Source organism: Adiantum capillus-veneris, chromosome 1, assembly GCF_014529385.1.
Source record: "Adiantum capillus-veneris isolate H3 chromosome 1, ASM1452938v2, whole genome shotgun sequence".
Classification (NCBI taxonomy): domain Eukaryota; kingdom Viridiplantae; phylum Streptophyta; class Polypodiopsida; order Polypodiales; family Pteridaceae; genus Adiantum; species Adiantum capillus-veneris.
Genome location: NC_140931.1, coordinates 51,448,317 through 51,520,405, shown reverse-complemented (window position 1 = coordinate 51,520,405; position 72,089 = coordinate 51,448,317). Strand labels below are relative to the sequence as shown.

The 72,089-nt window shown below is 40.8% G+C and overlaps 1 protein-coding gene and 1 pseudogene across 1 annotated transcript; both read right to left on the bottom strand.

Annotated features, from left to right (window-relative positions):
* Nucleotides 1-35,344: 35,344 nt before the first annotated feature.
* Nucleotides 35,345-35,933, bottom strand: LOC147464727 (mitogen-activated protein kinase kinase kinase 2-like; the record flags this gene model as incomplete). Its single annotated transcript, XM_086518643.1, is given in 3 exon segments — nucleotides 35,345-35,565; nucleotides 35,568-35,594; nucleotides 35,597-35,933. Coding segments are annotated over 3 exon segments (585 nt in total), but the record flags the coding sequence as incomplete, so codon positions are not given.
* Nucleotides 35,934-35,958: 25 nt separating this feature from the next.
* Nucleotides 35,959-36,518, bottom strand: LOC147464726 (uncharacterized; annotated as a pseudogene).
* Nucleotides 36,519-72,089: the final 35,571 nt, after the last annotated feature.

Here is a 72,089-nt window from a genome sequence, read left to right as displayed (position 1 = left end):
CCCTGCTGCTTTGTCTTGTTGGCGTTGATAAGCTCCGTCAAAGCATAAAGTATGGGCATTATCAATCTCCTTCACTTTGAACTGTTTTGAGCCTTCCTCTCTTTGTAGTCGTGATCCTTCCCTTTCTCTCACTTTGTAGGTGAGAATGTCTGCAAGTCCTGCTCTTGTGCTATCTTCTACAAGGAAAGTGTATTCAAATTCTTGGAGTTCAAGCACCCACTTTTCTATTCTAGATGAGAGGCTCATGTGTTGTACTACATATGGTAGATTGTGCTCTAAGGTGAGAAAAACAAATGGCACAGGGAGAAGATACGATCGAAACTTCCTTACCGCAAACAAGATTGCAAAGACCACTTTCTCCATTTCAGTGTATCCCTTCTCGGCCGGAGTCATCACCTTGCTTGCAAAATAGATCGGCCTCATGTATGATGTTTTAGGATCTTTTTGCATCAAAACAACACCAATTGCTTCGAAACCTACACTTGGAGTGACATAGTAGGTCTCCTTTGGATCTGGTGGCATTAGGATTGGGAGAGAGCTAAGAATGCCCTTCACTTTCTCAAAACATTTTGCATGTTCCCTCCCCCATTCAAATGTAGATTGGCTTGCCAACCTATGCAAAGGGGCGATGGATTCTACTAGGAGATGGATGAAGCGAGACATGTACCTCACTTTGTGGTTGAAGGTCATTAGCTCCTTAGTTGTTGTTGGTGGAGATAATGACAAAAGGGCCTCTACTTTAGAGGGATCCACTTGAATTCCTTGTGAAAAAACCACATGGCCTAGCAAAACCACCTGAGATTCACCGATATGACACTTCTCTGGGTTGCGTTGTCCCCCAAATTGATGGAGCCTCTTAAGACCCTCTTCAACCTTTTGGCAGTGAAGTGATCTACAACTATAAATACAGAAATCATCCATAAAGACTCTTATAGATTTTCCAAAGAATGTGTTGAAATACAAATATTGTGAATCTCATGAAGGTGCTAGGAGCATTGGTGAGCCCAAAAGGCATTACTCTGAATGCAAAACATCCCCAAGGTGTGATGAAGGTGGTTTTTGGTTGGTCCTCTTCTGCTATTCTAATTTGAAAATATCCTGAATACCCATCACACACAGTGTAGCATTCGTGACCTGCTACTTCATTCAAAATTTCATCTTGGAAAGGGAGAGGGAAGTGGTCCCTCTTTGTCGCAGCGTTGAGGGGTTTGTAATCCACGCAGACCCTCCACTTACCATTCTTCTTGGGAGTGACTACAATAGGTGATACCCATTCGGAGTTGGATACTGGATAGATGAAGCCAGCCTTCAAGAGTCGATTCACTTCTTGTAGGAGAGCCTTTTGTTGCACAGATCCTAGTCGCCTTAACTTTTGAGCCACGGGTTTGGTCCCTGGTTTCAATTCAATTCGATGCTCTATTATATCTACACCTCTTATTTGTGAGTAGTCAGTGATAAACAAATTGGGATACCTCCTTAACATATTGATGTAGGACCTCTTCTCCTCACAAGTAAGATCTTTTGCAAGCATCTTCTCAAATCCTTCTTCAAGGTGGTGGCATCTTTCATCCCCTCGTGTGTGATTGTCTGTTGGCTTTTCTTCTACTGGAACATCTTGAGTGTTGGCGTTGAAATTCCCATTACCTCCAAAGAAGACTCCTCTTCACTGGTTGATGCACTGGTTGATGCTTCCTCATCACTTGAGTAAGGACTCTCCTCCTCGCTCTCTTCATCTACCGTGGTTTCATAGTTGATATCTAGTTGCTTTCCTTCTCGCCAATCATACACCACCGGTTGACCCTTCTTAAGAATCAAACGACCACTTCCCCATTTTTGATCTGCATTCACAGCAATGAGCCAAGGCCTCCCTAGGATGATGGGATAGCCCTCCCCCTTAGCTGGCATGACATACATATCCACTCGTGCATCTATGTTACATACAGAGACTTTTACATTTTCAATGATCCCCAAACACTTCACACTTGATTTGTTGGCTAGCCTAGCTTGACAATTAGAGGACTTTGTAATTTCAAGCCCTAACCTGTTCATTGATTTTTCCGTGATCACACACATTTGAGCTCCACCATCAACATATACATTAGACACCTTTTTACCCCTTATGTAAGCATCCACAATGGGTTCCACATCTTTTTGTAGCTTTGAGGCCACAACCTTAATGGAAAGATTTGCTTTCTTTTTGGAATTCTTGTACTTACCAACTTTGGCCATTGCCTTCTTACTTTGGCTGATAGGTGTAGAAGCTGAGGCCATGAAATGTTTGGCTTTTGGGTTTGTAAATCCTCCAGGATGTTGTAGGGCTCTAGATCCTTTCCCAATGGGAAGTCTTTGATACCAATTTCCCTTCGCCTTGATCTTTTCTTCCTGCTACTTTCAGCTTCTTCCATCTTTGACTTCTTCTTCTTGTCCCCTCTGGCTGAATTTGTTCCTTCACTTCTCATGTCTTCATCCTTATCATGTGCTCTTGTGCGTTTTTCTGCCGGCATAACATCAAAGTTTAGAGTATGCTCATCTATTACCTCTTCTAGCTTGATGATGTTGACTCCTCTTTCTTCCTCCTCATGTGGGACGGGAGGTATATTTGTTGGTGGTGGTGGTCGACGAAGGATTTGTGGGCCTTGAGCTTGTTCTTGCTGCACAGTGAGAGGAGGCGGTCTGGGGGGATATATGTCTCCCGGAAGTCGCCTTGGATGTGGACAATTGTACATGCCATGGTCCATTTCATTGCAATTCCAACATCGCAACTCTTGAGCTTGTCTTCGTTGATTGCGATTCCCTTCTCTTGGTTGTCGTTGTTGAGGTAGGCCTTGTACTAGATTCAGAGTGAGGTTCTCAAGCTGTTGAGTCAGCCTTTGTAAAGCCTCTTGTTGAGAGTTTCTCCTATTTGTGAAGATTGTGCAAGAGGGGCCCTAATTGGTGCTTCCATGGTTTGTGAAGACTCCCTCTCACTCACTTCATTTAAACCCCTTGCTCTATGTGCTTGGAAGTGTAGTTTTCTAAACTTGATGATGGCTACCTCACGTGCTTCTTCGAAGGTGGATGGGAATTTTAGCTCTACTTTAGCCTTTAAAAGTGGATACAAACCAACCATGAATCTCTTTTTTTTTAGAAAGTTAGGTGCACCACCATGATTTTCTAATGTAGCCTCCCACCTACCCCATAGATTGACAAAGGTTGCTTCATAAGAGGGATAGTCTTCAAGTGATACCTGCTTATGTCCAATAAGACATTTCCATAGTCCTTCAGAAGTATCACCTTGCCCGAACTTGGAGAGGAAGCTTGCTCGCAGTCTCTCCCAATTGGACTTGACTTGGGGTTTCAAGGTCTCATACCATGCTTTAGCTTCTGCTTTTAGAACCAACGGGAAGGCTCGTAGCTTTACTTCCTCTTCATCTCTCCTGGATATGAGATGTGCCATCTCCAAGTTGTCAAGAAACTCTTGCGCATCTTCCCCACTTCTTGCATAGAACGTGGGAAAAGAACTTGACATTTTGTTTAGACTTTTTGAAATCTCTTTTTTTTAAAGAAACTTTTCTCTTACGGCCCGCACAAGATTATTAACACTATAAATCTGATTACATTAAAATGAAGATGTACACATCCATTGTTAATTCATACTTTATCATAGGTAGAATAAATGGATTAATTGAAGCATTGATTTCATTGAGGCGAGTGGATCCAAATATCCTCCTTATGATAGATTGAAACCTAAACTTAGTTGCAATGATTATATGAATGGATTGCCGAGCAATAGGCCTAAAAGGTTCATTGTTTTGATCGTGATTCATGTGCTACTCCTCGTTGTTGGTTTGAAGACCTCATTCCTTCATATGGCCCTTGAGCACCCCTTCACCACTCCTTGTTCCTGCCTTCAAAACAAAATGAAAACGTGAACATCAAAAGAAGTTCCATAATTGATGATTGGAAGTATAATTGGATTGGGTGATGCCAGTATTCTCTAAGTCTTTCTACACCAAACATAAAACAATGCGTTGCTGGTGATAGCCGTTTTTTCGGCTCTTTGTAATTGCCACAGTGAGTTACCTCACCCTACCAAAATCACCCAAACACTGTGGCTATCCCTACCATTTCACTGTACATAGGCGTGCGTGAGTCACGGGACTTTTCCCATATCTTCTTAAAAACCCTCAGCTAGCTAGTCACTGGGCTAGGTGAGCCAAAAAAATAAAAAAAATAAAAGTATATTATGGCCTCTTTGTGTGTAAATATTTCATTGTATATATGGCCTAAATATAGGGATTTTTAATAATTATTTTGGTATTTTATTTAAATATTTCTACTTAGGTGTGTGTTTTATTAAACCTATGTACACCTTCTTTCATCCTCTTACACCATAATTATATATTTTTTTTTTTGCCAATATGTACATACTCTAACCTCATATTTTTCCTTTGTACAAATCACTCCCACATTTTCACCCTCACCCTCGTGAAAACAAAAAATTGATTTCTACTCATTGGTTACTTTTATTATATTATTTACTTGCATACCTTTTCCTCTTTCACCAAATAATTCAAGGAGGGACCATATCATATGATTCCAATATCTTTCCATATCCATAACTCCATATTTTTATTATTATTTTTACTCATTATTCTAACACCATGTGCTCATTGAGCTAAAGTCCATGAATAGTCCATACACTAGTCCCACCATGTATATATTTCTTATTTCACCAATAATCCTCCTCCATGCATGCCCCTTCCATGCCATGGGGTCAAGGGCAACTTGAATGCTTTGTATTATAATATGACAAAGGTGGGGTCACTCATGGATGCATTGTACAAATTCAACAAAGGTGGGGGACCACTAAAAGACTTTTGCAGGCATAAAAAACAGGCTTTTTGGTGAGAATTTTGGCACCTATCTCCACTCCGAATTTGGAGCGGTGGTCAAAAGAGAAAATGTAGCCCACGCCTCTAAATAATCACCCAAATTTTTTCATGATTTTTGGAGCTAGCTACAGCTGTGAGCTATGATTTTTTTAGTGGACCCAGTTTTCCCATGCTATGCAGCCACACTCTCTCTTCCACTTTATCATTTTCCTCTTTCACACACACTTCTCCACTCATCATCCCCATCTCTCTCACCACTCCTCTCTGCACACTACTCACCTTCTCCTCAACCTTGAAGAATAAGAGAAACCATGGTGAACTCATACCTCCCACACACAATTCCATTCCAAAAATTGACCACCTAGTCTCATTTTTCCTCCTCCAAATTACCCATATCTATCAAAAAACCACAAAATTCAGCTCTTCTCTTAAAAGATAGCATCATGGTGGTTGATTACTCAGCTTCAATTACCTTGTCTCTCAAGGAAGGTCAAGAGTGGAGAAAAAATGTACCGTCAAAGCTAGTGGACCGTCAACAAACGTCAAAATTGGCCCTACTCAAGACACTTGGAGCATCAACCTTGTAAGAAATCCACCTTTTCTTACCTCTTAAGAGTTTTTCTTCCTTATTTGTATCCTACATGGATACTCCCATTGTAAATATTCAATTCCATTTGTAAATTAATACTAACTCTACTAACACTAACCCACTATGAAAAGTCCTATCACCTCCATTTCTCTCCTCTCTCTTTCCCCACCAACTTCTTGATAATTCCAAGCAAAAGAAATTAGATAAATTGCTGAAAATCTAACTCAACCATGGTTAGAGGAGTAACCCTAGCCTTCAAAATTGCTATAAAAGGAGGGTGTAGCTAGCATAAAAGGGAAGCCATAAGCAAGAGCACTATGCTATAGCTTGAGAAGCCAAGCTCAACCTCTCTAGAAGGAGCTCTTGAGTGGAAGCTCATTGTCTTATGCATGTGCATGTGTTGTAATAGGGGATTAGCAAGGGAAATCTATGCCACTGTAAGAGAGAGAGTGATCATTCAATTGAGAGTAGGAAATCTATCATTTCTCCTACTAGTGTAAGCCCAACATTCGCTGAATCAAGGAGGGTGGATTTGGACTAATCTTGGATATTTTGTCTCCTTTCCAACGGGAAGTAATGGACAACAATGATGCGTAAGTGTCTTGGTTTTTTTTTAAGTTCTTGATAGCTTGTCTCTGGTGTTGTCATCAATCTAGCCATAAATCCCACATACTGTAAGAGGACGACAGGGTGGAGAGGACTCCCCTGGCCTTAAGACAGTGATTGGGGTGGCTTTTCTAGTGATGTGTTGTGGTGAAATTTACGCAAGCTATGTTGAACAAGTACTAATCTCACTTTGATTTGTCATGACAGATTTGTAAGAAGGTATTAATGCAACAAGCACCCCCTCCCCCTTTCTCTCTCTTTCTTAATATATAGTTGTGTTTGCTTGATCATTGCCGATACGTTTCAAAGCAGCCCGAGCACTATTCTCTCTCTCTCTCTTCTCTCTCTCTCTCTCTCTCTCTCGTGTTTTAGTGTGTGAGAGTATTCCATTGGTGTTAGGGTTAGTGTAAACTCCTTGCTTGTTTGTGGGTTGCTCTAACGATTTCCTCTTTTGCGTCCTAGTTCGCTCTTAAACTAGGTGGTGCCCCTTGTGTAGTTGGGATTTGGCGGTGGGTTTGTTGTTTTTGGTTTGTGTTGTGTTGTGCCCCAGCCCCATTGAGCAGCACGGGAGCCTTGAAGGGTTTCTAGAGGCCACTCTTCTTGTTGCCCGCCCCGGACCGCCTCACTGGAAAAAGACATCTCTATCTATGTCAACATTTACTCTAATGTGTTGTGCAAAATGAAATGGATAGATGGGAACTCCATTGTTCATCACTAAAAAAATTTGAAGGTAACTTGGAAATATGTTCCTCAGTGGGGGCACCACTTTATGAGGGCGAGCTTTTTGAAATGGGGCCTCTAAACCCAAACCAATGGGCCTACCCTCACAAAATGTTCGTAAAGAGGTACGCACACTACTTGGGGCACCACCTTCTTTTGGGAGTGGAGAGGAAACCAATCAAAATAACACTTGCACTCACCCACTCAAGAAACACACTTTGAAAACCCCCTTACTCTATATACACTTTGGACACTTGAACACCATCAACGATTATGCAACCCAATGCCGTGCATCAAAATGAAATATGCAATTTGTGGAATAGCATTCACCTTCTCCCCATAAGAATATCCATAATACATCCAAACTCTTCCTCTCTCAATCACTCATCAAAAAATCATGCGCACAAGACTTGCCTCTCAAACACACAAGAGAATCACTTACATCAAACTAACGCACTTTGCATAGAGAGCTCATCTCCATCTATGCAATGCCGTGACACAAATAAAATCACCATGAGAGGTAGCCACATGCATATGTAATGAAGCAAAAGAGAGTTGGAGTGAGAAATTTCTTTAGACAATTGAATAAGTGTGGAGAAACAAACCAATGATAAATTGAGAATGAACACTTACTTGATTTTCTCGCACACCTTTTAAGGGGAGGACAGACGCTGGCTAGCCATACGAATTGCGACACTTGAAAGTTTTGAAGATGATTTCATGATCATTAACATAACCATTAGAGAGATCATGATGTATTTACAAGTTATTGAGGGTGCTACAAATGATTTATTGGGTTGATGGAGTAAGAGATTGTAGAATGGAAGAGTGGGAGAATAGAGTTTGCACTCCTCCAAAGAGGAGGGTTAGGAGGGAGGATGTGAAAGAGGGAGAGTTGAGGTTTTCTCTACTATTGATCAGAAAACAACTGAAGTTGAAAAATAGGTGTGTGTCCTTGAGTCTCTCCAAGGGGGGCTATTTATAGTTGTGTAGGAGTGGGATTATGCTACACTTAATTAGAGTAAGTGATTAGACTAAGGTTAAACGAAAGAGGGGAAATTTACTCTAGATAACTTAATAGCATAGAAAAATATATACACATATGAGGAAGAGGGCGTGAGTAGGCTGACAAATGTTGCAAAAAGATGGTTACCATTTAATGCCACTCAATAGGATAATAAATTTATTTTGTTTTTAATATTCTAACTAGCTGGCTTTGTAGATGATTTTGGGTCGTAGAACTTGAAAGAATAAAAAGGTTTGTTCCATGCATTTGAGTTAGAAGCTTTTTACTAAATTGATTTCTTTTTTTACTTTGGATTCTTGGCGACATCTTTTAGAATATGAAATCTTTGGGATAAGTTGATTTACTGACAATCTTCTTCGTGAGTATCTTTAGTTAGATATGTAAACATGTTTGTATTGTACTAATGCACTTATATGGTTTTTGTTTTACATGGTTCAATTCTATGCTTATCTATTTGTGTGATCATATCGAGATCAATCTTGTGAATGCCTCTTCTTAGCACAAAATTGACACATCTTGACTCATTAATTATACTTTGGTGTGAGTTTGATAGGTGAAACTCTCTTAGCTTGTACAAGGATTCTAATCATGAATCCTTGATGTCTGGGTTGAGATTCTATCAATTATTGCTCACTCCACATACACATGCAAGTATATTTTTTGGCAGAAGAGATGTTCCAGGTATGTGCATCAAAAAGGTATTCCTTTTTTTTTCTACCTTTTCCTTATCAACATTATCTTATAGGTTGTGATGCAAATAATCTTGTAAGACATCAACTCATATTTTAAATTGAATGTTGACCGCTGGGTCAACAACACAAACATAACTCAAGTTTCGTACCAAAGTCTTACTTTTGCGACTTATGAAATGCTACGAATTATGGCTATAAAAGTCATTTGTAAGAGTAGTTATTCTTGTTTCAGAAGCGGGGTGCAATGGCACTTCAGATTGTAATACAAAGCCTTTGACCTTTTCAACCCCATTTTTTTGATTAACTAAGGTAGCCTTAGTATATAAGGTTACCCAGGTCATTTTGTTAAAAAAGGACTTTTAATCATAATAAAAAATTTAGCGCTGCCGTTTTCTACTGGGTGTGTGAGTGAAAGAGAGTGAGCGTGAGCTTTATCCTCTCGCTACGCCGGCTCGCTCAACACATTGGAGAATCCTACTGCACCATTGTTGTAGGCTCAAGGAGAGATACGTGACAACGCCAGCATTTCCACGCGGACGAAGCACACACACCGCGCATCTACGACTATTTGTGGCCGTAAGTTGTATCAAACGATGTCTGTTTTCTGCGTGCTATTAGTCTATAGAATCATGGCAAACATAAGCTACGCATAGGTAATCATAAAATTTCATTTCGGGCACTTTCAAAATTTTGCTTTCTTCCTTTCGCATTTCAACAAAGGAGATAGGGAGCTATTCAGAGCTTGTCTTAATAAAGAGAGCATAGAGAAGATTGCAAATTTGTATAAATTCTCATCCTTCTCTACTTTCCTATGACACTTTGTTCATAGAGACATTGTAAATCTCTTTATGTTTTGAATGATTTAACCATAACCCTAAGGAGTTTTTGTCCAGGAATTTTGTAGCACAAGTGGAGTCTTTAAATCTTGCAAACTTGATTGGACTTGATGAGGATGTTCTTTATGAAATTGTGAAAGTTTTCCTCACTCCGACTGTGTGGAACTCGAAGGAAAGGAGCTCCTAGTCAATTGCTACTTTCTCACGGCCTTCGAACGAGCATGAAGATCTAGTTTTTATACAAACCACTTGTGCGTTGGAATTGTAGAGCAAGTGCAATTTATCACTTGGACGTGGTTGCTCTTTTGGATCCAGAAAAGGAAGTTCTAGAGATTTTCTGTTTATCGCCTTAGCTTTGAAGAATTTCAACCCTTCGTAGAGCTCATCAATAGTCTACCCTTTTGTTTTGATCAAACAAATCGAGACCTTATTGAAGCTTGGATAGCTGAAGAAGAAAACCTAGAGTGGTATTTTCTCACTTCTTCATTTGCAGGCGAGTGGTTCTAGATCTCTATTGTATCCCTTATTGTAACTCGTGTTGTAATCTTTCATAATAATGGAGAGCCAACGCCAATGTCTGTCTGGATATCCTCTTTTCTTTGGAGAGCCTGGAGAGGATGCAGAATTATTTTTAGCAAATTTCAAGATGTCTTGCCGTATCAAGAGGATAGTAACCGATCAAGAACGTGTAGAAATGTTTGAGGTGGTCCTTAGGAAAGATGCTAGTACTTGGTTTGACTCTTTGCCTGAGGAAGTTAAGGGGAATTACACAGAAGTTTTAAATCGTTTTAAGAGATACTTCTTTGATCCCCAAAACACTCAGAAACTATGGCAAGACATTGTTTCTCATAAGCAAAAAGACTTAGATGACTACTACTTGTACAAGCAAGAGTTTCTACATCTTTGGGCTCTATGGATACGAAATGTTGCTAACCCTGGTGATGGTGCAGAATTTTTAAAGAAGGAGAGGTTCATAGCCGGACTCTTTCCTGACCTTAAGGTAAAAGTTGAGGTGGGAGCACCTGCTACTTTTGATGCAGCTGAAACTAGGGCTGCTGAGAAGTATAGGAAACTCAAGTGCTTAAGGGGAGAGGTTCCAATAGAAGGTCTTAGACCCAAAGGTAAGTCACAAGCATCAACATCGAGGGAGCTTCCTGAGGTAACGGCGGAAGTAATTGAGAAGTTAAACGAATCTTTAAGCAGCCTGTCAATTCACCTGCACAAGCTGTAGGTCCAAAGGGACAAGCAAAGAAGTCTGAAGAGCGAGATCCACGACCTAGGAGAGTCTTGCAATGTTGGAATTGCGGAGAGTCTGGACATGGGATGTATAATTGTCCTTGGCCCGTGGGGAGCCAGGGAGGCCTAACTTGAATTACCCAGTGATGAATGCAGGTGAAGGAACTGGTCAACAACCAAGGCTTCTACAAAGGCCAAATGGACCAAGACCACCTCCACAAGGGGTAGAAGGAGTTCCACCTTTGCCAGATCCAAATGTGCATGTGGTAGAGGTGACAAATTCAAATGAGGTTGACATGGAAGCCAATGGAATTAAGCGTGGCCGAGGAAAAGGTAAAGAGAAAGAAGGAGTCACATCACAGAGTGACCATGGACAAGGCAAGAAGGCAAAGGGAACCAAGGAAACCAAGAGGACTCGACGTCGTATCAACCTCCAAGACTCCCCTCTTGGACATGGTATGGCTCCGTACAACTTGTTGGAAGACATGAGAGGTAAGGGTCCTGATATTTCATGGCCTCAATTTCTTGCATTATGTCCACAAGTTAGGAGGGATTTAACAAGGGCAGTTAGCACTAGGAGAAAGGTAAAAGAGTGTGCCTGTTGTAAAAATTGCACAAGCTGAAATGAATGAGGACATTACACCGGTGCTAGACTGTTACATCAAAGGGAGATTGGTTAGGAAAGGTCTAGTGGATGGGGGTGCACAAATTTGCATCATGACAGAGGGACTCATGCAAAAACTAGGCATGCACATCCATGAGACACCTGAAATTAGGGTCAAGATGGCAAACAATAGCAAGGCTAGGTGCGTAGGCATTTGTAAAAATGTTTTTGTGGAGGCCTTTGGCATTAAGAAGGCAGTGGATTTCTATGTCATGTCTACCAAGGGAAATGGTTACCCATTTATCCTAGGAAGACCATGGCTAATGAAAATGCGAGCTTTGCAGGATTGGGAGAGTGGAAAGCTAATTTGCAGGAATGACAATCACAAGAAGGTTGTCTTTGACATGAAGGAGCAACGCCAAGAGGAGCTCCATGAAGAATCATCTCAAAGTGAGACGGAAGAAGGTTGGACCGATAGCACTTCAGAAGAAGAAAGTAGCGGCAGCATTACTGAAGAGGAGTCTTCCATCGAAGTCATGGGGGTAAGGTTTAAGCCAAGCAACCAAGAGACCTCTTGTCAAGGCTTGGAGGAGGTAGGTCCTCAAGAGAACGAAGGTGATCAAGATGAAGGGATGCTGGAAGGTATGCTATCAACAACACTTACAAAGAATGAAAGAGAGGAGTTCAAATGTGTGCTAAGGAAGTTTCCTAGGCTTTTTGCTAAAGACTACACCGATGTGCATGGAGTAGATGCTGTTCAACACAAAATTGAGTTGAAGCCAGAGGCCACACCTAAGGCTCAGAAGCTACGAAGGCTAGGAGTCATCAAGGAGCAGGCTTTACTCAAGGAGGTAAGAAAGCTTCTAGCAGCAGGGTTCATTTATCCAGTGGAGAATTCAGAGTGGGTCTCTCCTGTTGTTGTCACTCCTAAGAAGAACGGCAAGTGGAGGGTGTGTGTGGATTACCGTCCCCTCAATGAGGCAACAAAGAGAGATCACTTTCCCCTCCCATTCCAGGATGAGATACTAAATGAGGTAGCTGGTCATGAGAAGTACACTGTGTGCGATGGTTACTCAGGTTACTTTCAAATAGGGATTGCATTGGAGGATCAATTGAAAACACCTTTATCACTCCTTGGGTTGTTATGCTTTTAGAGTCATGCCATTTGGTCTGACAAATGCTCCTGCAACATTCCAACGTTTCATGAATATGGTGTTTCAAGCATTCTTTGGAAAGTCAATTAGGGTGTTCATTGATGATTTCTGTATTTATAGCTCAAAATCATTGCATCTACAAAGGGTAGAAGAAGGTTTAAAGAAGCTCTACGACATGGGAGGTCAACTCAACCCCGACAAGTGCCATATAGGTGAGGATGAAGTAATCTTGCTTGGTCATAAAGTTTCTTACAAAGGCATTGAAGTGGATCCTTCGAAGGCAAAGGCTCTTATTGAGCTACCATCACCCAAGAGTCTTAAGGAGGTCATCTCATTCATTCAAAAGGTGAAGTATATGTCACGCTTCATTCACTTAGCCTCGGAGTTACTTCACCCTTTGCAAAAGTTGACACAACAAGTAGAATTTGCATGGTCTGATGAGCTTGAAGAGTACTTTTGTAACATTAAAGTCATTTTGTCAGAGCTACCAACACTCATGCCTCCTTGTTGGGAGTACACATTCTTTGTTAGCTCTAGTGCTGGGAAAGAAACAATTGGTGCTGTGTTGCTATAACAAGATCCCCACAGTACAAGGATGCGACCCATCTACTTTGCTAGTAGGGTCATGAATGCTTTGGAGAGAGACTACACAGAAGCAGAACTCATGATGCTTCTCTCATGTTTGCGGTGAGAAATTTAGATCCTACCTGCTACCAAAACCTTTTGCAATTCTCACTGCAGAAAATTTGTTCCCTTGGGTGTCATCTCAAATGAATCTTAGTACTAGGATCTCAAAGTGGATTATGGAGTTGCAAGAGTTTCAATACTCTTTCGAGGTAGAAGATAGTGTGCGTGCACAATTGGCAGGGATTCTCACTTATAGGGTGCACGAAAAGGAGATTAAGGTGCCTGAAGTAAAGACCCTACCATTGCCACCACCAAAAAGTATTCCTAATGCTTTTACTTTGTTCTTTGATGGAGCTTTTCGTCGAGCCACAGGAAAAGCAGGGGGAGGGCTAGTGTTGCTCAACCCAAGTGGAGAGGTGGTCATGAAAGAGAAGTTCAATCTACCAAGTTCAGCTAGCAACAATGAAGCAGAATATGACACTCTACTTCATGGTTTGAAGATGTGCATTGGCCAAGGGATACAACGCCTCATGGTAAAGGGAGATGCACTTCTCATTGTTAAACAGATTTTAGGCATTTGGGCATGCAAGAATGAGAGCTTACGGACAAAAGTTCATGCCATTCGTAGATTGTTTAATCAATTTGAAGAAGTGCAACTATATCATATTCCTAGGAAACAGAATGAAGATGCTGATTTACTTGCACAACAAGCCGTTGCATGTGTAAAGAAAGAAGTGCAGGTCATCATGGTGGCGGCTGCTGTGAAGCAACCGAGGTACCAGGGATTGGAGTCATTGGCTCCCATCATTGGCTACATTTTGGAGGGTGAGTTTCCACCAGACTTCACAAAAGCTCAGAAGAGGAGACTGATGAAGAAGGCAAGCGTATATCTCTTCCTAGAAGGCTCCCTCTATCAAAGAGGGAAGGATCAAGTGTGCAGACGAGTACCAACTATTAAGGAAATTCCAGCCATTCTAAAAGGTTTGCATGAAGAGGCATGTGGTGGTCATTTTGCCCAAGAATTAACTGTGAAGAAGATTTTGCTTTCGGGGTATGTTTGGCCAAGTTTGCATGTGGATGTTCAACATTGGTGTAAAAGCTGTCACACTTGTCAGATAAATGGAAATAGAAGGTTGGTGCATGGCCCGAGGCAAATAGTGCTTGCAAATGGACCCTTTGAAAAGTGGGGCATTGATGCTATGGGTCCTCTGCCTAGGACAAAAAATGGTAAACTCTACATTCTAGTGGCTGTAGACTATATGACTAGGTGGGTGGAAGCACAAAGTGTGGCAAAGGTAAATGAGAAGACAGTAAGCAAATTCGTCTACACTCACATTTGTTGTAGATTTGGCACACCTTTGGAGATTGTTTCTGATAATGGTCCAGGGTTTAGAAAAGGATTGCTCACAGAAGTTTGTGAAGAGCTTCACATTCTACATCGTCATAGCACACCATACTACCCACAGTCAAATGGTTTGGTGGAGAAGGCTAATGGTGTCATTGCAAGAATCATTAGAAAGATGGTGCAAAACAAGACAAAATTATGGGATGACTTCTTGGATGGTGCCTTGTGGGCGTATCGAACCACATATAGGGAAGCCACGGAGTTCACACCATTTCACTTGGTCTATGGTCAAGAGGCTTTACAGCCAATTGAGCTAAACATTCCAACAATGCGAACTTCATGGCAAATCAGCACAGATGATCAAGAGGTATGGATGGATCGACTTCTTACGTTAGTGGAGCGAGTGAAAAGAGAAGCAGCATACGAGTGCTACAAAGGAAAGCCACACAAGCGAAAGAAACGCACGACAAGAACTGAAGGACAAAGGCATCAAGGAAGGAGAGCTTGGCTAAGGTAGGACAATCGACTTGACAATCGTTTTGATGCCAAGTTTGAAACTAGATGGCAAGGGCCATACTTAGTCAAGAAGGGCTTTCAATTCTAGCTACTATCAGCTTATGGACTTGAATGGTAAAGAGCTCTCCAGAAAGGGTAAACGGGTCGCTTGAAGCCCTAATTGAGTCGCCTTCTACCAAAAAGGATCCTACCAAAGATCTGTCCAAAGGCCGCGTCTCATGTAAGTACTGTTACATGAAGCATGAGTGTAACTCCACCAAAATTCTGAGGGCCAAACAATGAAGATCTCGTCAAGGACTCTGAAAGCACTCTCTTTGGAAAAGATGCTCTATGAGTACATGAATATACCATCATCCAGGGGGAGGGCTAATGAAAGCCTTATTTTTTCGGCTCTTTGTAATTGCCACAGTGAGTTACCTCACCTACCAAAATCACCCAAACACTGTGGCTATCCCTACCATTTCACTGTACATAGAGTGCGTGAGTCACGGACTTTTCCCCATATCTTCTTAAAAACCCTCAGCTAGCTAGTCACTGGGCAGGTGAGCCAAAAAAAAATAAAAAATTAAAAGTATATTATGGCCTCTTTGTGTGTAAATATTTCATTGTATATATGCCTAAATATAGGGATTTTAATAATTATTTTGGTATTTTTATTTAAATATTTCTACTTAGTGTGTTTTTATAAACCTATGTACACCTTCTTTCATCCTCTTACACCATAATTATATTATTTTTTTTTGCCAATATGTACATACTCTAACCTCTATATTTTCCTTTGTACAAATCACTCCCACATTTTCACCCTCACCCTCGTGAAAACAAAAAATTGATTTCACTACTCATTGGTTACTTTTATTATATTATTTACTTGCATACCTTTTCCTCTTTCACCCCAAAATAATTCAAGGAGGGACCATATCATATGATTCCAATATCTTTCCATATCCATAACTCCTCCATATTTTTATTATTATTTTTACTCATTATTCTAACACCATGTGCTCATTGAGCTAAAGTCCATGAATAGTCCATACACTAGTCCCACCATGTATATATTTCTTAGTTCACCAATAATCCTCCTCCATGCATGGGTCAAGGGAAACTGAATGCTTTGTATTATAATATGACAAAGGAGGGGCTCACTCTTGGATGCATTGTACAAATTCAACAAAGGAGGGACCACTAAAAGACTTTTGCAGGCATAAAAAACAGGCTTTTTGGTGAGAATTTGGCACCTATCTCCACTCCGAATTTGGAGCGGTGGTTAAAAGAGAAAATGTAGCCTACGCATGAATAATCAGCCCAAATTTTTTCATGATTTTTGAGCTACCAGCTGTGAGCTATGATTTTTTTTAGTGGACCCCAGTTTTCCATGCTATGCAGCCACACTCTCTCTTCTTCCACTTTATCATTTTCCTCTTTCACACACACTTCTCTCCACTCATCATCCCCATCTCTCTCACCACTCCTCTCTGCACACTACTCACCTTCTCCTCAACCTTGAAGAATAAGAGAAACCATGGTGAACTCATACCTCCCACACACAATTCCCATTCCAAAATTGACCACCTAGTCTCATTTTTCCTCCTCCAAATTACCCATATCTATCAAAAAACCACAAAAATTCAGCCTCTTCTCTTAAAAGATAGCATCATGGTGGTTGATTACTCAGCTTCAATTACCTATGTCTCTCAAGGAGGTCAAGAGTGGAGAAAAAATGTACCGTCAAAGCTAGTGGACCGTCAACAAACGTCAAACGACTAGGTCCCCTTGCATCAAGACACTTGTAGACATCAATCACTACTGTAAGAAATCCACCTTATTACCTCTTAGGAGTTTTTTCCTCCTTATGTATCCTACATGGATACTCCCATTGTAAAATTCAATTCCATTTGTAAATTATATAACTAACTATCTAAACTAAACTAACTACCAATAAAATAAGCTATATATCATCCCTCCATTTCTCTCCTCTCTCTTTCCCCACCAACTTCTTGATAATTCCAAGCAAAAGAAATTAGATAAATTGCTGAAAATCTAACTCAACCATGGTTAGAGGAGTAACCCTAGCCTTCAAAATTGCTATAAAAGGAGGGTGTAGCTACATAAAAGGGGAAGCCATAAGCAAGAGCACTATGCTATAGCTTGAGAAGCCAAGCTCAACCTCTCTAGAAGGACTCTTGAGTGGAAGCTCATTCTTATGCATGTGCATGTGTTGTAATAGGGGATTAGCAAGGGAAATCTATGCCACTGTAAGAGAGAGAGTGATCATTCAATTGAGAGTAGGAAATCTATCATTTCTCCTACTAGTGTAAGCCCAACATTCGCTGAATCAAGGAGGGTGGATTTGGACTAATCTTGGATATTTTGTCTCCTTTCCAACGGGAAGTAATGGACAACAATGATGCGTAAGTGTCTTGGTTTTTTTAAGTTCTTGATAGCTTGTCTCTGGTGTTGTCATCAATCTAGCCATAAATCCCACATACTGTAAGAGGCGACAGGGTGGAGAGGACTCCCCTGGCCTTAAGACAGTGATTGGGGTGGCTTTTCTAGTGATGTGTTGTGGTGAAATTTACGCAAGCTATGTTGAACAAGTACTAATCTCACTTTGATTTGTCATGACAGATTTGTAAGAAGTATTAATGCAACAAGCACCCCCTCCCCCTTTCTCTCTCTTTCTTAAATATATAGTTGTGTTTGCTTGATCATTGCCGATACGTTTCAAAGCAGCCCGAGCACTATCTCTCTCTCTCTCTCTCTCTCTCTCTCTCTCTCTCGTGTTTTAGTGTGTGAGAGATTCCATTGGTGTTAGGGTTAGTGTAAACTCCTTGCTTGTTTGTGGTTGCTCTAACGATTCTCCTCTTTTGCGTCCTAGTTCGCTCTTAAACTAGGTGGTGCCCCTTGTGTAGTTGGGATTTGGCGGTGGGTTTGTTGTTTTGGTTGTGTTGTGTTGTGCCCCAGCCCCATTGAGCAGCACGGGAGCCTTGAAGGGTTTCTAGAGGCCACTCTTCTTGTTGCCCGCCCCGGACCGCCTCACTGGAAAAAGACATCTCTATCTATGTCAACATTTACTCTAATGTGTTGTGCAAAATGAAATGGATAGATGGAACTCCATTGTTCAGCACTAAAAAATTTGAAGGTAACTTGGAAATATGTTCCTCAGTGGGGGCACCACTTTATGAGGCCGAGCTTTTTGAAATGGGGCCTCTAAACCCAAACCAATGGGCCTACCCTCACAAAATGTTCGTAAAGAGGTACGCACACTACTTGGGCACCACCTTCTTTTGGGAGTGGAGAAGGAAACCAATCAAAATAACACTTGCACTCACCCACTCAAGAAACACACTTTGAAAACCCCCTTACTCTATATACACTTTGGACACTTGAACACCATCAACGATTATGCAACCCAATGCCGTGCATCAAAATGAAATATGCAATTTGTGAATAGCATTCACCTTCTCCCCATAAGAATATCCATAATACATCCAAACTCTTCCTCTCTCAAGCACTCATCAAAAAATCATGCGCACAAGACTTGCCTCTCAAACACACAAGAGAATCACTTACATCAAACTAACGCACTTTGCATAGAGAGCTCATCTCCATCTATGCAATGCCGTGACACAAATAAAATCACCATGAGAGGTAGCCACATGCATATGTAATGAAGCAAAAGAGAGTTGGAGTGAGAAATTTCTTTAGACCAATTGAATAAGTGTGGAGAAACAAACCAATGATAAATTGAGAATAGAACACTTACTTGATTTCTCGCACACCTTTTAAGGGGAGGACAGACGCTGGCTAGCCATCACGAATTGCGACACTTGAAAGTTTTGAAGATGATTTCATGATCATTAACATAACCATGAGAGAGATCATGATGTATTTACAAGTTATTGAGGTGCTACAAATGATTTATTGGGTTGATGGAGTAAGAGATTGTAGAATGGAAAGAGTGGAGAATAGAGTTTGCACTTCCTCCAAAGAGGAGGGTTAGGAGGGAGGATGTGAAAGAGGGAGAGTTGAGGTTTTCTCTACTATTGATCAAGAAACAACATGAAGTTGAAAATATAGGTGTGTGTCCTTGAGTCTCTCCAAGGGGGCTATTTATAGTTGTGTAGGAGTGGGATTATGCTACACTTAATTAGAGTAAGTGATTAGACCTAAGGTTAAACGAAGAGGGGAAATTTACTCTAGATAACTTAATAGCATAGAAAAATATATACACATATGAGGAAGAGGGCGTTGAGTAGGCTGACAAATGTTGCAAAAAGATGGTTACCATTTTATGCCACTCAATAGGATAATAAATTTATTTTGTTTTTAATATTCTAACTAGCTGGCTTTGTAATGATTTTGGGTCGTAGAACTTGGAAAGAATAAAAGTTTTGTTCCATGCATTTGAGTTAGAAGCTTTTTACTAAATTGATTTATTTTTTACTTTTGGATTCTTGGCGACATCTTTTAGAATAAGAAATCTTTGGGATAAGTTGATTTACTGACAATCTTCTTCGTGAGTATCTTTAGTTAGATATGTAAACATGCTTTGTATGTACTAATGCACTTATATGGTTTTTGTTTTACATTGTTCAATTCTATGCTTATCATATTTGTGTGATCATATCGAGATCAATCTTGTGAATCGCCTCTTCTTAGCACAAAATTGACACACTCTTGACTCATTAATTATACTTTGGTGTGAGTTTGATAGTGAAACTCTCTCTAGCTTGTACAAGGATTCTAATCATGAATCCTTGATGTCTGGGTTGAGATTCTATCAATTATAGCTCACTCCACATACACATGCAAGTATATTTTTTGGCAGAAGAGATGTTCCAGGTATGTGCATCAAAAAGGTATTCCTTTTTCTACCTTTTCCTTATCAACATTATCTTATAGGTTGTGATGCAAATAATCTTGTAAGACATCAACTCATATTTTAAATTGAATGTTGACCGCTGGGTCAACAACACAACATAACTCAAGTTTCGTACCAAAGTCTTATCTTTTGCGACTTATGAAATGCTACGAATTATGGCTATAAACGTCATTTGTAATGAGTAGTTATTCTAGTTTCAGAAGCCGGGGTGCAATGGCACTTCCAGATTGTAAATACAAAGCCATTTGACCCTTTCAACCCCATTTTTTGGTTAAACCTAAGGTAGCCTTAGTATATAAGGTACCCAGGTCATTTTGTAAAAAAGGACTTTTAATCATAATAAAAATTTAGCGCTGCCGTCTACTGTGTGTGAGAGAGAAAGAGAGTGAGCGTGAGCTTTATCCTCTCGCTACGCCCGGCTCGCTCAACACATTGGAGATCCTACTGCACCATTGTTGTAGGCTCAAGGAGAGATACGTGACAACGCCAAGCATTCCACGCGAGACGAAGCACACACACCGACGCATCTACGAGCTATTTGTGGCCGTAAGTGTATCAAACGATGTCTGTTTTCTGCGTGCTAGTAGTCTATAGAATCATGGCAACATAAGCTACGCATAGGTACTCATAAATTTCAATTTCGGCACTTTCAAAATTTTGCTTTGTCATCCTATGCGTTTTTCGCAGATGGGCTTTGAGTGAGGGTTTTGAGTGTAGAAGCTTAGGGACAGGTGTATCCTAGTGAGGATGGTGTTCCTTAAGTTTCGTATGAATCTGGCATGATTAGGTGAGTTACCTTCCGTATGTGTGTATGTGGCTAGGTGGTGTAGTTGAGGGCAGTGAGGTTCTTGATTGTGGTTTAGTTGGCCTTCCAGAGTGTTGTATGTGTAGGATGGTCTCAGCCTGACAAGCTACAGAGATTTCCTCCGTGTGCGTATCGTGTCATCTATGTCCTCGATTGACATTATGTTGATCTAGGTAGTGTTTACATGCACTTCATGGGTGTGTGAGTTGCCCGTCCAACATTGGCGCCGCTGTCGGGACGCAAGGACCTAAGTAGGTTTCCTACTAACACTCGTGTGAGATGGTTGCTTGATTTAGTTTCGGCTAAAGAAAGCGTTTTTCTTAAGTGGATCCAGAAGAGGATATTCCGCGATCAAGTGGATAGCCAGGAACAGTGTGTCTTGCCGAGGTCTGTGACTAGATAGGTTTAGTTAGGATCTGTGGATTAGAGTAGTTGTTGGTGGTCAAGTGATTTGTGAGGTGATAAAAGCATTTACTAGTCCGTGTGTGGCAGTGAAGCATTTTTCTACTCATAGATGCAAAACCCCATATGATTTGTAGGAGTAGCTTTAGGTAAGTGATCTGTATGATCTAGAGCTATTCAAGCACTGAATTATTTGCTTAAGTGCTTGATTGCATTTGAAATCACGGAAAAGTGTGCTTTTGAGGGTAAAAAATGCATTAAACAAGCTTTTGTGGATATTTTTGTCTGACTGACTGATGTTGGGCACATAAAAGAGCATTTGCAAGGGTTCTGTGAAAAAAACCTGCAATTCTGTAAACATAGACATCCTACACGTAGGATGTCTCAAGGGGGTCTGGAGACCAATTTTGAAATTCTGAGTTGACCAGTGTGTTCAGAAGGTAGGTTTTACCCTATTTTCACTGGAAAGTGGAAATTTGACCAAATTTTGACAGATCAAAGCCAAAAGACGAGAATTGCCAGACATCCTACCCAAATTGTGCCAAGGCATAATTTTTGAGACCAAACCATAGGATGACTCCATAGGCATGTTCTAAATGTTGTATTGAGTGCATGTGATAAAATTTCATTTCATTTGGGTCAGTGAAAGGGAAGATTGAGCGGACTTTAGCACTGTTGACTGAAAAAGGCAAGAACAGCTAGTTTTGGGGTCTTTTGACATCCAAATTAAAATCTAAGCATAGCATTGGGTTGCTGACATCAGGGAAGCTGTGGGACAAGTCTGGGGTCAAACAGGCCAAAAAAGACATCCTACGCGTAGGATGTCTTCTGTGTGATTTTGGACTCTAAACAAAATTCTGAGCATACCACAGTGATCAGCACCTTAAGGGAGTCTGTGGTTCAAATTTGGGGCAATTCTGAGCAGTTAGACATCCTACGTGTAGGATGTCTAAGGCATGATTTAGAGGCCAAATTCAAACTGTGGACATAGCAGGGTGTTGTATAGCCTTAGGCAAGCCTCCTAGGCAAATTTGGTCCAATTTGGAGTTGATTTGACTTGGGAATTCATCAGAACAGACATCAGGCTTTTGGAACAGATTCTTGATCATTTGCCCAACCTATAGGTGTCAGAATCAAAAAGTAAAAATAGTTGTGAGCTTAGCACATCAAGGGGAAGCTACAGTGCAAGTTTGAGCTGAAACAGAGCAAAAAGACATCCTGCGCGTAGGATGTCTCCAGGGTCATAAAGTGGTCAAAATTCTACTTTGGCCATATAGGGAGTTCTAAGTGTCTCAAGGATTCCAGAAATTTTTTCAAAAGTGAATTTGGACCTTGTTTGGCCTATTTACCAAGCAAAGACAAGAATTGTGAGACATCCTACTCTTGGAGTGCACTAGAAGCTCTTGCAGCCTAAATCTTGACCTATTGGCATCCAAATTCAATTTTGAGTATACCATTGGGTTGCTGAGAACTAGGAGAATCTTGGGATCAAGTTTGGACAAAATCTGAGCAGTTAGACATCCTACGCGTAGGATGTCTCCAGCTTGATTTAGGACTCCAAACCAACCTATGAGCACACCACTGTGATCAGCACATCAAGGAGAAGTTGGGGTGAAAATTTCAAGTCATTCTGAGCAAAAAGACATCCTACGCGTAGGATGTCTCAAGGCCATTTTTAGGTCCAAAGGAAATTCTGACCATACCATTGTGTTGCTAGACTCAAGGGGAGTCTGTGGACCAAATTTTGTTAAATTCTGAGCATATAGACATCCTACGCGTAGGATGTCTCTAGGCCAGTTTTAGGGTCCAACTGTACTTTTGACCATACAGGAGTGTTCACAGTCTCACAGAGATCCCAAATCTTCTTTTAAATTTGAATTTGGACTCATTTTGACCATTCTAAACTGCATTTCACTGTTTTGGCCATAACTTTCACAAACGGTATCGGATTGGAAAAGTTTTTATATCAAAACGTAGCCTGAGAGCGGCTCTACAGATCTTAGAGCAAAACTTGAACTAAATGATGCCGACGGCAACCGTTTAGGTCAACTTTGAAAAAAACGTCGTTTGAGGCCTCAAAATACATCCGCAAGTTAGGGGTGTCTAAAAGCGACAATTTGCGAGAATTGTGAGAAAACGGTTGCGGTTTTGGACATAGTTTCGACTTTTCCCTAACCAAAGCACTTGAACACAGTGGACTAAGTCTACTTGAACCAAGAAAAATCTCTTAAGCCCAGAAATCATGTCTACCCTAGATTCAAACGCAGCTTACACAAGCTTGGAGATCCCGACTATAGAGGAATATCCTCCCATGATGGATCTTCCAAACTTGCAATTGATAAAGATCCATCTTGTTGAGAGAGTTTGGATGATTGGTCATGAGAGTGAAGGACTATATAGATACATTGACGACAATGAGGTCAATCTTTATAGGTGCTCACATCCATACCTAGAAGAGATAACGGATTACAAGCTCTTATATGTCTACACATACGGAGTCGACTGTCAATGGAGATCTATAGTTGTCGACAAGTATGGACGAGAATACAGAGTTGTAGAAAGCACAAATCCACTGAGTGTACTAGAAAGAGGTGGATATTTGGTCAATGAAGGACCACAAATGCCTCCACCAAACATGAGAATTCCTATAGGAATTCCAAGAAGAGAGCCACCAAGATTCCCTTCAAGAGCGATAACGACAGAAGGATTGGGAGAGTCTCTGGTTAGACTTGTAGACAATCGACGAGTTAGACCATCCCAAGTCCAGAAATGGGTAAACAGAAAATACTCCGGAGATAAAGATCCGAGAGATCACGTAACGGCTTTTAGAAGAGTGATTAGAGCAGAGGAAGTTTCAGATTTTGCGACACAGTTTGCGGGATTTGGATTGACTCTAGAAGATGATGCAACTACATGGTTCGACTCGGTGGAAAAATGGGATTTTGAGACCCTAGATGAGCTGTTTGAGGAGTTTATTGAAAAATTCTCGCCAAAAGGCATTGCTCACAACACGGTCTCGCAAATCCATAGATTCAAACAGAAAGAGAATGAATCAGTACGCAAAGCATCATTACGGCTCAAGAGATATGTTAAGCTCTGTTCGAGAGCGGAATTACCTACGCAAGCACGACTGATGCTGATCTTTATCTAGGGAATGAGACATGCGGGCCTTCAGAAGGATCTGCATATGATAAGGAGGACGACGTTAAACGAGTTGATCAAAGAAGCTCTTTATCTAGTGGATAACTGTGAGCATACAAAGAAAAGGACTTAAAGAGTCAAGGAGATGACACATCCTCTCAGCACAGTGTTTCAAAGATAAGTGAGTCCATTGCCAAGCCAACGGCACCTATTGATCAAGAAAAGCTTATCGACGACTTGGTCAAGAGGTTGATTCCTCTTGTAAGGTCTGATTCGGGAGAGCCAAAGTGGTGTGAAATTGAGAGAAAATGGACGAACCATACGGGGGAAGAGTGCTATTATAGCATGGAAAACGCTAGGGAGAGGTATCTACAACCTGTTCCAGAAGCACCTACTCCACCTAGATACATTACGGGGAATGCGCCAGGACCAGTAGGAGTTTTAAGGCCACAGCTTGTCTTAGGACAACAACCTCCGCTGCCAGGTGCTAGAATGCCGGTAGACATGAGATACATGCCAATGATGGAAGCATCAAATAAACCAACGCCAATACAAGCTACAATGTGGTATAGAAACCAAAGTGAGTACTACCCTTTGGAGCAACAAAATATGAGAGAAACACATGGAGTGGTGAGGCTGTACAACCTCCACCTCCTGGGTTTCAGTCGAAAGAAAGAAGGTATGAAATGGACGAAAGGACATTGCGATTCATTGCAAATAGCGGCTTATCTAGGTCAGAGCTTGCTTATAGCCAAGAGTAAATGCTAAAAGAATCTCCTCAACCAGAGACAGATTGTCACAAAAGTCATGACAACCACTTGGTCAAACAATGTCCTCATATGGAGATCACTGAAGTAAATGCCTATTGTCTTGAGTGTGGCATCACTCACTTGATCCCCGATTGCCTAAAAAACCAAACCAAATCAGGAAAATCACGACAAATGTATTAGGGATTGTTCAGCTACCTAATAGCTCAGAAAATGAAAATGTTGTACCAATTCAAGTGGTTACGACAGCACAAGCTCAAAGGAAAGCTGATGAGAATCCAGAGACAAAGAACACGGAAAGTGACACGAGTCCAAAGAAAAATGATGGACCAAAGACAGACGCACCTAGTCAGAAAACCAAGAGCAAACGAAATAGTTGGAAAGCTAGAAAAACTACGATGAAAGCACGCAGGGAACGAGAGCAAAAATCCCTAGCTGAGAAGCTTACCGAAGCTGAGTAGAAGATAAAACAACATGAGGAAAGGAGGCACCTTCTCTTACACAGATGGTTAAACCTCTAGAAGAACCATCCACGGATGAGAAACTGAGAAGTGCTAGTTCAGGAGGATCTGTGTGGGTAGAGAAGGTTAATGAGACATTAGATGCCCTCTTGAAAGCCTATGATGTGAGGCTCAAAAACAACCAAACCCAAGAACACACGTGGATGAAATATCCCTATTCGGAACTAGAAAAGCAAAAATTTGAAATGTGCCAGAAAATGATTCAAACAGCCCAAGCCTTACTAGAACCACCAGTTGCAAAACCTGAGGATGTGATCCGTGTCATGCCTACACAAGTAATCCCACCAAACCAGAAACTAAAAGAGCCAGATTCTAGTCATGAGCACAGACCAAACCTCAAAGACCAAGCATTAGAACCAAGGATAGTACTGAATACCACGGATAACTCTTCCGAGGGATTTCACCAAGCTATACCTGAGGATTGTAAAGAGATAAATGGTCTTGACGAATTGTGGAAACAAGTCAGAGAGGCCAATGAAGCCGATGACCTAAGAAGACGAGTAGACAAGACTAGTGATGAACGAGGAGTGTTTCTACCACCAATAGAGGAATTTGAGACTGGATCTAAATTGAATCTAGACGTGCGATCGTATTGGGGAGACAAAGGATCTACAATCTATGGATAGTCAACCCCATTCGCTAAGAACACTACCGTCCTACATGGGAGAGTACGAGACCAAGTCAGATGTGGTTGCAGTCCCATCACACAGACTGTCTCCCAACAAGGCCATCGATTCAAAGGGGCTAGTAGATATTCTATCTACCCCAATCACCTGTACAATAATGTTAGCCGAGTTGCTCAGAATTAGACCAAACATGTGGGCTAATGTGGGTAAATGTCTAGAGAAATTTGGTGTAAAAACCCCAATGACTCAAATCGAGGAAGGCATCAAAGAGCTTGAAATGCCTCAACTAAATACTAGGCCAGTGCCATTAAACAAGGTAGGCGAGTATTACGAGGGAGAAGAGGGAAACACCACCCTTCCTGTGGAATTCACTTTAAAAACCATGGCAATCCTTGACAATGGAGCTGGTGTGGCTATTGCAACCAAAGAGGTTTGGAAAAAATGGGGAAAACCTGCCTTGATATCCACACGAATGACCCTGCAGCTTGCAGACGGACACAAGGAAAAGCCCCTAGGACTGCTAGAAAAAGTACTTGTTACTTCTTGTGGCATTGAATATGAACACACTTTTGCTGTTGTTGACTTTGGCAAGAAGAACAACTATGACATCATTCTGGGAAGACCATTCATGCAACAATTGAAAATGGTCCAAGATTGGGGTTATGACCATATATACCTGAGACATATGGAAACCATAACAAAGATAAACTTGAGGGACCATAGCTATAGGGATGTGATGAGAACACCGGTTGAGGAGTTTGATTCCGCCACAGTAGCAGGATCAGAACTTCCAGCTTGGTTAGGTAAGCCTAAAGAACTGTGGATGTGTGGAGCTTCACAATGTGGTAGCTTGAAATGCGAGGAATGTATCCTAGAGCGGGTTATAGAGGATAGGGACTATATCCCAGAACCATTTCCTGAAGAAGAGTTAGAGCCTTTTGGATGGGAACACATCTTGGCTACTCTGGACGTGTGCGCCGTGGAGGATGCTCCCACAACAAAGTTTTGTGATGAAAATGGCTATGATGTCGTTCCTTATTTTGCAGTGAGTGTAATCCAGGAAAATGAAGAGAACCAGACATCAACAATCTCTCGAAATAAGGAGCAAACAAAGAAATGTGGAGAATCAAAAGATGAAGAAGACGACAAGTTCTATGACTCTGAAGAACACTTCGAGCTTCAAGAAGATCAACGACCGGAGAATCAATGTCATCGCTACACGAATAACGTGCATCAAAAGTGGATTCCAAACTCCTCGGTGAAGACACAACCACCACAAGCATCCTCATCCATGGCTCCTAATAAGGATGCAAAGACTCACCTAGGAGGAATACAACCAGAGAAACGATCTAACAATGCTCTAATCAATGGGCTAGAAAAGTCCTCCAAGAAACTACCACCCACGAGCAAACACACAGTAACTTTCCACTACCAGCCAAAAAATCAAGGGAAAGTACAAGAAGTCAACCTTGCTGAGGATAGTAGCGATAGTGCTGAATCTTACGATCCCCTATCATCAACTCAGGCCATCACTATCACCAACCCTTCAGCAACAACCATGACAGGTCAAAAGAACATGACAACAAGTCAAAGCCAAAAAGCTCGACAAATCTGGATACCAAAAGCTAGATCGGCCAAAAACAAATATGGATCAAGAAGACAAAGATCTCTAATGAAAAATCACAAGATCCAACACCAAAATAAAAAGAAGGAAAGCGTGCACGAACGGGTAAGAATATCACAAAGTCGCAAGCTTTCACAACTCAGGTTTGGGCTCCAAAGAAGTTGATTCAAGCACAAAAAAGTCAGGAATTCATTTGGATTCCAAAACAACCACAATATCAACTTTCAAAGCTTGAATCCCATCCCCAACAAAGCGTACAAGGGCTGAAGCAAAGACCACTATTGACTCACACAACAAAAAGGTGGATCCCAAAGAAGTCTCTTCAAACACAAACGAAGCACGGGCAAGTATGGGTTCCCAAACGAGCGTCAACAACAAAACAGCCAATAATCACAAAGAAATGGGTCCCAAAGAAGAACAACAAAACTTCTGTCAGTGCATCGCCACTTGAATTCTTACAATTCTTCCTACGATTACATACAGTTAGAAGAGAGCAAGTCGCTTCAATCAAGCAACGATACGGGAGCTTCAAAGACCATTACATTGCTTAGAATAGGAAGCCTCACCAACAAATGCCAATAAGCAAATTGCTTATACCCACATCTTGCACAACATAAATCTTTTCCATGCATTGACTGTGTATGCATAATAGGGCTACATTACAAGGCCTGCATAGGCACAACTTTTAATTGCCCAAGCACAACACATACCCTTTGCGATACCCTGTCGTAAAGGATGACTCCAAATAGGAAGGGGGGAGGCATTCTGAATGCGGACCTAACAATTATGACTATTAGAGGGCAATGTTTTGTGAGATGCATTGAATTTTTGCGTTTTATTGTGATAATTTTTTGACGAAATTTAGAGTATATGCCCTCATAGTAGTGTTACAGAGGAGTATGGGGACAAAATCCATATATGAGCCCCTAGGGACATGTGTATAGTGTACATAGCATTTAGATTTCTATTTGAATGATTTTTTTTTTGTGAAGTTTTTTTAAAGATTTTCTTTGTTGAATTTTTTAATAAAAAAAAATCCATAATCCACATGAAGAAAAGACTGACGAGAGGCTGAGCACTACAAAGAGAAGAAGGTAAAGGAAACGATGAAACTTCACAAGTATGTCTCAGCAGCCACTACAACATCCGAAGAACTTGTCACAAAGCAGTGTCAACATGCAACCGACAAGTCATACAAGTCAAAGTCGAGTAGCTACGCCACAAAATGAGTGAGGTGTTAGTCCCAAAGCTTCAAGTAATATTCTCTGTGGTCTAAGCGTCTTAGCTATTCTAGGTACTGCTCAAGCTGGAAGAGTTGAGCATATTTACATTGTGTTTGCTCATGCTGGTATAGGTGAGCAAAAGAGTCGAAGTCTAAGTACTTAAGTCTGGTGAAGTGAAGGAGAAGGTCCAAAAGACACTCACGTACTGAGCACAGTGAGATACGAGTGAAGAAACTTCTACATCGAAAACCCTTCTTGGAAAGGTGGAAGCTATTGATACATCTTTTGATGTCACATGTGCATCTTTTGATGCTACATTTATTCCTCGAAACACCCATCATATCCTTCTTTCACATTGCATGCTTTTGTTGACAAATTTCTCATATGCATATAGAGTGTCCCATAATTGGCACTTGCATCAGGCACTCTTTCCGTGTTTCACCCAAGCACTCACCTTTCATGAACATGTACTTCACGTTCAACTGCTCAACTCCAATATGAGCGTATACCAAAGGCATTTTTTTCCCCACTGGGTTTTTTCCCTTTGGTCATCCAGGTTTTAGACCCTAATCTAAAGACACCTATCACCATCCTCTTGTACATATTCCTTCTAAATCAACAATAAGGAAATGCTACTCAAATCAATTGACAAATGAATTGGAGCACCAATTTCAGATCATAGCATACTTCTCCTCAATGGCGAGTCGAAGAATGGCCTACAATGACAAAGCTGCAGACAACACTAACAACATGATTGCACAAGAACAAAGAAGTTACCAATGAAGAAGAGCAGACACAAAAGTAATCAGAGGATCTCAAAATATGAATGGTTACGATGATAGATGTCCACTCTAATGGATCATAGTTCTTGTTGTGGTTTGACAAATATACAAGCAGTGCAACAGATGAAGCCAAAACAATTGCAAAGTGTTGACCAATGGGTCAACAAAACAACATAACTCAAGAACAAATAAGTCCTCAATGACAAAGAGTAGACATAAGGGTAATCAGAGGATCTCAAAAGCTTGTCCTTGATAATGCGCATCGAATGCTTGGCAGGGTTTTGAACCTCAAATTAGAATAATTAAGTCCTGGATTCGGCCTGACAGATAGACTTTGCATTGGAGTGCAACTTGGCCTAAAGAAGTTAAGGGTTTCACCATACAATTTCTACAAAATCCTTACAAAGTTGTCATTGGCTCACAAGATCAGAAAGCCGATCACTCAATTCTACAGATTGTAGAAGTTGTTTCTGAGAATCACAAATACTTCGAATTGACAGATTTTCTGGAGCAAATGATGGATGGAGCTTTCTCTATCCATGATGATAAGAGTCAAGTTAAACGACATTGGGTTCTTTTTGAATTTAGATCTGGCAGTAGACCTATAATGACAGAAACAGATGTTGCAGCTCGAGCGTGGATGTGAAAGACATAAAGTTCATCATCAATTATGATTTTCCTGAATCATGTGAAGACTATGTACATCGGATTGGACGAACAAGACAAGCTACTGCAAAGGCTATAGTCTATACTTTATTTCCAACAACAAAATGACAGCAAAGACCACATCGCCAACGACAATCAGGTCATGTCGGGGACGACATGAACGCGGAGGGGGGAATGTTGACCGCTGGGTCAACAACACAACATAACTCAAGTTTTGTACCAAAGTCTTATCTTTTGCGAGTTATGAAATGCTACGGATTATGGCTATAAACGTCATTTGTAATGAGTAGTTATTCTAGTTTCAGAAGCCGGGGTGCAATGGCACTTCCAAATTGTAAATACAAAGCCATTTGACCCTTTCAACCCCATTTTTTGGTTAAACCTAAGGTAGCCTTAGTATATAAGGTACCTAGGTCATTTTGTAAAAAGGACTTTTAATCATAATCAAAACTTTAGCGCTGCCGTCTACTGTGTGTGAGAGAGAAAGAGAGTGAGCGTGAGCTTTATCCTCTCGCTACGCCCGGCTCGCTCAACACATTGGAGATCCGACTGCACCATTGCTGTAGGCTAGAGGAGAGCTACGCGACAACGCCAAGCATTCCACGCGAGACGAAGCGCACACGTCGACACATCTACGAGCTATTTGTGGCCGTAAGTGTATCAAACGATGTCTGTTTTCTACGTGCTAGTAGTCTATAGAATCGTGGCAACATAAGCTATGCATAGGTACTCATAAATTTCAGTTTCAGGCACTTTCAAAATTCTGCTCCGTCATCCTAGGCGTTTTCCGCAGATGGGTTTTGAGTGAGGGTTTTGAGTGTAGAAGCTTAGGGACAGGTGTATCCTAGTGAGGGGATGGTGTTCCTTAAGTTTCGTATGAATCTGGCATGATTAGGTGAGTTACCTTCCGTATGTGTGTATGTGGCTAGGTGGTGTAGTTGAGGGCAGTGAGGTTCTTGATTGTGGTTTAGTTGGCCTTCCAGAGTGTTGTATGTATAGGATGGTCTTAGCCTGACAAGCTACAAAGATTTCCTTCGTGTGCGTATCGTGTCATCTGTGTCCTCGATTGACATTATGTTGATCTAGGTAGTGTTTGCATGCACTTCATGGGTGTGTGAGTCGCCCGTCCAACATTGAATGAAACTAGTGTTGAGATAAGCTTGTAACTTGTACTCATGGTGAGAACCTTAAGACAAGAATGCACCATTTATGTGTATAGTCACATTTTTCCTATGGAATCTGTAAGCCTCACACGTGCTACACAATTATAGTCACATGTTATTTGGTGTAGCCCACATGGTACTTGACCTTTTTTCCACATGTGGTGCATATCACTTTTCATCATTTACTGCCACCTTCTATTTGAGCATATATAAGGCCACCATACTTAACTTGCAATTCTCTCTCTCATTCTAATCAATCAAGCAAGTTTATTTTACATTGCATATTCTCTCTAATACTTATTGCTAGTTGTTATGAATCTCTTATTATGATGAATGCCTCGATGTTCTATCCACCATAGATATTACACATGGTATCAGAGCTAATGAATAATTAGAATTTTTTAATTGTATCCATTAGACCTCTATGCTAGATTTAGTGATCTCTCTCTCTCTCTCTCTCTCTCTCTCTCTAAGCACTCAATTGATTCATATCTCTTTAGAAATGCAGCTAATTAATCTCAAGCCTAAGTATCTCTCTCTTTGGATTTTGGCAAGTCTATATGGCTACTCCCCTAGCCAATGTTTAGGGATAATAAGATTGAGCATTAAAATTTGTGTGATTTTTCTTCTTTATTAAAACTTTCTTGATTATGTTTTGTTTCTTGCTCTTCTCGCTTTCTCCAAGCCGAGTTACCCCACTTGATTGTACTATTGAAATGCATTTGTGTGTATAACGTTTTTCCAAATGTTTCAAATGCGCAAATTTATGTCTCATTTGGACCAAGCATTGAACAAGGAAATCTTATTATTTTTTCATACATTTTTATGCTTGATTTCTTTACTTAACCGTGCTCATAAATCTTTGCTTTGTGTGTGTATGCTTGTTTGTTTGTTCCCCTCTTTGTTTTATTTATTTGCTAACTTTTGCTCATAAACCTTTGGTTGTGTGTGTGTGTGTGTGTGTGTGTGTGTGTGTGTGTGTGTCTCTTCCCCGTTTTCTTTTTGAAAGTGTGTAGATGCATGGCTTAAAAGACAAATGAACATTTTCTTTTGTAATGTTGTTTGAAATTCAACTACCCTTTTGCAATATACCAAAGCTTGAAGGTTTTTTACTTTGAAATCAATCTCATTCAAAGCACCCCTTCCCATTGAAACCTTTTGGCACCTTTTGGCTTTCAATTTAAAAGTCAAATTATCCAAGCCCATGCTCTTGTGCCATCAACAACTCCAACACATTAGCATCAAGAACCGTGAACAAAGTTTGCTACTTCCATGGCAAAGTCTCCATAAGCCTAAGCACAAAGCAATGTATGTCTTATCCAATCCAAAAATTACCCAAGTAGCCCCAAGCCAACAGATTTGCATGAGCTTATTTCCACATTTTGTATAAACCTATTGCATCCATCTTTTCATATACACAAGCACTACATCCACCAAGGTGTGCCTTCACTACAACGAGAAGTAGATATGCACCAACCCAGTTCAAAAAACCAAGTGCACCCACATATACATCAACATTAGAATCCTCCAAATTCCCAAAAATCAAGGAAGGTAATGCATAGAAGGAGGCTCATAGTTCCCTAAAGAAAGTGATGACTTGCATCTGTAAGTGTTTAAACACTTCCTCAAACCATATACTTTGTAGGTAAGACCTACACTATTTTTCTTGCATCAGATTTTATCTTTATGAGCCCTATATAGTTACTCCTTAATGTAACATGTATTAGACTCTTTTATCAAAATCCATGCTATATCATGTAAGCTTCAGATATGAGGGCATTTGTTGAGGTAATCCTATAGCTTGCACTCATGATAAGAACAAACCCTTAAGCCAAGCATGCACCATTTATGTGTATAGTCACATTTTTCATAAGGACCCTATAAGCCTCACATGTGCCTATTTGGTATAGCCTACTATAGTTGGTGGGTACATGGAGAACCTAAAAAAAACACAAATATCATGCTACAAATGATAAAATCAATAGGTTCGCATACTTGGTGTCGCACATACGCACAATTGAGAAACAATACACGATCTGAGAGAGATAGAAAAGGAAAGAAAGAATGAGATCACATTAATGTGCACCTCCTATAGACGAATGCTACACAGGCACAGTGAGAGAGGAGAGGTCAAAAGAGAAAAGGGCACAAACACTGGGTGCAATCTCCCCCCATACAAGAGTGAGCAGTTTTCTCTTGCACATATTTACTTATAGATTTTTTGAATGCTCAAAATGATTACAAATTGTTCATCCGAACATAAAGTGACCATTGCTCATAAAAAGCACTTTAATAATGAAATATCCATAAAGTTGCTATCCTTTTGCATAGTGCATAGTTCACTTATGCTTTTATTGCATGAAAATTGTAATAAATAACTATTTATCGATTTCCATTACATACCTTTCCGTTAGGAAGCAACCACCTTTAGTTACTAAGTAAGGAATCTGCAAGCACCATATTAGAGAGTTTGAGACTTTAGAGCCAATTTGAAAATCACCGATGTCTTAAAGATTTGGCCATATGGACAAATCTCAAACTTTTTTTAAAGGCCAACTCCTTCCATAAGATAGTACTTGAAAATCTCTTTTGAGCCATGATCTCAAAGCTTTGGCCATGTGTTCAAATATTAAGCTCCTTTTGAAAGTGATTATTGGAAAATTTTCAAATTCACTAATATGGTGTTGGCCAGCAGCAAATCATACTTCAAAAATAATGGTTAAAATTATGTATAAAAAATATCATGGAACAAAATAAAAAGCCACAAACTGAAACAAATGAATTTGCTTATGCCTACCGTCATCCACATGCTGTATATTATAATGTCCCATACCACGAGAATAGACAGTATATGTCATATGTCTGAATGTATGTAGATATCATTCGTCACAACCATTGTTACATAATCAAATTTCATTAATTCAATGTATACTATTGAAATCATATGATCATAAACCAAATTCAAAATTCCAACTCCAACTCCAACACCAAATCCAAATCCAAATCACGTTCATTATATACCTGGGTAACAAAATCATACTAGGGGCAGTGGTGGCCAATCACTGCAACATGATTTTGTAATCAATGTTCCCTAAATCAACGAATCAATACTAATCAAGCGTGCTACCTAAATCAGTGAATATGCACTTGTGCTACCTAAACCGACAAATTTGCACTAGTAATGTTTAAGCTAGAGAATCTATTGTTTGCTGGTATGTTGCCTAAATCAGCAAATCTGCACTCATGCTACCTAAATCGATGGATCTACATGGATAATTGGTGTTGCCTAAATTGGACAATCTACACTAAGATGAACATTTACACACTGCCTAAATGCAAATATGTGTGCACACGACCAATGGACTAAGCAAGGCATAAAAGACAAAACATTGACTACCTTTTTGTCATCAAATTGGAGTATATTTTATTTGACATCACCTTAGCTCATGTGAGTAGCTTTTAAAGTTGTCTGGTGGTATTCTCCATTGTTGTAAAAGTCCAAAACTACCTGAGTGTAGCTCCTTAGGTATATCTACAACAAAATCACTTAAAACAAGTAAACAAAGTGAGCATTTATCAAACGAGTAAAATAAATTGAGGGATTGTTGTATAAGAAGACGTTTTAAGAGGTGGTGCATAATGTTGTGCTAAGTGACTGCGTAAAAGAAAAACCAAAAAAAGAAGAGAACTTACCTTGTTTTTGTTCAACCTAGTCACAAATTATCCCACTCATTAGTGAGAATGATCTTGTATGATGTATAGACTTATAACGATCATAAAACTAGCACATGTAAGAGGTTTTTGAAGCCTGAGGTTTGGTATAGTTTGTCGTGCTTAGCTCTTTTATAATATGCATTGTTTGAGTAGGAAAACAAGTTTTGACAATGATTCTAAGTTACTTCAACTCATGTGTTTAGATATACATGATGGCAATAAGAATCTTGATCACCATGCATCCTACACTCCATATATTATCTACATGACGTACATAATTGTCTCCTATTATAACTTTTGGTGCCATCCAAAAAATAGACTCTTTGATGGATTTGCAAGCATCAGTTATTGTGTCCTCATGAAATGTTTTAGATACTCCAAAAGCAGCCAATTTCACAAAAACATTAGAATCAATAAGCTGTTTCCAGCTTTGATATCTCTATGAAACTTTTTTTCTTATGAAGATACTCAAGACCAAGAAGTAATTGTGTTTTGTAGACAGGAACAAGAGACTCACTAAATGTGCCAAATCTTTCTAGCATGCTTTGAATAGATCCGCTAAAAAACATCGTCCAAAAATATATAAAGAACAATGCCTCTTCATCTTTGTCCATATCTATGTAACCAACAATATGTTTGTGTCTTATCTCTTTATATAACGAGATTTCTCTTTCTAGACAAGTCATGTAAAAAGCTTTCTCTTCATCATTAGTCATGTTTTGAAACTTCAAATGTTTCATTGGCATAAGCTCTCCAATGGATTGATTGATGCCACAAAACAACGGTCTCTAGATGCTACAAGAGCTGCAAGTATCAAGGGGGCATTTGCATGTCTATCCCATCACCACAAACATCAAACCACACTTGAGGACCTGATGCATGCTTTGAGCTTCTTGTGATGCAATGGCATCTTCTCATAGTCTACCAATTGCCAATGGTGGCAACTGAGCAGAGCCACTTGACGTTTTGATGCATTAGTGAGATATCTCATGTCATTGTGCGAGGCATCTGGATAGCCAAGTGATGAGCTGGATGTGGAAGAGTAAAATGTTGAGAGGAGATTTTGATTGCCCCCTAGAGGAAATGAACATGCCATCAAAGCATTGTTGAGAGATCTTTCTAATGGTTTGGTCATTGCATCTAATGACTAAGCATGATTCAGTGGAGACAAAGTCCACTCTAGTGTGTGGCCTTTGAGCTTCAAAAGAGACTTCTCTAATTGTCTCTTGTTAATTAAGTGTTGAGGCACGGGCAGGAGATGTTGGCCTGCCATGCCATGCTAGAGGGGAGCCCAAACCTTTAGCCATTGAGCTTGGACTCTTTGCCGCATTTGAATCAGAGACATTTTTGTCCTTGTCTAATAAATGCTGCATGATCTTGAGTAAAAGACTTCACAATCAGCTCACATACATCATCTTCTCCTCTAAGAAAATCTAGGCAAAGGAAATACCTCAACTCTATTTGAGCTCATTTTTCACGGGCAAGTTCCTTCAATTTACAACCTCAAAACCTATCAATATAGATTTCAGATTTATCCTTCAATGTAATCAAAACCACAAAATCAAACATTGTGTATATGTAACCTGGCTTTATTAGTTATTGTCAAAAGCCCTTTTATCAATAACTCAATTATTAAATTACCTAGCTTATGAATTATTAGGCAACTTAGAAAACAATAGCCTCTTTTTTACCTTGAAACCATAGAGTTTACACTTGCATCATGAGAAACCTTCAAGATGCATGAGTATAGGATGTTTACAAATCATTTTCCTAGCTTGTGCATACGGTGGAGGCAAGAGGCAAAAGGGGATGGCTAAAAGAGGGGCATATGAGAGGTTGGTCAGTCAAGAGAATATATCCAAGTATAAGTGGGAGTTGAGCATCGGACATAGTTTAAAAATTTGACGTGATAGATAAGTGTGGTTAAGGAGGACGGGTTAATGTCCCATTCATGATTTGACAACACTAATCCTAATTAATATAGAGAATGCTTAAGAACACAAAAATGACAAAAATTGGTCAAGTTCTACAATGTAGATCAAGTTACAATTTTCTGTGAGCATAGAAATGAGCTCATATATTAGGAGAAGAAGTGGTAGGTTGAGTGACATCATCAATGAGGTGTGAGAGATCATTCAAATTAGCCAAAGAGGAGAGTACAAGTTGAAAACTCATGTACACCTTTTTGGGGCTGTTTTGGCCTATCTATTGGCTCCATTATGCAGTGGAAAGGTGCTAGAAAGGTCCATGGGTCATGCATACATATGTGGAATCATTTTGGATATGTAATCATGCATGTGGACTAAGGAGAGTTTACTAGGGGCATAAGTTAGGTTTGCCCCATCATGAAGCTTTAATGCATAAAACGCTAATCACGACTAGTGAGCAATGAGGTGGAAGGCCTCATGGTGTAAACCACACCCTACCATCCCATAAGGAATTAGACACATTACATTGTAAACAATCTGATCTCTCATTTTCAATAGGATCTCAAGAAGGTGCCTCCTCATAAATGTTATACACCTAAAGAATTTTAGTTGGATCAATATACTTGCCTCATCATTAGATTGCGCTAATCATTTTCAACTATTGCAATAGGAATGGAAGACAAAGATGAATTTTGAAAGAAGAGACCAACTTTACTTCAATGTTTTTCAACTCTTGGGTCTGTTCTATCTTGCTTGTATTGCTTTGCATTCTCGGGGAGAAAAATGCTACGCGTGTAAAATCTTGTCATCATTTGGTTATGCAATCAACAAACATTAGAAGCAGATGCTATGTGCACATGCATGCAAAGTAGAATCAAGAAAATGGATAAGTAGGGCATTTAGGCATCTTTGCACATGTAAATTTATATTTGTGATAGCAGGACAAGCCACAAATTTCCTATTATATGGTAGTTTGCAATTGTTGCCCTTCCATCAAACAACTTGCACTTGTCTAAAATCTCAAGCAACAGATGTAGCCCTCCTATGCGCATGTGTAAGTCCATTGCTTTCTTAAAATGATGATGATGGTCAAGAAGACCCGCATTTCCTCACACTGCAAGGGTCGTAGCTATCTATTGTTTTTTCCCGTCTCTCTCCACCATGATCATCAGCACACCCACAACGTAGAGAAAAACCAGGTTATGTGTGTGCCAATCCTACGGTGATATCATGTGGAAAATGGGGCGCAAAGCAGTGCGAGTGCTACTGGGTAGGCAACTGGAGTCAAAGGAGAGTTGGTAGAAAGGAAGAGAGAGCGAGAGATATATATAGAGGCAATTTTTTTTTTCTTTTGCATGAGTGCTTAGCGATCCTTTTTTATTAAACTGATAGTCATTGTCTTTGGGATAACGGCTGAGCAAAAGGTTGGCATGCCCTAATTTTAGCAGGCTACGAACTCACGAGCTCAAACCGCTCTTTGTTGTTGTCAATTTCTTGCCTACCACCACAACGTTTTGTTTGCATGGGTGGAATGGGTGGTGGGCTACATGGGTATGTGCAGAGTCCCATGCACATTGTTGGGCTATTGCCGCTATTGTGTTGAGGACTATGGAGCTAACAAAAACCACCGCCGAATAAGGCCCACCCTACTATCACCGTCAAACAATAAAGATGTCCATTGTGGGGTGGTCAAAGAGTGCATTGGTTTGATGCTACTACAACCTTGGTAATGGTTGCCCCTTACCTTAATAGAGCACGATAATATTGGCCCCTTAGTCTATTACTCCATCATGCCTACTCCGCTTCATATGTTGAGTTTGTCGAGTGATGGGTTTTATCAAGATACTACACAGGTCCTTCAAATTTTGAGACTTTGTAGTCACTTGGGGTTGTTTCCCATATCCATTAGATCTTTAATGAAACTCATTCAAAAAAATTCTTGAGGTCTCTTAGGATTGTGTTTACAATGTTGAATTTTCTCCAATTCTTCTTCTATCCATCCTTCTTCTTACATCTCACCATGCCTTCTTCTTCTACTTCTCTTGGAATTGGTCTCTTGGGAGCCAAGGTAAGGATTAAATAAGCCTTCGTTGATATGAAGAACTTCTTCTTGTACTATACGCATCCTCAATCTAATGACATATTCTTCTTAATCATATCTAGCCTCATGTCCATCTTACCACTGTTTTAACAAGCTATATCAATATCTATCGAGCGCTAACTGAGGTATTAGCAATAATTATATTTTACTCAATATATAAAATATCATAATTTTTATATCCTATTAGGATAACTTTCACTGATTACAAATTAATGAAGGATTAAACATTGAGGCATCCAAAGATTTACCAGAAACAGGTAACATGAAAGAGGGATAAAACAAAAATATTTAAATTAACCAAAAAATAATTATGTAAGTGCACTCGGCTCTAGTGCATAATTGTATCCTTGTTCAAATGCCAATTTTCGGATCTCTTTGATCGATTGTTAACAAGATCGTAGCCTTGTTGCTTTGATACCACTGTTGTAGTCAAGTGCACAGAGGGCCTGCAAAATACACAAATAGCAATTGCAGACAATTGAATCAACATATCTGCATACTTGGCAAAATGCACATATACCATAGAAAACAACAACGATTTGAGAGAGAGAGAGAGAAATAGGAGAGCACATGCAGGCATCTCCGATAGCGGAGTGCTACAGAGGCACGTTGAGAGAGGAGATGTGAGAAGAGAAAAGAAGGACACAGACATTGGGTGCAATCCCCCCCCCCCCCCCCCCCCCCCCCCGGTGCAAGAGTGAGCATTTTCCTCTTGCACATATTTACTTACAAATTTCTTGAATGCTTAAAATGATTACAAATTGTCTGCCCACACATAAAGTGACCATAGCTCATAAAGAGCACTTTAATAATGAAATATCCATAAACTTGCTATCCTTTTGCATAGTCCATAATTCACTTATTCTTTTGCCACCTGCAATAAATAATTATCTATAAATTTTCATTACATAGCCCACATGCTACTTGACATTTTTCCACATATGGTGTATATCACTTTTCATCATTTATTGCCACCTTTCATTATAAGGCCACCATGCTTAACTTGTAATTCTCTCTCATTTTGATCAATCAAGCAAGTTTATTTCCTTTTACATTTATATTTTCTCAAATACTTATTGCTAATTGCTATGATGAATCTTTTTATTATGATGAATGCCTCGTTGGTCTATCCACCATAAGCATTTTAATTACTACTAAATTAAACCATATCACATAAGGTGATTTGGAATAATCGATAACAATCTCGTAAGTATTTCATTACCCAACATACTCAAATTTTGTGTCAAACAAGTGATAAATGTATTATATCTTATGCTTTGCCTTGGTCAAGTACACAAATTTGCTAATTTAGGCAGTGTACAAGCGTCAACATGGTGTCAATTCACCAATTTAAGCAACACCAAATTATTTAGTGCAAATCTACTAGTTTAGGTAATGCTAGTGCAGATTGCCAATTAGATAGTACAACCATAAATATAGATCCACCGATTTAGATAGCATTAGTGTAGATTCATCATTTTACACAGTACGGCCATAAATGTAGGTTCAGTAGTTTAAGTAATGTAAATGTAGATCTATCAGTTTTGGCACCTCAAAATAATGGCACCTTCCAGAAACTTTGCTACTCTGATCTGCACCTACCCTAAACTTTCTTTTGCAAAGCTGATCTCGGAAAAAAAATCAAGAATAACAAAAATAGACATGAAATAGGTTGTTTTACAGGTCAAAACAAATCAGTAAAAATTTGCAACTATCTACCCTCAACCCACAGGCAATCTGCCAAACATACAACAAAATCTATGCTAAATTTGGAAAAACTTTCAGCAAGAAAGTTGTAGACCATGACATTTGCAGCAAGGATTATGGAACCAAGCTAAAATCGATCTTTTACTTAGTCAAATTTTAGCTACAAGATAATTTTGAAAATTTTATAGCTTCGTCCTATTCTCATCCACGACATTGCAATGATACAAGACCTTCACTCCAACTGCAATACCACTTGAAGAGTGCGCAATGTGTGTGGAGTGCAAGGGAGAAGAAGATCAGACATGAGCACAATGTGGTTGGAGCTCTCGGTGAGGATTTGGAATTACTTTATAACTTCTTATTGTTCTATATGATTAAAAGAATAGATAAGGTTAGTATGGTCAATGTGATGGGTGTCCGCCTAGATGGCCTGAACCTTAACACTTGCAAATGTTAATTAAGTGCTAGAGGATATGCTAAGAACCTACATTAGCGTGAAACAATTCAATTGGGAAGATTACCTCTCTAGTTTGGAGTTTGTTAATATGATGCAAATCAATATTACGATTAAGTTTAATCCCTTCATGCTTATGAACGATTTTCAACTCTATCACCAATTATGGTGGGGTTGGTTAATGATGAGGCATTTCAACAAGTCAAGGACTTTGTCCATAATCATATGGATATATTGAATATTTCTCGTCGATAAGATAGATACAAGAACTCTGCTAATGTGACATGTCAACAAGTCACTTTCACAAAAAGTTCAAAAGAGGTATTCTTGCGTGTTCTAAAAACTTTAGAAAGTCTAATGTTGATTATTTTTTTTAGTTACCTCTTGTGGACGTGCGTCTAACCTCACTCCTATCTTATTGCAGATTTAGCGAGAACCACGAATAATTGTCAATCCATGGGATGAAGCTGACTCGACTAGTGCATGGAGGCTACAAGAGGGTGTCAATCTCTTGGAAAACAACTAACAACTCCATCTAACTCAAGCTACACTCAAATGACCGAAATCACCAAGAGCCAATCGCTCATCGGCAAACAATTCACATCCATTACAGCATCAAATGACATCCAAACGTAATGAAACTTTTAGGACAAGTCTATAAGACCTATGCACACATGCCTATGGTCTCAAATCCCACTTTCGATGAAGTGCAAAAAACGCGATTATTAACAATAGTGAGATTTTGACCTAGTTGTTTTCGACCCAGAATGCATCTAAATGCTTAGCAATAATGCCCCAATACCCCGCCTATACTTAGTTATTGATTTAAGAGTGTAAATTCCTAGTTATGATGAAATTAGGCGTGGGTCAACGATGCCAAAAGCTACGAAAACCGTGAAATGCTTACGCCAATGCGTAGAGCTCTCACCTACGTTTGCAACGCAACAGACGCGACTGCAATGTGACAACCGGGGAGGGAGTAGGAAGTGGGAGAGTGCAAGAAGTGAGCACCGTTAGCTCACGCTGTGTATTTCTTATCCAAAATCTTATAAAAATATTACAAAAGTTGGCTTTTATACCTTAGCCAAGGTTTTTGGTGGTCAAAACTAATAATCTAGGAAGCTTGTAGCCCCGGCTCATCAATTACAAAGTTATCTGTGAAGTAGGAGTTACAATATTCTCGATTTATCAAAATAATAAATATTTTACAATGATGAGAGCTCCAAAAAATGTTGTTCGAGCTAGATTTTAATGTCCGAGTTATGTTGCTGCTAGCATTCCCCCCCTCCTCGCCTGTGTTGTCCCTTGACACAACTTTATGGGCTGAGGTAGTCTTCAGGCTTACAAGACTGACAAGGCGGTCTTTGAGTGCTTGTAAAGCTTTCTCGTATCTGAGGCATCACTCTTTTTCTAGGACTTGCAAAAAACTGCATGGTGATCTTCTGTTTTAGTTCTATGGCAAAGTAGCCGACGAACCAGATGTCAAGTTATTGATTACTGGTCCAAAAATTTTAGTCCACCATGTAAAAAATCATGTATAGAAGGCTTCTTCAAAGGCGAGTATATTTCTTGACGGCAAGAACATACACCTTGTGTAGAAGCCGTAGAGAACCTCCTCTGAAGGTTGTCCGCTCAAATCATAGCAATGACATCCATGGTACTCCTGCCTGCTCCGGCTTATGAAATGCTTGAATACATGTGCGCAGCATTTTGCAAATTTTATAGCATGGCACATGAGAGGTCCGGTACACTCTTGAAAAAATTTATGACGCCTGTGAGGATTTTCACCATGTACTCCTCTGTGCTGACTTGACCCTACTCTGGAGCTGGCAGTTTGGGGTAGTTTAGCCAGGTTGGTCTTTTATTTGTTAGTGCTTCATGTGCTTGCCAAGTCCTTACTCTTGGTACAGGACAAAAGTAGGGTCTTTTGAAGGTTTGCAGTGCTCTTGTGAACAGAATCAGATACCTCGGATTCTTGTTCAACCAGCTCTTCCGCCACTTTGGGTGGTCATTTTTTGCACCTTCTTGCTGCATCTCTTTAAATAGTCTCTCTTTCACCTGTAGCAGATCTACTTTGATCAAAGGGTATGGCAATACTTGTTGATGCCATTGTGCATTTATTTGGTTGGGAGTGAGTTGAGTGACATTGATAGAATGAAGAACTCTCAACTCCCAATCCATAGCTGCTTTCCACTCTACATCTACCTCCTTGATCATCTATTATTTTAATCCATCCTCTTCAACTTTACATAGATTTACTATTGGCGTTGTCATGCAACTCCACTCACATGCAAAGAAAGATACCAGAAAAATGCACATTAAGTTTGTTTGAAGCTTATATGTTTAATGAACAGTGATTAAGGGTTGGTTGCAAGTCGAGTTCAAATGCGGCTGAAAGGGCCAAAACATGCCTTACTGATGCTAAAAAGTGTTATGCTTGAAGTGAACACGGATGGGGTATTGTGCTCTTAAAATGCAGTGCTCGATGTGCTCTACTGGCCTGTCTTTACGGCTCGTCGATTGGAGCTACGATGAAGAAGTTATGGCAGTTTAAAGTTCAAGTCGATTGCAGATCCGTGCCAGATTGGGCAACAGCAGCAGCTGGCAGAATAAAAATGAAATGAATGCATCGGGCTGAGGTGCTCACTTTGTGGAGGACCCATTAGCGACGTCGCTAATGGTGCCTAGCTAAATTTAGCAAGACGGGACATGCATCCATAAAAAGAACAAACCTGTGGTTTGTTGGGATTTTTTCACCTCATCATCAGAAGGGCTCCTCCTAAGCTCCATACCCTTAAGCTCTTGATAATTCCGAAGCACCTAATCTCCTCCTCATAAGCGGGGATATTCTTAAGCTTCTCCTCCGAATCTTCCAGCTTGCTTAATCCTCGTAATCTTAAACCCCTTCATAAGCCATAATCCAAAGCTCTTAAGCTATCAAGAGCGAGTTAACCCTCAAGCTTAGTTTTTTTTAACCTTTCTTAATCTAATCTATCACCATAAGCTAAGCCTAATCGAGTTTCTATCTCCTAAACCGAGCCTAATCTTCTAAGCTTTCATTACCCGAGTCATAAGCTCTCTTAAGCCGTCTTAAACCTTCCCTAAGCCTCATTAGCCATTTGAAATCTGCTTGAAGCTTATTAACCATTCGAATCGAGGAGCATAAGGCAAAGTAAGCAGAATTCAATCAATTTCTTGTTTAAGCACCTGATTTAAGCCAGATTTTTCCTTGTAAGAGCATTTAATCTTCCATTAGGGATTGATTAATCATGGATTTTGTCGATTAATTGGAAATTAGACGAACTACTTGTTTTGAATACTGTTGTCGGTAATTGCAAATGCTACACCTTGTTTCGCGCACCTCTCACAGCCAAGGGCTCGGTGCCTTCCGGCTCACCTTTTGCACATTTATCCCCCGACATTCTTGGTGAACCCGACGCGAAACGAGCCGGGGTGAGCAATGTGGTGAAGAAGGATATCGACACCGTAAGAGGCTGCCATGCAACAAATGATGCAGCAGTTTGTTGCTTACATGCAACAACAGCAGGCTGCCCAACAACAGTACAATTTGCAAGAGAGGATCCGTAAAGCTCGGCACACACCGTTACCGAGAAATTGCATCGATTTGAAGGTCGGGATATTAACAAATTCTGCAATATCTATGAACAGGCAATGGAAGATAATGGAATTGATGATGAGAACGCAGTAGAAGGGTTCCATTTGATTGCTCAGTCGGAACTTAGGAGTCAAATTAAATAAATTCAGGTGCTTCAAGGACCGAATTGGCAGGATTTCAAGAAGGCGCTTCAGGAGGAATACTTCCTGGAGGATTCTCAAAGAGTAACCAGGCAAAGGTTCATGAAGTGGGTGCAGAAGAAGAACAAAAATCTGTCTGCACGAGAGTTATTATGGGAATTTGAGAAGAAATTCGATCAATTGTCCTTGACAGAGCAACGTTCAATGAGGATCAGAAGGTTGACCTGTTCATCCAGGCTGCTGATCCTTGACTTCAGGAGAGTTTAGTGCAATTGCTAGAGGATCCAAGTGGAGAATGGGGCTTAACATCCGACTAGAAGGTAGTCACCAAAGCAGTCAACATGATCATGAAACAACAGATAAGAGTCGACAAGATCATCGTGGCTGACATCATGGATGTTGGGGAGGAGGAACCTAAAGAGAAAACAACCTCTGCAATACCCAGAGTGCAGGAGCCAGTTCTTGACGAATTGATAAAAGGTATTCAAGAATTGAATTTGAATTTTAAAGCTGTTAAATTTGATGGTCTAGCTGCAAAGGGGTCTACATCGAAGCCTAGGCAGCAGCCACCATGCAAAGGCTGGGACCAATGCATGTGGTGTGACAGTGAAGACCACAAGCATGTTAAGGAATGTGATGATTTTGACGAAGCATATAAAAATAATGTGGTGTTCTGAAGGACAAGAAGATACACCTTAGGGCAACATGTGAGATGCTCCACCTGAACTTTGGTAGGGGCAGCATGAAGAAGATAGTTGATGAGATTCAGCATAATGTTTCTCTTGTGGAGGAAACTACATATGGGCTGCAAGTCTGCGGGAAGGGTGATGAAGATGGTGCAGGTACCAAGGGTCAATTATGGCCTTATGCTTTGAAGACAACAAAAACTGGACAGGTAACTTATGGGAAGCTGCGGCAAGTAGGGAATTCAATTCGAGAAACCACAAGGTGGACTGATCCAATGGATTCCCTCTCGGTGTATGCGTTCATTGCGAAGTCTCAAGCTAATGAGGCTATGGGGAGGAAAAGCGGAAAAGAGATGAAGAAGCTCTTGGGACATCGAAGAGAGACAACGAGGTTCAACAACAAGAAAGAAGAAAGTCCTGCTCCAAAGCCCACTCCTGAAGTGGTGATGGAGGAGGCACCTAAGGACAAAAAGCAAAGAAAACCCAGGGGGCCCTCTTATAAGTTCAAGTCTGACATTGAATATAGCTACGGATTTAAAGAAAGTCTTTGAAGAGTGAATTCTGAATAGCAAGGTGGAGCTCACATTGGGTGATATATTGGGGATTTCCAAACGTGAGTTTCATGAGGAGATAATAGATATCATCAAAAGGAAGCGGCAGATACCAAGTGAACAAGAGCCGGAGTTAGTGAAGAGCCAGGCGGTACGCCACATTGAAGCAATTCTAGACGACTATGAAGAGTATTTGGCGAATCTTGAAGAAGAAGAAGAAGAGTCGAGGTCTATGGTGGTGTCAAATCCAACCTTACCTAAGGTAAGGCATGTTCATTTCAATGAAGATGACGATAGTGAAAGCATACCAAGGAGTCACTTTTCAAGGACTCATTGGGCAAGAGGAACAACCGAAATTGTTGTAAAGCTAGGCGACATCGAAGAACCGGTCTTAGCACTCATAGATCATGGATCGGAGATCAATTTGATGGCTAAAAGCTTGCACAAAAAGGGGAAATGGCCTATTGATGTGGACCATGGTTGGCGGATTTGAGCTACCAATATGCTTCCAGGCGACCTCTATGGTGCATGTGCAATGTTAAGGTAACTGTAGGGGATGTCTGTGATGAGCAAAACTTATTTATACAGGAGCATTCCTCTTATCCTTTATTTTGGGGCAACCATACATTACGGCTGTGCGAATGGAAACCAAAGTGATGGATGATGGCTCGGCCTATGCCAAGGTTCGGAGCCATGATGGTAAGAAAGCAGTGCAATTCTTGACTGTATGTGTTGACCATGCTAGGAATAAGGACAGTCTATGTGATCATCCAATGCCAAAGATACACAAGGAGTTTAGAGAACACAGGTTTGCATAGGATTTTCTCGGAGTGCCATTAATGGTGGTACAATTGAGGAGAAGTTCTCGCAAAGAGAAGCTTTCTCTTCAGGGTTTTTGGGGTTAACATCTGAAGGTTCAGTCTCTTTCAAAAAATTTAATGATTTGCCGAAGTGAGAAAAATAGTATGTTTCAGGTATTCAAAGTGAATTGCAGGGTTGTGATGTGCTTGAATCTAATGATGTGATTTCAGGAGTCTTTAAAGAGGTATCTTATGAAGATACTATGTCAGTGCTTGAAGAGATCAGGAAAAACAGGTTACAAAGTGGAACTGAAGTAGTCAAGGTCCATTCAATAGACATGTATGATGAGTTAAGTTTATATAAAGCACTTATGCATATTGAAGATGATTTAGGTGAAACTGTTGAAGCGCAGGTAGAGACCAAATACAAGACTGTTGCAAACAAAGTGAGGCCAGTGGCTACACTGCTGCCAGTTGGAAGTGATGGGATGATCAAAGAGGCTTCTCGACAGCCTATACTCAGAAATCCAATTAACATAGGGCATAAGTTTACTAAGGAGACACTGCAGCAGCAGCTGAAGGTTGGAGAAGACGGTTTCCTCAATGAAAAGGAGATCCAATGTTTTCAAGGTATGCTCAAAAAACATGGTAAAGCTTTTGCTTTTGAGCCAACTGAGATAGGGTGTGTGGATCTGAGTGTTGTTTCACCAATGGTTATTTTCACTATTCCACACATGCCATGGAGCTTGCGTCCTATTCCAGTTCCTAAAGCTCACTTGCCAAAGCTCATCAATTTGCTTAATGAAAAGATCCAAATGGGAGTTTTGGAGCCGTCATGTGCTCCGTATTCTAATCGATGGTTTACTGTTCCGAAGAAAAATGGTACATTAAGATTCATTCAGGATATGCAACCGGTTAACAAAGTAACAATCCGCAATGTGGGTAATGGCCCAATTGTGGATAAATTTGTTGAGGCCTTTGTAGGTAGATCTATTAACTCCATGGGCGATCTTTATTCAGGATATGATCAATTCCAATTAGCTTGGGAGAGCAGGGATCTTACTACAATGCGTAATCCTCTTGGTTTGGTAAGGATGTGCACTCTGCCACAAGGTGCTACTAATTCAGTAGCTCATACGATGAATGGCATGAATAAGGTATTAAGGGACTTTATCCCACATGTTACCATGCCTGTCATTGATGATCTACCAATTAAGGGCTGTGAAGAAGGCTCAAAAGATGAAGCAAAAGACTAGAGGGGGTGCAGACAATTTGTTGCTCAACATATTGTTGACTATGATGCTATATTATCAAGGCTTGAAGAAGTTAACTTAACACTTTTAGGTCAAAAATCAACTTTTGGAGCTAAGGAGGTCTTAATTGTGGGACATATGTGTAGTTCTGAAGGAAGAAGGCCAAGTCCAACAAAAGTTGAAGCAATCCAAAAGATGAAGGATACATGTTCTTCAGTTACTGAGGTTCGTCGATTCTTAGGCGCATGTGTGTTCTATCGTATTTGGCTGCCACACTTTGCCCATGTTGCAGAGGTGCTGTATCAATTGCTACGGAAGGTAAGAGGTTTGTTTTTGAATAAGTTCACAAACAAGCTATTAAGAAATTAAAGAAGATGCTTCTTGAGGCTCCGACCTTGAGGAAAGTTGATTATAAATGTGACAGGCCAGTTATTTTAACAGTTGACACTAGCCCGAAAGGTATTGGATGGGCTATAGGTCAGGATGATGTTGAAGGACACAGGTATGCAGTGAGATTTGGAGCCAAGGTGCTCAATTATTGTCAATGAGGATATCCGCAGGTTAAGAGGGCACTTTGGGGCGTTGCTACTGCTCTAAGGACCGATAAAGAATACTTTACTGGAGCTTCCGTTGTGGTAGAGACAAATTGCTTGCCACTGATAGGGATGATTGCAAATTGCTCTACTCCGGACATTTCCATGCTACGATGGATAGCGTATATCAAGTCTCTTAACCCTGAATTTTGTCATATTGTAGGTAGAGATAAGCCTGTTGTAGATATGTTATCAAGAGCCAGGTTTGAAGATGAAGAAGAGATGCTGACCACGAGTGATGATGTTGACTTGAAGTTCTACACGTTGTTGGGCGCATTTTTGACACCCCTTTTTTTGTAAATTTGTACATATGAACATGACGCCCGATGTCAAAAGGGCGTGTGGACTTTCTTTTTGTGGATTTTTTAGCTTGCTTTAGCAAGCACATGTACATGCACTGCAAGTCGCTAGTCTAGTGACAGCTATCGGGCTACTATAAGTGCCCGTGAGTGAGTTTTTTGAAGTGAGCCTTGTATATAACTAAAACTCATGTACAAACTTTAAAAAAGTTCATCCAAACATCAGAAATTTGCAGGTTTTAGCTCGTTGTGTCTCCTTGGTGCTCTTGGATGCAGTTTTTTGCCCCGACTAGCCTTCTCTACGTGTAGGGTGAAATCATGTTAACCCGTCATGATTTTTCATGTCTCGGACAATGCTAACTAGCACAATTTTGACATATGCTAACTAGTACAATAACTTGAGCTACATCTCCAAGATCTATGACATATGGTATATCAATAGAAAGCACTTGAAACAAGTAATCCAAATGTACAACCTCCGACAAATTTTGATATTATTTGTAAAAAAATTTACCGGACTCCCAATGTTTCGAAGATGTGCTAACTTGAAACTGCTAACTAGCACAAAAAGCGCGACAGGTTAACATGCTTTCACCCTGTAGTTGTGTTGGGACAGCTTTCTGTTCGCGTCAATTTTGCTCATGGAGGCATATGGAATCAATTTTGGTTATCTTCAGCTTTCTCGCCATTCATTTTTCAATATTTTTTTCAAGCTTTAAAGTGCCCCAATTGGAGTTGTTCTCTTCAGGTTACGACTAGTTCTCTACAGGGTTATGGCTATGGCAACCTAGTGGCAAATTGTGTGTAGACAGATTCGGAGGGAATGTATCTACGAATTGTGGAATTAATGTTGAAGTTATGGGTTTGTGATGTTTGATTGTGAAAGGAGAGGCTCTCGTCTTCATCTGCATTGGTCGGCGTGTGCTTTAAATCCGTGCTTTGACAGGGTTTTGCTCCTAAGTGACATTGGGTGGGCGACGGCTAGTAAATTCCCAAGGGTCTACTCCTATTGGATTGGTGGTGTTTCAAAAATATTTTGCAAAGATTTTGGTGTCCTGTAGTTCTCTTTCAACGCTCTTGGGTGACATCACTATAGAGGTGTTTCAGTTTGCTTGTTTCCCAACAGTGTTTTGGTGCCCGCCACCAAGGAATCGGTTCAAGTTACCTTCAGTTTACAGATTTTGAAGACATGGCATTTAATTTTCCGGAGTTTAATGGAAAATCAAATGAAAGTTCCAAAGCTTTCATTGAGAGAATGGAGTTTGCTTGCCTTCTTGCTGACAAGCAAGACCTAGAGTTGGTGTTGCAAATCTTCTATTTCTGTTTGAAGGGAGATACTAGGGAATGGTTGGAAGGCTACGAAAAGGAGCTAAAATCAGCCCAACCTCCTCAAGTTATGACTTATGAAATGGTAAGTCATGCTTTTCTTACACACTTTCAACAGGAGGAAGACCCACAAAAGGTATGGCAGTCTATTCAAGGCTTAGTACAAGGTGAAGGCCAAACCATAGAAGACTTTGTCAAGGCATTCAATGCATTATGGACAAAGTGGTGTACATCTTTCGGGGCTAAAATTCCTCCAGCCATGTTGAAGAAGGACAGGTTTCTTGCAAGTTTGAGGAGTAACATATGCTTGAAGGTAGAGCTCAAGCAGCCAAGGACCTTTGAGGAGGTAGTTGAAATTGCAAAGAATAAAGAGTGGAAAGCAGAGCGTCTTCATCAACTTGGAATCAATGTCGAGCCAAAGCTTGAAGTGAAAGTGGTAGAGCAACCAAGGGTCCTCATCAGGGAGCCAGGTTATGATCAACAAGCTTCTCATGATGTGAATGCCTTTCGCAAGGAGATGCAAGAGGTTGTCGGTCTTATGAAGAATCTTATTGTGCATATGATTGGAGGTGGAAGAGGTCAAAGCTATGGATATGGACGTGGTTATGGAAGCAATGAGGGTTATACAGGTAGAGGAAGAGGCATGGCTGGAAGAGGGGATATGTTTCAATGTTACAATTGTGGTGAATCGGGTCAAAAAAGCCCTCAATGTGACAAGCCAAAGAGAATGGGTGGTGACATGTTTCCTCTTCCTCCACAAATTTCTTCTCGAGCTCAAGATTATGGTATTGAGATTAAAGGGGAAGCAGGACCAAGTGGATTGACAACAGAAGAAAAGGGAAAAACAAAAGTGGTAAGCATAATCTGTTTGGAGAAGAAAGAGGATGATTTGGGAGCTATGGTCATGCCTGTAGGTAAGAGGGTTACAAGAGATCATGACATGAGTGATGCAAGTCCCAGCCATAAAAGAGGGAAACAGGTATAGGTAAAGAGAAGAAGAAGAGAAAGCCTAGGAAACATTACAATGCATCTGACTTTCCTTTGGGAGAAGGGCAACCAAATTATAGTTTAAGGGCAGATTTGGTGGGTAGAAAGGCTGATGTTACCTTTGGGAAACTCATGGAGATGTGTCCCAAGTTAAAGAGGCAATGGAATCACGTAGTCAACCCCATGAAGAAGGAGCCTACAAGGGGGTCAGTGAGAGTCCTATCTTTGAATGAGCTACCTGATATATGCCCCACTATGGATGCATGGCATACGAGGAAGTGCATTGGAGAGGCTTATATTGATGGAGGTGCACAGGTATGTGTTATTACTCAAGCTTGTGTATCAAAGTTGGGACTCAACATGGTGTAGAATTCAGGTTGTGTATCAAAGTTGGGACTCAACATGGTGAAGAATTCAAGTTTTTGCATAAAGCTTGCCAACCAATCAAGGGTGAGATGCTTGGGAGTTGTAAAGGACTTGGAGATGGATGTATTTGATGTTAAATTGCTGGTCAATTGCCATGTTATGCCCGCAGGTATTGGTGCTTTCCCTCTCATCCTTGGAAGACCATGGTTACAGGCAACCAAAGCTATACATGATTGGGGACATGGTACCATCACTCTCTACAATAGAAGGGGTGATTACAAGAAGTTTTACATGGCTAGCAAGAAATCTTTGGATGCTAATTTTGATGAGAAAAGTGATGAAGAAGAGTCCTCAAGTGAAGAAGAAGACAATGGGGATGATGGCAGTGAAGTGGAAGATAGTAGCGATAGTGATCTAGATGTTTCCTCCTTGTTTCTTGAAGAAGAGCATGATGAGAAACAAAGATTTCTTGGCCTTATGGAGAATGAGGATATCTCTGGTCCTTATGATCAAATTGAAGAGCTGATGCAACCCAAAGTTCAACCTAATGTCAAATAGGAGCTGATACAAGGTATGTTGTCTCCCGACTTGACTAGTCATGAGAAGGGTGAGTACCTACATATGATACAACAATTTCCCCAATTATTCATCACTTCTTATGAGGAAATTAGAGGCTTTCAGGGAGAGGGAATCCACATTCCAATCAAGGAAGGAGCTCATCCCGTACGCCAAAAGCTAAGGAGAATTGGCACGTTGTCGAGAAATTTGTGGTCTTGCCAGGAAAGCACCGGGCTTATGGCTATGAGAGTTTGTGAGAGAACTCAACAAAAACTATATGAAGGAGTTAAACCATAGATTCCATGAAGACTAGGGTTTGGAAAGAAGTACAATCAAAGAAGCCCACCCATTCTCTCTTGCACTCACACGCACAAAGAAAGAACACAAAAGAGAATGTCAAAATAGCACAAAGATGAAAACATCAAGGCTATGGTCATATCGTATCATTGGTAATATGAAAGGGTTAATAGATGAGTTAATGGAATTCAATCTTGGCTGACCAAATATGCTACGAATTGTTCTTTGGAATTGTAGTTTTGTGCTTACCATAATATATATTTTGTCTAGTGATTGGGATTAATTGTCTGTACAAATCCTCTTGGTTCAAAGCAAGATAACTACGCTTACGTCAAAAGAAAAGTTATAGTCTATGAGAGGTAGTATGATGGGATCCGGTGATAGAAGTATTTCATTGAGCCTTTCTGGGCCAAAGAGAAACACTATACGTTGTTGAAAGTGTATTTTACGGCTAATCCATATGTTAATTTTAATAGATCGTACAGAGTGAAAGCGATAGAAATTATCATCATGTGGGTTATTAATCTAGGATAGTATGTGAGAAATGTAGATATGAGAGAAGTGAAGAAATGAGAAGTTTCCCTCCCAAGCCCTATTCTTGCCCGTAGGCAATAAGGATATTGCGGGGAGAGATGTACCTGTAGCAAGGAGAACCTAAAATTTGTAGAGAGGATGAATTACTAAGAGTGAGAGAGATAGGTTTGGTTAAGGAGATGAGATTAGATATATATATATAATGGGTTAGAGATGAAAAAGAAAACAACAAGAAATCAAGAAAACATCAATGTAGAACACATCTTACTTGACAAACCCTTCGGCACCATTATTGATGGAGAGAGAAGAAGAGGGGAGAATTCAACTTTGATTGATACGCCAAGTCCATGCCCTTCTTTGATTAGAGTTGATCTTCCAAGGATAGCATGCAAGGATGGCTAGTCTTCCTCTAGGAGAAAGTGTAGGCTTAGGCTTATGTTAATGGCTAAGTACAATTAGGCATTACTACCCACTCCCTCAAGAATTCCTCTCATCAATGGCTTGAATGCTTGAGTTCATTTTCAAGGAAGAAGAGGTCCCCTTTTATAGGTGAAGGGAATCCCCAAGGGTTTACACAAGAAGAGAGGAGCCAGTGTGAACAGGAATTGAAAAAGTCGGAAATGAGCTGTCCCTGCATGATGTGGGCAGACTGGGGTCCAGTATTTTGATCATATCTCTTCAACCGTATCTCCAAATAAAAAAGTAAAAATATGGGCAAAAAATGCTGCTCATTAGCTACGATTTTCATTTTAAAATCGTTTTCCAATTCAGATTGGAACCTTGTGTAAAAAATTCATCAAAATAGGGTCCATTTCTGGCAGCAAAAGTCTTCCTGTGGTCCCCTTAGCCTAGACTTTCATTTGATTCCAAAGGACACCTCATGCCATATGAAAGCATGACATTGCTCCTTGATAAATTTTTGTAATCATGCTTGCAATAATGCATTAAAATAAGTGTATCTTTGAAATCATGCCACCTAGTGTCCCACTAGGATTTGGTTCCCTCCTAGTAGCTATTTAAAAAGAAATATAAGAAAAATATGAAAAATACATAGAATATATATATATTGGAGTTTACCTTAGATATAGGATCTAACTAGGGTGTGAGATGATAATGAGATAGTAGAAATAAAAAATCAATATTTTTTGCCCCAAGTTAAACAGGCGGAGCTATTGATGCTTTTCCCATAGTATTTTCTGATGGTGGTAAAGTAAGAATAGGTTACCCTTGAGAAAAATAATAGGATGAGATAGAAGGCTTATTATTATACCTAAATATGCATATGTAAATTATAGGAAAGATAATTATGTATCTAAAAAATTACAAGATAGATCTTGTAGCATGCGTTCCCACTATGTACGTGTCACAGCACGACAACGTACAACTTAATGCTTTAAAGGAAGAGGTAGACAAGCTTCTTGAAGCAGGTTTCATATGTCCTGTGAGCACTGCAGAATGGGTGAGTCCTGTTGTTGTCACACCCAAGAAGGATGGAAATTGGAGGATATGTGTTGATTTTAAGCCTGTAAACGCAGCCATGAAGAGGGATCCATACCCTCTTCCTTTCATAGATGACATACTTGATTCTTTTGCAGGGCATGAGAGGTATAGCATATGTGATGGATTATCTGGATATTTTCAGCTCACCTTGGCTTTAGAAGATCGAAATAAGACCACAATTATCACGCCATGGGGATGCTTTTGTTATTGTGTGCTTCCTTTTGGTCTTATGAATGGCTGTGCATGGTATCAAAAGCACGTCGACAAGGTGTTCTCTCCTTTCTTGGCAAGTTTGTGAAGGATCTTATTGATGAATTTTGTGTTTATAGCTCTAGAAAGGATCATTGTGCAAAGCTTGTGATGGCATTGAAGCAATATGATGAAAGTGGAGGTCAACTCAACCCAAAGAAGTGTCATCTTGCTCAACCAAGAGTGAAGTTTTTGGGGCATATGATCTCAGAGAATGGGATTGAAGCGGACCCTGACAAAGTGAATGCTTTGGTGCTCCTCCCATCACCTAAAGATACAAAACAACTTTCTATTTTTATTCAAAAGGTGAAGTATATGGCAAGGTTCATTCCTTTGTCCTCTCAACTTCTTTATCCTCTACAACAAGTAGCAAGGTTGGATCCTCTACAATGGACAAATGAATGTGAAGAGGTTTTTCAAGGTATCAAAGAGGTTCTTGGTTCTCTTCCTGCTATGCAAGCTCCTAATTGGGATAAGGAGTTTTATGTGAATCCATGAGTAGGTGAGGATGCTATTGGAGCTATGCTTCTTCAACGAGGTAACAATTCCCACTACATGAAGCCTATCTATTGTGCTAGCAGGGTGAAGCTAGAGGTGGAAAGATGCTATACTGAGGTGGATCTCATTATGGTAAGTGTGATTTATGCATGTGGAAGGTTTAGGCACTACCTTCTCCCTAAACCATTCACATTCCTCACTAGCTACACTCTTCTACCTCAATTGTTGAATAGCCCTACTTTGTCAAAGAGGCTCATGAAGTGGATTATGGAGCTACAGGAATTCCAATTCTCTTTTCTTGTTGAGGAGAGTACAAGGGCTACATTGACTGATTTGTTTACCTATAAGGAAATCCCTCTTCTTCTTAAGGAGGATGCAATGAAGAAGCAACACATGGAAGCTCCTGACATGGACAATGCCTATCTATTGTTTTTTGATGGCTCTTACAGGAAAGCGCATGATGAAGCTTCAGGAGGTGTGGTAATCTATGATCGTCAAGGTGCTTTGGTAACTAAAAGGATTTTGAAGCTTACCGCACAAAGCAACAATGAAGCTGAGTATGCTACTTTGGAGAAAGGTCTCAACCTTTGCCTTGAGCTTGGCATCCATCGTGTGAGGGTAAGAGGTGATGCTCTTTTGGTGGTTAAGCAAGTACTTGGGGTGTGGCAAAGTAAGAATCCAAGGCTGAAAAATATGTGTTTTCAAGTGAAGAATATGCTTAAGCATTTTGAAGCTTGGAGCTTAAGGCATGTGGACAGGTCTCAAAATGAAGAAGCACATGGTGCAGCGCAAGCTTCAATTGGGCATTTGTATGTAATAAGGGCTGATTCTCCTCTTTATTTGGGAAGGGAAGATTTAGAGAGGGAGGAAGAGTTTCTACAAGCAGGTATGCTTCCATCAGAGTTGGAGAAGCCAAAAAAGTACGCCTTCCTACGTCGTGCCAAAAGGTATGCGCTACTTGTGATGCCTTGTATATGAAGGGGGCTGATCTTGTGATGAGAAAAGTGCCTTTGGAAAGAGTAAATTTACAAAATTTTAGAGGAGAATCATGAGGGTTCTTGTGGTGGTCACTTTGCTTCAAAGATCACTTTGCAAAAAGTCTTGCAATAGGGTTATGTGTGGCCAAGTGTTCAACGTGATGTTCATCATTGATGCAAGTCTTGTAAAGAGTGTCAAAGCATGGAAAATAGGGTTCTCAAATCATAAATTAGAGGCACCATTGTGGCTTATGATGTGTTTGAGAAGTGGGGTATTGATACAATAGGTCCTCTACCTGTGACAGCTAGAGGCAAATGTTACATACTTACTGTTGTTGATTATCTATCCAGGTGGGCCGAAGCCAAAGCTGTTAAGCACATCACGAGTAAATATGTTTCCTTATTTATATATGAAGATATTTTCTGCAAATTTGGTATGCCATTGGAGTTACTTTCTGACAAGGGTCCAGGTTTCAGTGGAGAGTTGGTGGATTTTCTATGTGAGAAGCTTCATGTGCATCACAGGTTTACTACTCCATATTATCCCCAATGCAATGGCATGAATGAAAGGTTTAATGGAGAGCTCATAAGGATGCTTACAAAGATGACAAGAAACAATGTGAAGACTTGGGATTTAGAGCTACCTTGTGCTCTATGGGCTTACAGGACTGCCATCAAATCAGGTACTGGTTTTTTCTCCCTTCCATCTAGTTTTTGCCAAAGAGGCTTTACTTCCTATTGAGGTGGAGATACCAGCCTTGAAGATGATGATAAATCTTGAAGAAGAGCCCAATGATGAAGTCAAGGAAAGACTTTTATATTTGCAACGTGTACAATTGGATAGGGTGTTAGATTTTGAGCATTATGAGCAGGTCTTGAAGAAGAATCAAGCAAAGGCAAATGAGAAGGTAAAGGACAAGGACATCAAGAAGGGTGACATGGTGCTTCGTTACAATAGTAAGCTTGATAGCAATTTTCAAAAGAAATTTCAAATCAAGTGGCAAGGTCCTTTCTTGGTCTTAAACGGGTTTCCAAATGGCACATATCAGCTTGCTGACTTGGATGGTACCCCGCATAAAGCACGTGTGAATGGCTACAGGTTGAAGAAGTATATTGCAAGGTTGATGACTGTGATTGAGGATGAGCCTTCTTTTGAAGAATTTTCTGATCATGTTTCTAATGATAGATGAAGTGAAGACTCCCTCATGTGGTTTACAGGATCTCTTTTGTGCTGCTGACCATGAATGATCTAGCGGGCTGGGGTGTGGCAAACTATGTTGGGTGCATTTTTGACACCCCGTTTTTTGTAAATTTGTACATATGGACATGACGCCCGATGTTAAAAGGGCATGTGGGATTTCTTTTTGTGGGTTTTTTAGCTTGCTTTAGCAAGCACATGTACATGCACTACAAGTCGCTAGTCTAGTGACATCTGTCGGGCTACTATAAGTGCCCGTGAGTGAGTTTTTTGAAGTGAGCCTTGTATATAACTAAAACTCATGTACAAAATTAAAAAAAAGCTCAGACAAACATCAGAAATTTTCAGGGTTTAGCTCGTTGTGTCTCCTTGGTGCTCTTGGATGCAGTTTTTTGCCCCGACTAGCCTTCTCTACGTGTAGTCGTGTTGGGACAGCTTTCTGTTCGCATCAATTTTGCTCATGGAGTCATATGGAATCAATTTTGGTTATCTTTAGCTTTCTCGCCAGTCATTTTTCAATATTTTTTTCAAGCTTTAAAGTGCCCCAATTGGAGTTGTTCTCTTCAAGTTACGACTAGTTCTCTGCAGGGTTATGGCTATGGCAGCCTAGTGGCAAATTGTGTGTAGACAGATTCGGAGGGCATGTATCTACGAATTGTTGAATTGATGTTGAATTTATGGGTTTGTGATGTTTGATTATGAAAGGAGAGGCTCTCATCTTCATCTACATTGGTCGGCGTGTGCTGTAAATCCATGCTTTGACAGTGTTTTGCTCTATGTGACATAGTCTCTTGGGTGGGCGACGGCTAGTAAATTCCCAAGGGTCTACTCCTATTGGACTGGTGGTGTTTCAAAAATATTTTTCAAAGATTTTGGTGTCTTGTAGCTCTCTTTCAACGCTCTTGGGTGACAGCACTATAGAGGTGTTTCAGTTTGCTTGTTTCCCACAACGTCTTCTTATCTCCATGCCAACTGTGGTAGTATTTCTCGTGTTTTTGAAGTCTTTTTTGAAGAGTTTTATGATGGAGAGTGGCTTATGATTGGCCGCTTCCTAAGTACTCTCACTAGACAAGAAGGATGGAGTGATCAAGAATTCAGGAAGATCAGGAAAAAGGCCTATTACTATTTCCTGAAAGACGGACATTTATGGAAGCAACCGAAGCGCCCAGCAGGGGTACCACAACGAATTATTTGCGACAAAGCGACCCAACAGCAGGTGATTAAAGAGTTTCATGAAAGTATATGGGCTGGACACAGAGGAGCCTGGGCAACCTTTGTCAAAATTAAAGACCGATATTGGTGGAAAGGTATGTACAAAGATGTGGTTCAATTTGTGGAATCATGCTTAATATGTCAACAGTACTCTTCTAATGTGCGACATAGAGATGGGTTGCATCCCACCTATCCACTAGCTATGCACTACAAGTGGGTGGTGAAACTTATTACGATGCTAGTAGGAGTGTGGCAGATGAGATATATTGTTCTTTCCAGGGAAGATCTTACAAACCAGGTTGAAGGCAGAGCTTTGCGTACCAAAGCTACCAGTTCAATATGCAAGTTCTTGCTTGAAGATGTTATCTCTAGGTATGGATGTGTTGGCAGAATTACTGCAGATAGAGGAGAGCTAGATGCAGATGAAGCTCGAGAGTTTTTTGCTCGTATGGGCATTAAACTCGCCCTCACCACAGCATATAATCCAGAAGGTAACGGGAAGAGTGAAAGAGGACATCTGCCTATTGTTAAAGCTTTAGCAAAGGCGTGTGAAGGACATATTGGTGATTGGCCTAAACTCTTGCCATTTGCTTTGTGGGCTGATCGCACTACTCACAGTTCAATTACAGGATTTATGCCATTCAAAGTAATGTATGGGCATAAACCCATTATGCCTACAGAGGAAGCACTTACACCTTGGACCATAATGCCATGGGAAGAAGGTATGTCTACTGAAGACTTGCTTGCTCTACGTATTCGGCAGCTGGAGAGGCGTCGACAGGATATTGAGCAGGCTAAAGAGAAGCTTAAGGAGGCAAGATTGAAGAACAAGGCAGCCGTTGATGCATACACTACGACCACATGCTATCAAGGAAGGTGACTGGGTACTTGTTTATGACAGTAGCTTGGAGAACCAATACTCTGCTATGCGGAAAATGGTGAAAAGGTGGTTTGGACCATATGTGGTGCAACATGTTTTTGATAATGCGACATATCAATTATGTGAACCAGATGGTACTATGCTTAAAGTGCCTATAGCAGGAAAAATAATCAAGTTGTTCAAGAAGCGAGAAGGCGAGATTGTTCTTGAAGATTCTCATTCAGATCCACCTCTAGAGGATCATGTTATGTATACATCATATGATATATCTGATGATGATTTTAATGAAGCTAATTAAGTGAAATTGGCATAGATCGGAGGCTGTGCAGGTTCAGAGGGGGTGAATGTCATGCAGCTCCGATCACATGCAAAGAAAGATGCCAGAAAAATGCACATTAAGTTTGTTTGAAGCTTATATGTTTAATGAACAGTGACTAAGGGCTGGTTGCAGGTCGAGTTCAATGCTGAATGTATGTCAAATGCGGCTGAAAGGGCCAAAACATGCCTTAATGATGCTAAAAAGTGTTATGCTTGAAGTGAACATGGATGGGGTATTGTGCTCTAAAATTGTAGTGCTCGATGTGCTCTACTGGCCTGTCTTTACGGCTCGTCGATTGGAGCTACGATGAAGAAGTTATGGCAGTTTAAAGTTCAAGTCGATTGCAGATCCGTGCCAGATTGGGCAACAGCAGCTGACGGAATAAAAATGAAATGAATGCATCGGGCTGAAGTGCTCACTTTGTGGAGGACCCATTAGCGATGTCGCTAATGGGTGCCTAGCTAAATTTAGCAAGAGGGGACATGCATCCATAAAAAGAACAAATGTGTGGTTTGTTGGGATTTTTTCACCTCATCATCGGAAGGGCTCCTCCTCCTCCTCCTAAGCTTCATACCCTTAAGCTCTTGATAATCCCAAAGCACCTAATCTCCTCCTCATAAGTGGGGATATTCTTAAGCTTCTCCTCCGAATCTTCAAGCTTGCTTAATCCTCGTAAGCTTAAACCCCTTCATAAGCCATAATCCAAAGCTCCTAAGCTATCAAGAGCGGAGTTAACCCTCAAGCTTAAGTTTTTTTTTAACCTCTCTTAATCTAATCTATCACCATAAGCTAAGCCTAATCGATTTTCTATCTCCTAAACCGAGCCTAATCTTCTAAGATTTCATTACCCGAGTCATAAGCCGTCTTAAACCTTCCCTAAGCCTCATTAGCCATTTGAAATCTGCTCGAAGCTTATTAACCATTCGAATCGAGGAGCAGAAGGCAAAGTAAGCAGAATTTCATCAATTTCTTGTTTAAGCACCTGATTTAAGCCAGTTTTTCCTTGTAAGAGCATTTAAGCTTCCATTAGGGATTGATTAATCATGGATTCTGTCGATTAACTGGAAATTAGACGGACTGCTTGTTTTGAATACTATTGTCGGTAATTGCATCTGCTACACCTTGTTTCCTGCACCTCTCATAGCCAAGGACCCGGTGCCTTCCCGGCTCACCTTTCGCACAATTATCCCCTCGACAGCACTTGTTGTTCTTCAATGATGGGCACTTGAAAGTCGGACTCTTCCTGGAGCTCTTCGACTGGTTGTGTTTTTGTTTTTGTAAAGGAGAGTGGCAACAAATCCAAAGGCGGTTGTTCAGATGTACCTGCCTCTTCTTCAACTTCCGGATGTTTGTCTCTTAGGAGTTGATTTTCTCGCTCATATCCGCTATCTCTTTGAGTAGTTGCTCTTCTTTTTGGACCCGCATCAAAGCAAGGTCATGCCGCTGTGATTGTTCTAACTTTAGCTCAAGCTCTAGTTCTTTATTCCGTCTCTCCAAAGCTTTGCATACGCCACTAGTTCCTTTGAGTGAGACGACAGCTGGATTTTCTCGAATTTGTCTTAGAACTGTTGCTTGATCATTGATCCTTTGTTCAGAATATTGCAAGGAAGCATTTGCTACATCCAGCTATACCTAAAGCTTTTGCATTGACTGAGTAGTGACTATAAGATCATTTGTCACCTTGGCCAGCTGCTCATCTTTTGTCTTGCAGGCATCGGAGAGTTTGGTGAGAAGCTCTCCTAGCTCTTCCAGTTCCTTCTACTGCTTTTCCTTGTTGAGCTGGTGCTGTATTGCTTCATTCTTTAGCTACTAGATTTATTATTTTAATTCTGAAATGGTAGTTAATCTATCATCCGGATCCCCTTGTAGAGTGTCGATGACAAGCTCTAGTTCTCTTTCCTTTGCACCATGGCTAATTGTGGCTGATCTCATTTTATCAGTCATTTGCAGCATCTGCTGGGCATATCCATTCACTTGTAAAATGACCTCATCGATAGGTTCCCAATCTTCAGGCTCCACTTAGATGATTTGTGAAGTTCCTACCGTGTCAGTGATAGCCGTTTTTCGGCTCTTTGTAATTGCCACAGTGAGTTACCTCACCCTACCAAAATCACCCAAACACTGTGGCTATCCCTACCATTTCACTGTACATAGGCGTGCGTGAGTCACGGGACTTTTCCCATATCTTCTTAAAAAACCCTCAATTAGCTAGTCATTGGGCTAGTTGAGCCAAAATAAAAAATAAAAATAAAAAAATAAGTATATTATGGCCCATGCGTATGTAAATATTTCTTTGTATATAGGGCCTAAATAAAAGATTTTTTTCATAATTATTTTGGTATTTATTTAAATATTTCTACCTAGGTGTGTGTTATTTATGCTCTGTACATTGCCTCACCATTACCACAATTTTTCTTACCATTTTTCATACTCTTTATTCCATATAGAAATAATTTCATGTAAGCTTCTCTTATATTTGGTGTAATTCCATCCCAACAAAAATCCAAAAAAACTAGTTCTATTTATGTGTATACTTTTTTCACTATTGTGATTTTTTCCTTCCTACATATATTCTCTATTACTCTCATAAATTAGACCACCAAAAATATTCATCTTTTTATGGTAGACTTATAATGAGAGAGATTTATTTTGACCCCTTTATATTTTTCCACCTATATTATTTATATTTGACATGTACATATTTTTTAGACCCCTCAATATTTGATTTTCTTAGTTGTACTATTCACTTATATCATGATCTCAACAATATCTTCAATTATAGACCTACCAAATAAGGTCAAGGGTAGGTGGCATGCATACATGCACTATGGAGGGCTCACTCTTGGAGGTATTCAAAAGAATCATCCAAAGAGGACCCCACAAGGACCTTTGCAGTGGAAAAAAACGGTCGGTTTTGCTGAATTTTTAAAGTTCACTTGCTCTCCGAATTTGAAAAGGTAATACAAACAAAAGTTGTAGCTCGTGGGCTGACCTTTTGCCTCAAATTTTTTATATTTTTTTGAGCTACGAGCTGTGAGCTATGATTTGTTTAGTGGACCCCAGTTTTCCCATGCTATGCAGCCACACTCTCTCTTCCACTTTATCATTTTCCTCTTTCACACACACTTCTCCACTCATCATCCCCATCTCTCTCACCACTCTTCTCTGCACACTACTCACCTTCTCCTCAACCTTGAAAAATAAGAGAAACCATGGTGAACTCATACCTCCCACACACAATTCCATTCCAAAATTGACCACCTAGTCTCATTTTTCCTCCTCCAAGTTACCCATATCTTTCAAAAAAACCACAAAATTCAGCCTCTTCTCTTAAAAGACAACATCATGGTGGTTGATTACTCAACTTCAATTACCTTGTCTCTCAAGGAAGGTCAAGAGTGGAGAAAAAATGTACCGTCAAAGCTAGTGGACCGTCAACAAGCGTCAAAATCGGCCCTACTCAAGACACTTGGAGCATCAACCTTGTAAGAAATCCACCTTTTCTTACCTCTTAAGAGTTTTTCTTCCTTATTTGTATCCTACATGGATACTCCCATTGTAAATATCCAATTCCATTTGTAAATTAATACTAACTCTACTAACACTAACCCACTATGAAAAGTCCTATCACCTCCATTTCTCTCCTCTCTCTTTCCCCACCAACTTCTTGATAATTCCAAGCAAAAGAAATTAGATAAATTGCTGAAAATCTAACCCAACCATGGTTAGAGGAGTAACCCTAGCCTTCAAAATTGCTATAAAAGGAGGGTGTAGCTAGCACAACAGGGGGGAGCCATAAGCAAGAGCACTATGCTATAGCTTGAGAAGCCAAGCTCAACCTCTCTAGAAGGAGCTCTTGAGTGGAAGATCATTGTCTTATGCATGTGCATGTGTTGTAATAGGGGATTAGCAAGGGAACTCTATGCCATTGTAAGAGAGAGAGTGATCATTCAATTGAGAGTAGGAAATCTATCATTTCTCCTACTAGTGTAAGCCCAAACAATTGCTGAATCAAGGAGGGTGGATTTGGACTAAGCTTGGATACTTTGTCTCCCTTCCAACGTGAAGTAATGGACAACAATGATGCGTAAGTGTCTTGGTGTTTTTTGTTAAGTTCTTGATAGCTTGTCTCTGGTGTTGTCATCAATCTAGCCATAAATCCCACATACTGTAAGAGGGCGACAGGGTGGAGAGGACTCCCCTGGCCTTAAGACAGTGATTGGGGTGGCTTTTCTTGTGATGTGTTGTGGTGAAATTTACGCAAGCTATGTTGAACAAATACTAATCTCACTTTGATTTGTCATGACAAATTTGTAAGAAGGTATTAATGCAACAAGCACCCCCTCTTCCTGTCTCTCTCTTTCTTAAATATATAGTTGTGTTTGCTTGATCATTGCCGATACGTTTCAAAGCAGCCCGAGCTCTCTCTCTCTCTCTCTCTCTCTCTCTCTCTCTCTCTCTCTCTCTCTCTCTCTCTCTCTCTCTCTCTCTCTCTCTCTCTCTCTCTCTCTCTCTCTCTCTCTCTCTCTCTCTCTCTCTATTTACGCGTCCTAGTTCGCATCCAAAACTAGGTGGTGTCCCAAATTTGTGTAGGGTTAGGTTGCGGGTTTGTGTGTGTGTTTGTTGTTTTTTTCCAACCCCAACCCAATTGAGCAGCACGGGAGCCTTGAAGGGTGTCTAGAGGTTGCTCTTCTTGTTGCCCGCCCCGGACCGCCTCATCAGCTTGTGGCTCCTTTTCTTGTTTCGTGGCAGTTGTTTGTGGTAGAGGCCGGGGTTCTACTTCACCTGTAGGCGTTGTAGTTGCCTCTGATGTGGGTGCTTCTTGAACTTTTGTGGCAGCCTCTTGTTGCTTTTCAGGCTCTTTTAGGCCAACAACTTCTGTTTGTGGTTGTGCAGCTATCACAAGTGGTTCTTCTAGAGGCTGATAGCTGCCTCAACCTATTCCTCTTGGGTGGTGGTAGATGGTCCAACTTCGGGTTGTGTTCTCTTAGGTCTTTTGAAACTGACCTCTTCTTGTTCTTTTAACTGCTCCTCTTCAATTGGTTTGGTAAGTGGTGGAGGACTTGGATGTGGCGTAGGAGGATATCCTTGCTCTCTGTGTGGTCTTGGAGACATATCTCCCTGTTCTTGAAAATCTTCTTGCTGAGCAGCCACCACTGCTTCCTTTTCTCTTTTGTTCTTCAAGATCCTCTTGCAATTTTAAGGCTTCAGCTTTGGCGTACATTCACTCTAATAGTTCAGTGGGGTCCTCTGGGGTGGGCTTCAAAGGGTTCTTGGTCCTTGGACCCTTAATCTTGCTCGGTACCCATTTCGTGGGATCTTCACCCGCTGCCTGATGACTTCTTTCGTATGCATGTTCTTCTCTCTCAAACCTCACCTTCTTCTGTTGTGGCTCCTCCTGGTGGGCAGCCACTATTGCTCTCTTTTTCATCCTTTCTCTTCGAGTCTTTCTCTCCTCATTGTCAGAGCTCTCGCTACTATGAGCTTTAGAGGATTCCTCGTCAGATTTTTGCTTTCTTTTTCTAACCTGGTTGTTCTTTGAGAAGGTGGAGCAGTGAGGATCCAAGTGTTAAGTATGGAGCCTGATTTACCCTTGTAATTTTCTGTGGTAAAAGCGCACATTTGTAAGGCCCCCATTATGAGGAGAAGCCATCGTGCGTGAAGGAAAATCACTCACCGGAAACCAAAATTTTCACGGACAAGAATCAGGAGCAACTTTAAAGGCCAGACGGAATATTATGGCCAGACGGCGGCCGAAAAGTGGTCAGAAAACAACCGGTCGGTTGGCCGGTGGCCGGTAGTCAATGGCCGATGGCCGGTGGTCGGAAGTCAATGGACGGTGGCCGTGGTCGGAAGCCGAATTCAATGGCCGGTGGCCGAATTCAAAGGCGGACTTGTCTTCTCAAGGGCGGCCACACATGGGCGGATTGGAGGGTCCGATTTGGACTTATTCGCACAAGGGCGGCTACACATGGCTGTCTCTCATAAGAGAGGGCAGCCCTTTTGGCCTATAAAAGGAGGCCATTTCTACACACATTTCATAGTGTGAAGTTGATGCAACAAGGTGAGTGTGAGGTGGTGAGAGTGAAGCAAGGCGGGAGCTCCATTAAGGGTATAATCCCTTTGTAAACTACTTCTTGTTTTGAAGTACTAAAGCCATTGAGTGGCTGCTTTTCCGTGGACGTAGCCCACATTGGGTGAACCACGTATATCGTGTGTACTCTCTCTCTCTCTCTCTCTCTCTCTCTCTCTCTCTCTCTCTCTCTCTCTCTCTCTCTCTACTCTATAATCTCGTGTATATAAATCTGTCTCTCTCCATTAAGTAATCTACTCAATTATCTATTTAGCTACGTCTTATTTCCTAACAACTGGTATCAGAGCAAGGTTTGCTCGTAGCTAAATTATCTCAAGGAAAGGATTCCTTGAATTGAGTGGGAGTTATGGCGGAGGAAGGGAAGCTCAAGATTGAGAAGTTCAACGGCAAAAACTACCAACATTGGAAGATGCAGATTGAAGACTATCTCTACCAAAAGGACCTCTATTTGCCACTAGGCGGTCTTGCGAAGAAGCCCGCAACAATGGCAGATGAAGCATGGATTGTCCTTGATCGAAATGCATTGGGAACAATCCGGTTAAGCTTGGCGTCAACGATGGCCTTCAATGTTTCGGAGATGAAGACCACGGAGGACTTGATGAAGTCACTTGACGACTTCTACGAGAAACCATCGGCATCCAATAAGGTATTTCTTATGAAGCGCTTGTTCAATCTAAAGATGGCAGAGAATGGTCTTTTCTTATGAAGCGGCTTGTTCAATCTAAAGAGGCATGAAGAATGGTTTCATTCAATGTTCAGTTGCAGAACACTTAAATGACTTTAACACAAAACAATAAGTAAACTTCGATCAGTGAAAATCCAATTTCGATGACGAAGTTGCGAGCTCTCCTTATACTATTCATCTCTACTGGATAGTTGGGGACAGCCTTTGTGATGGCTGTAAGTAATTCTATCTCTGGCACAAATATCTTAAGTTTGATGATGTTGTGGGTGTTCTCCTAAGCGAGGAAATGCAAAGGAGAAGCACAGGAGAATCATCAAGTGCTACACTATCAGTGGAAACAAGAGGAAGGCTTAAGGGGAGGTTCAAAAACCAAAGGGTCGTGATCGCTCAAGGCGGAGCAAGTCACGCACAAAGTCAATTCTTGAATGTTGGAACTGCAGCAAGAAGGGCCACGTCAAGAAGGATTGTTGGTCCAAGAAGAAGAAGGAGACAGTGTCTCAAGTCAACAAGCCAACATTGGAGGCCAATGTGGCAGGTAAAGTAGAGCAAGATGCTCTAATTTCTCTCATTAGACAATGTGTCTAATTCCTGGATAGTAGATTCCGGGGCTTCATTCCATGCGACACCACACAAGCAACATTTCCAAGACTACACCAAAGGTAATTTTGGGTATGTATACTTGGGAGATGATGAAGCTTGTGATTGTCGGCAAAGGTACAGTTTCTGTCAAAACTGCTAACGGAAATGAATGGAAGCTTAAAGATGTTAGGCATGTTCCTTCTCTTCGCAAAAATTTGATCTCTACAGGACAATTGGACGATGAAGGTCACAACATTGCATTCGGAACAAACGGTGGAAGATCTCAAAGGGATCTTTGGTGGTTGCCAAGGGTGAAAAAGTCGGTACACTTTACTTGTGTACTGTTAGCATGCAACCTTCAGCTTGTGCAACAACTACAGAAGTTTGACAGTGCGGTGTGGCACTACCGACTTGGGCATATGAGTGCCAAGGAATGCAAATCCTTCAAACAAAGAAGCTTCTACCAGGTTTGAAAGAAGTGGACTTAGAGTTCTGTGAAGATTGTGTTTATGGTAAACAAAAGAGGGTAAAATTTCAAAATATCAGGAAATGAAAGAAAAATTAAAAAACTTGAGTTGGTTCATTCTGATGTTTGGGGTCCTGCAAGTACACCAATCACTTGGTGGCTCATTGTACTATGTAACATTCATAGACAAATGCGACTAGAAAAAACATGGGTTTATGTCATGAAGAATAAATCCGATGTATTTTCCATATTTCAAAGGTGGAAAGCCTTTGTGGAGAATGAAACAGGTACCAAGGTTAAATGCTCAGATCCGACAATGGAGGTGAATATTGCAGCCAAGCTTTTGAAAGCTTTTGTGCTTCGCAATGAAATTCGGAGGCAAAGGACAACCCCAAGGACACCTCAACAAAATGGGATTTCGGAAAGGATGAAAGGACAATCATGGAACGAGCACGAAGCATGGGCTACATGCAGGCCTACCCGCTTGAACTTTGGGCGGAAGCTGTAAGTACGTCTGTGTACTTAATCAATCGGTCACCCTCAACGGCATGGATGGGGGAGTTCCAGAAGAGGCATGGACAGGTAAAACCGGTGAATTATGCATTTCTCAAAGTGTTTGGGTGTAGGCTTTCATGCACATAGATAGAAGCCTAAGATCAAAGCTAGATGCAAAGTCCAAAAAGTGTTTCTTCATTGGCTATGGAGAAGGAGACTTTGGGTATCGCCTATGGAAATCCTGAAGATGGAAAAATCTTAAGGAGTAGGGATGTAATTTTTAACGAACAAAATATGTACAAAGATTACTTGGAAAGAAAACAAACAAAAGAAACAGGTGATGAGTACATGGAGCTTGAGGACGGTGAAGACTCAAGGACTGCAAACGGTGACAAAGTGCAACAACGTCAACCAAATGAGGAGCCTCAACCTATTCCCCGAAGATCTACAAGAGCAAGTAGACCTCCAAAAAGGTTTGTTCCTTCCTTCAACCATCTCTTGATCTCAGATTCTGGAGAGCGGAATCATATAAAGAAGCTATGCAACATGAATCCAAAGAAGATGGACAAAGAGCATGCAAGTGGAGATGTGGACTCACTACATCACAACCAAACATGGGATTGGTTTGAGTTGCCTAAAGGTAAGCGGGCACTTCAAAACAAATGGGTGTACAAGATAAAGGAGAAGAAGGTGGGAAGAAAAGGTACAAGTCTAGGCTTGTGGTAAAAGTTTTTTCTCAAAAGAAAGGTATTGACTTCAATGAATATTTTCTCCTATTGTAAAAATGAACTCAATTAGGCTTGTCTTAAGCCTTGTGGCTGCTCATGATTTAAATCTTGAGCAAATGGATGTAAATACGGCATTCCCTCATGGTGACTTAGAGGAGGAAATCTACATGCTTCAACCAAAGGGGTATGAAGTAAAAGGTAAGGAGAAAATGGTTTGCAGATTAAAGAAGAGCTTGTATGGTTTAAAGCAAGCATCAAGACAATGGTACTTGAAGTTTGATCGATGGATGTTGGATCATGGATTCACAAGATGCAACTCGGATCATGCGTCTACACGAAGAATTTGGGAGATGGGAAATTCATCATCCTAATGTTGTATGTTGATGACATGTTGATTGCAAGTGCTAACATGCAGGACATTAAAGACCTAAAAGAGGAGCTGTCCAAATATTTTTCAATGAAAGATTTAGGTGCTGCAAAGAGGATACTTGGTATGAAAATATCAAGGACAGGACGAAGAAAACAATAAAGCTATCTCAAGAAGATTACATCAAGAAGGTACTAGAAACGTTTGCAATGCAAAATGCAAAACAGTTTCTACACCTTTGGCTGGTCATTTTAAACTAACGAAAGATATGTGTCCAAAGACACAAGAGGAGATAGCCTATATGTCTAAAGTTCCATATTGCTGCAGCGGTAGGTTCTTAATGTATGCTATGGTCTGGACAAGGCCAGACATTGCACATGCAGTGGGAGTTGTGAGTAGGTTCATGGACAACCCAGGTAAAGAGCATTGGCAAGCTGTGAAGTGGATACTTAGGTATCTAAAAGGGACAACAACAAATGCTTTGTATTTTGGAGGAACTGATATTTTTCTAGAAGGGTATGCTGATGCAGATATGGCAGGTGACAAAGATACTCGAAGGAGCACTACTGGCTATGTGTTCATGGTTGGAGGCATAGCAGTTAAGCTGGGCTTCAAAAGCTGCAGAAAGTGGTTTCACTTTCTACCACGGAAGCAGAGTATGTAGCAATGACGGAGGCAAGCAAAGAAATTCTATGGCTTCACAGATTCTTAGAAGAGCTTGGATTCAAACAAGACAATTGTGTCTTGTACAGTGATAGCCAAAGCGCTATCCATCTTGCGAAGAACTCAGCCTTTCATTCAAGGACAAAGCACATTGAGATGAGATATCACTTCATACGCACTCTTTTGGAAGAGGGACAGCTAAAGCTAGGAAAGGTGCATACGAGTGAAAATCCTGCAGACATGTTTACAAAGGTGGTCAACAAGGAGAAGTTGAGCTTTTGCTCATCTTCAATCGGCATTCAAGAATAAGAAGCCAGAATGGAAAGCAGTCACACAGGTTTGGTTTGGAGATCAGTCTCCAAGTGGGAGATTGTTAAGTATGGAGCCTGATTTACCCTTGTAATTTTCTGTGGTAAAAGCGCACATTTGTAAGGCCCCCATTATGAGGAGAAGCCATCGTGCGTGAAGGAAAATCACTCACCGGAAACCAAAATTTTCACGGACAAGAATCAGGAGCAACTTTAAAGGCCTCGGGGCGGAGGCCCCCGAGACTTTTTTCGCCGGAATATTATGGCCGGACGGCGGCCGGAAAGTGGTCGGAAAACAACCGGTCGGTTGGCCGGTGGCCGGTGGCCGGTAGTCAATGGCCGATGGCCGGTGGTCGGAAGTCAATGGCCGGTGGCCGGTGGTCGGAAGTCAATGGCCGGTGGCCGGTGGCCAAATTCAAAGGCGGACTTGTCTTCTCAAGGGCGGCCACACATGGGCGGATTGGGAGGTCCGATTTGGACTTATTCGCACAAGGGCGGCTACACATGGCTGTCTCTCATAAGAGAGGGCAGCCCTTTTGGCCTTAAAAGGAGGCCATTTCTACACACATTTCATAGTGTGAAGTTGATGCAACAAGGTGAGTGTGAGTGGTGAGAGTGAAGTAAGGCGGGAGCTCCATTAAGGGTATAATCCCTTTGTAAACTACTTCTTGTTTTGAAGTACTAAAGCCATTGAGTGGCTGCTTTCCCGTGGATGTAGCCCACATTGGGTGAACACGTATATCGTGTGTACTCTCTCTCTCTCTCTCTCCTCTCTCTCTCTCTCTCTCTCTCTCTCTCTCTCTCCTCTCTCTCTCTCTCTCTACTCTATAATCTCGTGTATATAAATCTGTCTCTCTCCATTAAGTAATCTACTCAATTATCTATTTAGCTACGTCTTATTTCCTAACACCAAGTGTTTTGGTCTGGGGCTGGCGGTAGGTTCTCAGTCATACCAATAGCATGGTATGCTATGCGTGTTAACACTTCAAGTGCACCTAAATATGTGATCTTTCCTTCTTTTTTAGTAATTTTGAGTGTGGTCACACGTATTGTGCATGATCGATAGGTTGCTTGGCCGTCGACTTCAATACCTGCGGGAAGGTAATCGCCACTGCATGGTTAGGTTTAGTGTACCTCGGCGGTTTCTTTGCCAAGAAATGGAAGTGTTGATGGTATAAACGCGCCGGGTATTCCACCTGTCTCTCGATAAGTTCAACAAATGTAGCAACCACAGTGTCTTTACTGAAAGTGTCGGCTGTTTTTCTGTCTCTTGCCCGCATCATCATTCCTTTAGTGGGCAGCTTCAAGGCTTCAGCCACTATCTCTTTAGTGATTGACACTTCCACTTTCTAGCCATGTTGGTCAGTGATTTGAGCAGTGCCATCCTCTTTAATGGTTGACAATAATTCATATGCTTTCTAGAAGTCTATTCCACATGGTTCTTGGTCGTAAAACTCTTTTAGACCCAACCTTCTATTGGCTTCTTGAGTGTCTAGCTTACGTGCAACATCATATATGTCCTTTGGTAGC